The sequence below is a fragment of the Mustela nigripes genome, chromosome 14 (genome assembly GCF_022355385.1).
Source record: "Mustela nigripes isolate SB6536 chromosome 14, MUSNIG.SB6536, whole genome shotgun sequence".
In the NCBI taxonomy this organism is placed as follows: Eukaryota; Metazoa; Chordata; class Mammalia; order Carnivora; family Mustelidae; genus Mustela; species Mustela nigripes.
The window spans coordinates 41,958,776-42,030,377 of NC_081570.1; the positions used below are offsets into that span (position 1 = coordinate 41,958,776).

The following is a 71,602-nucleotide window of genomic DNA, read 5'->3' on the forward strand; positions in this document are numbered from 1 at the left end:
ATCTAACACAGCACCTCCACCACCCCAATCAGGCTCCACAACATTCCTGACCTCAAGAAAAGGAAAGAGGTTGGGTACATAGCTTCCTGTTTGTAAAAGGTTATGTACTGCCACAGTATTTACCAACGATAACTGGTCTAAGACAAAAACCTTTACCTATCTGCATGCCTAATAGTATGCAGCAGTAATTGCAGGATAAATAAACTTTTATATTCTGCTTTTAAAAAGGTTTTTGTTGTTGAACAATAAAACTGTTGATTATTTACTCTGTGCTAGACACCAAGCACTTTACATATATTATGTCATTTAATCTTCTTTGCAATCCCATAAAGTAGGAAGTACTATTACTACCCCTTATTTATTTATTTATTTTTATTTATTTTTAAGATTTTATTTATTTATTTGACAGAGAGAGATCACAAGTAGGCAGAGAGGCCGGCAGAGAGAGAGAGAGGAGGAAGCAGGCCCCTACCGAGCAGAGAGCCCAACGTGGGGCTCGATTCCAGGACGCTGGGATCAAGACTTGAGCCGAAGGCAGAGGCTTTAACCCACTGAGCCACCCAGGCACCCCATGACCCCCTTTTTAAAAGATAGGGAAACAGAAGCACAGACAGTAGATTATTTGTCCCAGGTCCGTGGATTTCAAGCATTGTGTGCACAAGCCACAGCAGAAACATAGTTCATGTCGTAACCTGGATCACTCATACCTGTTTCACAATACTACACTAACCCTTACTCTGTGGGACCTACTCTGGTATTTTCTATTCAAGTCTTTTTTTCCCCCCCTCATACTGGTCTGAGCCACTAAATTGATTCTAGGACCTTCTAATGGGTTGCAACTTGCAGTTTGAAAACAATGCCCTAGGTGACAAATATACCACAATCCTAACAAAATTACACAAAATGTGAAGTCATCGTACTCTGTAACATGAACTCTCATGTCCTGAGCACCTGCCAGGTTATCGAGTTCCATGCTGCGTATTAAAGACATGATCTTCCCCTCACAGCACTCAGACACTCAAGGAAACACAGGTAGGTAGGTAATGACAACACAGCAGTAGTTCTCAGTCCTGGCTGCACCTTAGAATCACCTGGAGGATTTTTTTTTTTTAAAGATTTTATTTATTTACTTGAGAGAGACAGTGAGAGAGAGCATGAACGAGGAGAAGGTCAGAGAGAGAAGCAGACTCCCCATGGAGCTGGGAGTCTGACGCGGGACTCGATCCCGGGGCTCCGGGATCATGACCTGAGCCGAAGGCAGTCATCCAACCAACTGAGCCACCCAGGCGTCCCCACCTGGAGGATTTTTTAAAAAGCACTAATGTTGAGGACCTATTCTCAGACTTCCTGATTCAACTGGCCTGGAAAGGGACCGGATGTCAGTTATTTTTTCAAAGCTCCCCAGGTGAGGGGCGCCTGGGTGGCTCAGTGGGTTAAGCCTCTGCCTTCCACTCAGGTCATGATCTCAGGGTCCTAGGATCGAGCCCTGAATCTGGCTCCCTGCTCAGCAGGGAGCCTGCTTCTCCCCTCTCTCTCTCTGCCTGCCTCTCTGCCAACTTGTGATCTCTGTCTGTCAAATAAATAAATAAAATCTTTAAAAAGTAAAAGAAAAAAAAGCTTCCCAGGTGATTCTAAGGCACAGCCAGGACTGAGGATCCTGGCAATACAGTGTAAGTACTACGTTCAAAGGGAAGCTTAGTATAGGTATACCTAGCTACCTAAAGATGTTGAGAGGGGCACCTAGCTGGCGTCATCAGTGGAGCGGGCCACGCTTGATCTTCAGGATTGTGGGTTCGAGCCCTACGCTGGGTGTAAAGATTACTCAAAAATAAAATGAAAGATGTTGAGAAAAGCCTCAGTTGTTTTTGGAGTTGTTAAATTTTTTTGTTTGCTTGTTTTACCAAGAAGGAGTTGTTAACTAGTCAAATGCTGTTGGTGGTAAGACTAGGACTGAGAACCAAACAGTGGATTTATCAATTTGTTCTTAGTCCACAAAGGGAATCAAACAAACAATAATACAATATTTTCAAGCCTTTTTGCCATTACTTATCCTGCTCCTTCTGCCATTTTTTCCTTTTCCTTATCCTTATAGCAAGCTCCTGTCCTGCTTCCAGGCTTTACCAATCAGTCTGAATAGGAAACAGATGACACATTTGGGTTTGCATGGATACCTTCTGTTTGGCTCTCTAGATCCACTGTCTACTCACAGCCCAGTACAATGAACCTGCGCAGACCAAGTCAATTTGCTTCTTTGCTCTGTGATTCCACTTAGGTATGCGCCAACACCCTTGCAGGGGATCGGGTGAGAGGGAGGAATGTGAGGGCTGGGTCATTAATTCCCTGGGGCTACTTCCTGCAAGTTTCCCTTGAGCTGGCTGTGAACCTTCTTTGAAGGTAACTGGTGAACAGGATTCTTCCAGTTTCTGTAATCTCTCCCCCTCCCCCCAACCCCTCCAGGTCAAGGGGCATTAACAGTTCGCATGAGGTTCCTAGACTCTTCCTAGTCTTCCTCTATACCCCATCCACATGTTTGAAATTAGCCCCTTTGTAAATAAACCTTTGTCTAATTGTCCTAATCTGAATGTGTCATCTGTTTCCTATTCAGACTGACTGGTAAAGCCTGGAAGCAGGACAGGAGCTTGCTATAAGGATAAGGAAAAGGAAAAAATGGCAGAAGGAGCAGGATAAGTAATGGCAAAAAGGCTTGGAAATATTGTATTTCTGTTTGTTTGGTTCTCTTTGTGGGCTAAGAACAAATTGATAAATCCACTGTTTGGTTCTCAGTCCTAGTCTTACCACCAACAGCATTTGACTAGTTAACAACTTCTTCTTGGTAAAACAAGCAAACAAAAAAATTAAGAATTTGAAAAATTTTTAAAACAAAATACAATAGATAAATACATAAAAAATAACTCCTTCTTGAGACAAATCTGTCACTTGTTCTCCATGACACTGCACCCTATTGGTTCTTGTTCTTCCTCTACCTACTCTTTTGAGGCTCTTGCTTCCCTGATGCTGAATGTTGGGAGTCCCAGGAACTGTTCTCGGTTCTCCCATCTATCTAGACCAACTCTCTATCATCATCCAGTATCATGGCTTTAAATACTCCACATGCTGTCCACTCCCAAATTTATATATCTGACCTGGCGTTCTCCTCCAAGTCCAGACTCAGATACCCAGCCTAAATAGAGAAAGAGTGGTGTCTGGACCAGGCTCCTAGAGACAACTGCTACATTTTCAGGAATTTTTCCAGCCTCTTGTTAAACACAGCCATTACTAAAAATTAAGCTATATAAAGTTAAAATGAAATAAATTCTATTTTAAAAAGGTAAAATATCACTTTTTAAAATTTCATCTTAATTCATATCAATTTAATTATAAATTTCATTTATTTATTTGAGAGACAAAGCACAAGTAGGTGGAGGGGCAGGAAGGAGAGAGAGAAACAGACTCCCTAACCAGCGGGGAGCATGATGTAGGGCCTGATTCCAGGACCCCGACATCATGACTGGAACCAAAGTCAGACACTCAACCAACTGAGCCACCCAGGCACCCCCAAACTCATAATTTTTGTATATTTTATTATTTCCTATGCTCTTGATGTTATTTACAACTATTCTTTCTTATTATGAAAATACTATTTAATGATGTGCTATTCTTTCATCTCATCCTAACTCCACGTTCAGTGACATGTTGGTAGCTCCGAAACCAGTCATGGTGAGAGTATTACACTGCAGAAATTGGCAAATGCTACCAATCAGAGTTTGACTTGTTACTTTGTTGATTGCCTGTACCTAAGAAAGTGAACATGTATATATGTAAAAATATACATATATTAATGATGCAGATTAAATTTAGATAGCATTGTAGCTGTAGCCATTACACTGTAAATAATACTAAAAAATTTGGGGACACCTGGATGGCTCAGCAGTTAAGCTCTGCCTTTGGCTTGGGTCATGATCCCATGGTCTTAGGATCAAGCCCCACATCAGACTCCCTGCTCATCAGAGAGTCTGCTTCTTCCTCTCCCTCTGCTGCTCTCTCCCTGCTTGTGCTCTCTCTCTTTGTCAAATAAATAAATAAATATAATCTTTAAAAAATATCATTTCAGGAATGCCTGTGTGGCTCTGTTGGCTAAGCGTTTGCCTTCGGCTCAGGTCATAATCCTAGGGTTTTGGGATCAAGTCCCACATCGGGCTCCTTGCTCACAGGGAGCCTGCTTCTCCCTCTCCCTGCCACTCCCCCTGCTTGTGCTCTCTCTCGCTCACTTTCTCTGACAAATAAATAAATAAAATCTTAAAAAAATTTTTTTTGAGGAACTCTTCTTCCAGGGTTGGAAAACAACTGAATCAACAAAGAGTCATTTGTGTCATTGGCTAGTGAAGTTCCAAAATAGTTCTTTCTTGTTTCACTTTCATCTTATTACTTTAAAGATTTTTTTTCTATTTATTTATTTGAGAGAGAGAGAGAGAGAGAGAGAGCACATGAGCAAGCAGGGGGAGGGGCAGGAAGGGGGAAAGAGAATCTCAAGAAGACTCAGCACCAAGCAAGGAGCCTGACACAGGGCTTCATCCCACAGCCCCCCGAGACCATGACCTGAGCCAAAGCCAAGAGTTAGACACCCAAAAAACTGAGCCACCCAGGCCCTCCAACTTGCATCTTACTATTAATGTAAACAAATATCAACCAATACTCACCTTGGAATTATACTTTTTTTAATTTTAATTTTAACTCTACCTATAGTTAACATACGATGTTTTATCAGTTTCAGGTGTACAATGTAGTGATTTACCAATTCTGTATGCTACTCAGTGCTCATCACTGTAAGTATACTCTTAATCACCTTCCCTGTATCACCCCTTTGCCCACCCATCTCCCCACTGGTGACCATCTGTTTGTTTTCTATAGTTAAGAGTGTGCTTTTTGGGGGCGCCTGGGTGGCTTAGTGGGTTAAAGCCTCTGCTTTCGGCTCGGATCATTATCCCAGGGCCATGGAATCGAGCCCCACATAGGGCTCTCTGCTCAGCAGGGAACCTGCTTCTCTTTCTCTCCCTCTGCCTGCCTCTCTGCCTACTTGTGATCTCCATCAAATAAATAAATAAAATCTTTAAAAAAAAAAAAGAGTGTGCTATTTGGGTTGACCCCCCCTTTTTCCCCCTTTGTCTGTTTTGTTTCTTAAATTGTACATATGAGTGAAATCATATGGTGTTTGTTTTTCTCTGACTGACTTATTTTGCTTAGTATACTACTCTAGGGGTCATTTTCATTTCATGTTGTTGCAAATGGCAAGATTTCATTCTTTTTTTATGGCTGAACCTTGGAACAATCCTTGTTCAGCAGCTGCAACCATTAGTTGGCTTCAGATACAAATCTGGCAAAAATTGTGGCACCTGCCTGTCTCAGTCCATAGAGTGCAAGACTCTTGACCCTGGGGTTGTGAATCTGAGACCCATGATGGGTGTAGAGAGTCCTTAAATAAATAACTTTTAAAATTCATTGAAAAACAAACAGACAAGTTTTGGCAAAAACTGATGAAAGCATTCTGTGAGAATAAATTGGCCATATGGAGTTTATGATAAGGAGTATTATATAAAGTCCTCCCTTCTCTGAGGCTTTGCCTTCTGGAGTTTCACTTATCCAGGTCAACTGCTGTCTGGAAAAAGTCTTCCTTCCAATGTGCCATCAGGAGGCCAATAGTCCCCTAATACTACATCACAAATGCCTAGACATTCACCCCACTTCACATCATCACAAGAAGGGAGACTATAAAAGAGGAGGCAACTACCTGTATTGTGACCTTAATCTGTACTTTCACACTGATAAAGATCTTTTTTTTTTTTTTAAGATTTTATTTATTTATTTGACACAGAGAGAGACAGAGAGAAAGGGCACGGGCGGGTGGGGGGGGCAGTGGGAGAAGCAGGCTTCCCTCGGAGCAGGCGGGCCATGATCTCAGCACTCTGGGATCATGACCCGAGCTGAAGGCAAACACCTTTGAGACACCTTAATGACTGAGTCACCCAGGTGCTCCACACATTGATGAAGTTCTTCCTCTGCACCCCCCATCTCTTAACTCAGGCAGAAGACCCTGTAGGCAAAGCATCCCCTACTGGTAACCCAAAATGCCCTCTCAAGCAATGAGGACTGCCCTGAGCCAGCAAGACCCAGCTGGTGATTGACCCCAAGATAATGATCAACCTGACCTTTACTGTGCACCTGCCTGTACCCGCCCACCACTATCCCACATCTTCCACAATACAACTACCTGTATTGTGAAAGAAACCTAGAAGTGTTCTGGACACTTTGGAGACAGACTTTGAGACGCATTAGTCCATTGTCTTCCCGCTGTTGGCCTTACTGAAATAAACTCCTTTCATGTTTGACCACCACTCATCTCTCTGCCTTTGGACTTTGTCAGCAACAAGTGGCCTGAAAAGCCGGGTGCTCTTGTACCCCTGCACCCTGACTACAAACACAGCGCAAGATATTTTGAGAGAAGGACCACACTATGTAACTTTTATACTATTTTGTTATAATTGTTCTATTTTATTACTTGCACTTGTTTTCAATCTCAGACTGTGCCTATTTATAAATTAAACTCTCTCGCATATGCATTTATAGAAAAAAATCTTAGGTTTGTGGGGTTTTTTGTTTGGTTTTTTTTTGTTTGGTTTTTTTTAGGGGAGGGCAGAGGGAGAGGAAGAGAAGCTGACTTCCTGCGGAACAAGGAGTCTAAAACAGCTCAGTCCCATGACCCTGAGATCATGACCTGAGCTGAAATCAAGATTCAGATGCTTAACTAACTGAGCCACCCAGGCATACCAAAACATAGTTTCATATAGGGTTCAATACTACCACAGGTTTCAGGCATCTACTGTGGATCTTGGAACCTATCTTCCACAGATGGAGGAGAGCTACTAAATTTTATTATTTGTGAATTGGGTGGTATGTGTCCATTTATAATAAATTTATATGAACACACACACACACACTCACATCCCTTTTTCCCTCGGAGAACCAGTTGTCAAATATTCACCAGCACACTCCTACTCATAAGCAACTCCAGAACTGAGCTCTTGATCTTCCATCCCGAACCAGCTGCCACTGTAGGCATCTTCATTTCTTTCTTTTTTTTTTTTAAGATTTTATTTATTTATTTGACAGACAGAGATCACAAGTAGGCAGAGAGAGAGGAGGAAGCAGGCTCCCCGCTGAGCAGAGAGCCCGGTTTGGGGCTGGATCCCAGAACCCTGGGATCATGACCTGAACTGAAGGCAGGGGCTTTAACCCACTGAGCCACACAGGCGCCCCAGGCATCTTCATTTCAGTCGATGGCAAAACTTCATCTTTCCAGTTGCTTTGGCCAAAACCTTAGAAAGTCATCCATGACTCTTCTCTTTCTCACACCCTACCTCCAACTATCAGGAAATCCTTCTGCATCTCCTTTCAAACCTGACTACTTTGCACCACCTCTACCACCATCTCTTTCTTCTAAGCCAATCAGTTATTGCACTAGACTCTTGACTGATCTCCTTGCTTCAATGGTGCAGTCAGAGAGATTCTGTTAAAATATGAATTAGAAATGCCACTCCTCTGCTTAAAACTTTTTTTTCTTTTTACATTTTTTTTTTTAAATACTTTATTTATTTGAGAGAAAGAGTGAGGAACTGTGTGGACACACACCTGCACACAGGCGAGAAAGAAAGCGGGGGTGGGAGGCAGAGGGAGAAGGACAAGCAGACTCTAAGCTGCCCACAGAGCTCCATACCGCTGATGCGGGAGTGAAGGCAAGCTGAGATGCTTGGGTGGTTCAGTTGGTAAGTGTCTGCCTTGGGCTCAGGTCATGATCCCAGGGTCCTGGGATTGATCCTGCATAGGGCTTCCTGCTCAGCAGGAAGCCTGCTTCTCCCTCTTCCACTCCCCCTGCTTGTGTTCCCTCTCTCACTATGTCTCTCTCTGTCAAATAAATAACTAAAATCATTTAAAAAAAAAAAAAAAAAAAAACCCCACAAGCTGACACTCTGTAATCCCCCTCACTCCCAGGGGACTATACGTGACATTTCTCAGGCACTGCTTGCTGCCCTAAAGCTAAGGGAAGGAAAAACAAATGGTTAACTGATAGAGATCACAGTCCAGTAAACCGGAAGTCTCCCTCAGTTACAAACGTCTTAGTGACTTACAAGAGTAAAAGCATTGTTAATAACCTAACTTCCAGAAGGAAACTCCCAACTATCTTCATATTAATGCTTTACTAGAGGGAAAAATCACTTTAACTTGACAATGACAAGGCATCTAGTATCTTGTAGATCGTCCTTAGCATACAGAAATCTTTTGAAAAACTACCTTTTCCCTATGTCTCTCAATACAATCAGTCACCCCTCAGAACCTTGGGGCAGCAGCTCTTCCTGCCCACGGGTCCTGTCCCAGTGCTTTAATAAAACCATGTTTTTGCACCAAAGATGTCTCAAGAATTCTTTCTTGGTCATTGGCTCTGGACCTCACCAATATTCAGAAACTACATCACCACCACCCTGAAATCATGACCTGTGTCCCATGCTCAACGGACTGAGCCACCCAGGCGTCTCAACTGCTTACAACATCTTAAAGGCTGCTTCCCACCTGGCTCAACATCTCAGCTTCCAAGCCAATGTCTTTACAACGGTTTGTGAGGCCCTACAGTATCAGCCTGCTCCCCTCCCATTACCTCTCTATTGTCATCTCCTGCTACTGTTCCCTCACCCGCTCCATTCCAGCCACACTGGCCTCTTTGCTGTTCTCCAAACACACCTTCATGCTCCTGGCGTGGGGCCTGTGGACTTGCTGTTTCCTCTGTCTGGACTGTTGCTCTTCTACTAGTTCTCCCCATTGTTTACTCTCTTTCTTCAGTCTTTGCTCAAATACCACTTTCTCGCGAGGCCTCCTGATAATTTGAATTAAAGTTGCAAAATCCTTCCCATTCCCCGCCCCCATTCACCACCACATTCTCTATCCTTCTCCCCAGTTACCACCATCTAATGAACTATATGTTTCATATTATACATTTTATTCGTTTTCCTCCTATAAGAATGTAAGTTCAAGAACTATTGTCTTTTTTTTTTTTTGTCTCTCCTATTAACTACTATATTCCTAGCCTTTAAAATGTGTTCTGTTGGTGCTCCTGGGTGGCTCAGTTAAGTGTCTGCCTTCAGCTCAGGCCCTGGATTGCAGGGTCCTGGGATCGAGCCCCATATCTGTCTCCCTGCTCAGTGGGGAGCCTGCTTCTCCCTTTCCCTCTGCTGTACCCCCTACTTATGCTCTTTCACTCTCTCTCTCTGTCAAATAAATAAATACAATCTTTTAAAAAATGTATTTTGTGGATAGCAGGTGATCAATAATTTGAGGAATGAACAAAACATTAATGAAAATATTCTAAAGGGCGCCTGGGTGGCTCAGTGGGTTAAAGCCTCTGCCTTCGGCTCAGGTCATGATCCCAGGGTCCTGGGATCGAGGCCCACATCGGGCTCTCTGCTCAGCAGGGAGCCTGCTTCCTTCTCTTTCTCTGCCTGCCTCTCTGTCTCCTTGTGATCTCTGTCTGTCAAATAAATAAATAAAAATCTTTAAAAAAAAAATTCTAAATACCTATATAAAGCTTCTTTGAGCGTATTATGGGGAAGAGAAGTACAGGATATCCAGGAGTGAGTCCCTTACCCTTTCAGGCACTCAGCTGACTGTGTGGGTCTCCCACTTAATAGAATACTTAGAAATAGCTGTGCTCTTTCGGAAACACAAAAAATTCATAGTGGACTGAAAATAAAATCACAAAATATACACTGATGGCTAAAATCAATAGCATCTCATCTCAGATTCTAGCACAGACAAGTAATGAAAGTCACCAGAAGGTTTAAGAAAAATGAACATTTACTGAGTAGCTAGTGTATGCCAGGGGGACAATGATGATTCTGATATGGTCCAGCCTGCCCCAACAGCTGATGGGAAAGATGGCCATGGAAACAGATAACTACACAATATTATCACCACCCCACCAGGAGCAAAATGTACTAGCTACAGAGGCATCAGAGAAGAAAGATTGATTAAGTGTAGTACCAGAGGAGGGTGATATCTGAGCTGGGTTTTCAACAGGGAGGAGGATAGGCCCCAGAAGAGAAATTTAAGTGAGAAACATTACATCACTATTTTTTTTTCCCTACTTAATAGAAATGCCTACTTATCTGGATTTTTACAGGAAATAGCTTGGCCAAGCTTGCAAAACTCTTAAGTTGTATACAGCAGAATTTGAGAACTCATGGTTATTGGGACATCCAGGGACAGGCTGAGTGAAAGGGACAGGTGGCAGGAAGAGAGATCAACATCTTCATGGGGCAGAGTTAAGCAGGAGCCATTTAATACCATAGAAGCATCATAGGCCTGAGGCTCCCACGGTGAAGGTGGGGGAGGGAGTGGAAATGGCAGGAGCACTTGATTTCTGTCTTGGCACTTGCCGGGAGCACCTCTTCTTCTTTTCCTCCTCTACTTTTTTTTTTTTTTTTTAAGGATTTTATTTATTTATTTGATAGAAGACATAGCGAGAGAGGGAACATAAGCAGGGGGCGTGGGAGAGGGGGAAGCAGGCTTCCAGCTAAGCAGGGAGCCTGATGTGGAGCTCATGATCTGAGCGGAAGGCAGATGCTTAACGACTGAGCCACCCAGGCGCCCCTCCTCCTCTCCTTGATAATTTTGTGTGCTCCTGAAGACAGAGGCCACCTTGGCAGGTCAGAAAGATCCCATGTTCTGAATTTGAAGGCCTGAATTTGAGTTTCATTAACTATGTGATCTTGTGCCCACCTTCCAAAACTTCTCTCGTCACAGTATAGAGTGAAGTCTGAGCTCCATGGCTTGGTACTTAAGACCCTTCTCTATCTGGACCCTGAGGACTGCTCCAATCTCATCTATCCTCTACCCTTCTCATCCCAACTGCTAGGCAGACTCTTATGAAGACTCTGTGCCCCCACAGACACTGCTCTCTCAGGTTGACATTTTGCCCTCCCCTTCCCCAAACTGGAGAATTCTCATTCCTCTCTGAAGACATGATTCTAGTGTTACTACCTACCTCCAGGAAGACTTTCCTGACTGTTAGTTTAGCAACTGCCTCTAGGCCTTAAAAGCCCAGAGTTTCCTCTACCTCAGTGTCTAGCATGCTTGTGCTCTTTCCCATTTCTATCCACTCTCCTTGGAACAGCCAGAGGGATCTTTCAACATCATAAGACTCCCTGCCACTCCTGTACTTTATTTTCAACATTTATTTATTTATTTATTTATTTGACAGACAGAGATCACAGGCAGGCTGAGAGAGAAAGGGAAGCAGGCTCCCGCTGAGCAGAGGGCCTGATGCAGGGCTCCATCCCAGAACCCTGGGATCATGACCTGAGCTGAAGGCAGAGGATTTAACCCACTGAGCCACCCAGGCGCCCCGACTCCTGTACTTTAACTAACAACATCAATGGGCACTTGGGTGGCTCAGTCAGTTAAACATTGACTCTTGATTTCAGCTGAGGTCCTGATCTCAGGGTCATGAGATCAAGATCTGCACTAGGCGTGGAGCCTGCTTAAGATTCTTTCCCTCTTCCTCTGCCCCTCCCCTTTCCACCTCTAAGAGGAAAAAAAAAAAAAAAAAGAAAAGATAAAACTACAACAATAAACCACCCTCAATTCTTGGCTTAAGACCATAATCTTTATTGTGGCCTACTAGCTACTTTGTGATTTCACCCCTTACCTACCGCATTACCTTCCCCTCTCACCCTTTGCTTTCTGTGCTCCAACCAGACTAGTCTTTTTTGCTTCTCAATGCACCATGTTTCTCTTTCTGTCAGGACCTTTGCACTTGCTTCCTTGCTTCAACCTGGCTACTTTTTGCTTATTCTTCAGAGTGCAGATCAAACTTTCCTTCCTCTGGGAAGCCCTCCTTGCCTGCCTCCCTTTCCCTCACCAAGCTAGTTTAGGTGGTACTTAACACAGTATTAATTAGAGACCTATTTATGAATTAATTAATACCTGTCTCCCCCTGGGTAGGACAGCATGGTCTTGTTTATCACTGCATAAGAGGTGCCTAGAGCAGAACCTGGTACAGACCAGGTGCTCAATGAGTGTTTGTTGAATGACTATAGGAGTGCTTCGCCCTTACAACATTACAACAAATCTCCAGTTTACCTGGTTTCTCATGAAAGAGGACTTCAGCTGCCTCCATTTTGACCTCAAAATTCCTCGGTTGGGCTCTTTTTTTCCAGTTTGTCTCTTGGCTCAAATGGAAGACCTTGCAGGTAAAGCATCCCCTGATGGGAACCCAAACCACCCTTTTAAGCAATCAAGACTGCCTTGAGCCAGCAAGACCCTGACCATGACTGACTCCAAGACAGTGATCAATTTGACTGCCACTCCCTCCCTGCACATAGCCACCCACTTTTGCCCCACATTTTCCATATATAAATCTGGAAGTACTCTTGGCACTTTGGAGATAGTCTTTGAGAGGTTAATCTGCTGTCTTCCGATGTTCGCCTCACTGAAATAAACTCCTTTCTCATTTTACAACCACTCATCTCTCTGCCTTTGATTTTGTCAGTAACAAGTGGCTGAACTTGGTCTGTTTGGGACCCCTGGAGCCAAGAGTTCTTGCACCTGTGTGCCCCGGCTGTTCTCTAACAGCAGCCTATCAGCTCCTGAAGAACCAGCACAGCGTCAGCACCCAGCACCATGCTTGGCACTTCATGGGGCTCAGTAAGGGTTTTCTGAATGTGGGAGGGACTGTGATGTGCCACCTAGATTCCCCATCAGTGAAGACCTGAGATATCAACTGCTGGGAGTGTGGTCAGTGGAAAGCCTTTAACGATCGGCCCCTCCAAGGACAAGGTCACCTTGGCTTCCCTCATGCCCCTTTCCACATGGCCCCACATCCAAAGACTGGTGAGGCAGGAATATAAAGCCCTGGCCTGGCCATTTTAGCTAATCTGGGGACTACCCTGATGGGCCGTTCTAGCTCCAGAGTCTCCAGAGACTCCATGTGGTCAGCCAAGACTGTCCTTGGGCCTGCAAGGAGCTCTGGACTTGTGCCCACTCCTGTTCCCTCCCTCCCTTCCACAGGTGTTGATTCCACAGGTGTTCCCTTATAAATTCCTGAACTGTAACCTCTATTCAGAATCTGCTTCCCCCAAACCCCACCTGCAACAGGCCCTCTGTCTTTTCTCCCCTGTGTCTGTGCCATCTCTTTCAGGAAATGTACATTCATTCCCCTAAAGTTTGTAGGCACCCTTCAGCTGACGAAGCACTCTGAAGTGATATGGACCAGGAGAAAATGGTCAAGAAATGATTCTTGAGACATTTTTGGTGCAAAAAGATGCTTTTCCTAAGCACGGGGCCAGGACCCGTGGACAGAAAGAACTGCACTGGGATTGGGAGGAGTGACTGATGATATCCTTTTTAGTTAGTGGGGTTTAGGGATGAACTAAGTCTCTAAGGAATTTGGAAGTAAAGCTTCCAGGACTTTGAGGGGGCTAGGTGCTGCTAAGATAAGGTTATTTACTACTGCCTAGTAAAACATCAGTCATGAACCCTTCGGTTGTCTCTCATTGGGCCATATGCTCAGGAGGTAATTGCAAATATATCTTGGGGAGTGTTTACAGCTATCAGGGAAAGTGTCATTAATAAGAGCAAAGCTATAACGGTAAAGCAATAAAGGAAGTCTTTGAGAGAGATGTAGGAGTGTTACAATCACTAAGCCTCAGGAATTCTGCCGGCGGAAGCAAAGTCTGGCCTTTGTTTCTTTTTCTTCTGTCAGTTTCACCTCCATTTTTCTGTTACTCCCATTCTATATCGTCTAGGGGCGTCAGGAAGGGGGACTAGCCAGCCTCCACTGAACGGACGGAGAAGGGGAAGCCCACTGAAGTCGCGTGACCAGCTTAAGGTCGGTCACTGAGCTCATTAAAAGCTGAGCTTTCAGATCCAGTTTTCACCTCCCTTTCCCGACCGAGTCGCTGCATCCTGGATGGAGAAGCCTCACTGTCACTGATTTGAATGGTCTCAGCGGTCAGAATCCCCAAACCATGTTTCTGGGGCCCGGGAACCGGCGCGCAGTCGGACGCTCGCCCGGTGCTGGTGGGGAGACTGAGGTCCAGAGCCCGGTGCTCCAGCGCCAGCGAGGCAGAAGGCGAGGGGGCGCGCCCAGTCTCCCCAGCCGCCCGGCGCCGGAGCCGCCTCCGCCCGCCCCCCACGCTGGGTCCCCCCGCCTCGATTTTGCCCTCGCGGCGCCGCCAGCTCGGGAGCCAGTCATGGTGGCTACACTGGTGGCGGCGTGGCTGCTCCTGTCGGCCGCGGCCTACGCGCAGCGGGAGCAGGACTTCTACGACTTCAAGGCGGTCAACATCCGGGGCAAGCTGGTGTCGCTGGAGAAGTACCGCGGTTCGGTGAGTGTCCGCCCGCGGCAGCCTCGGCCCCTCCCGGGCAGGGCCTGGGTGCTCGAGCCCCGCGACCCAGGACCCAGAGGGTGTGGCTCCGAGGAGGCTCCGCGGCTCTGCCCTGGCTCCCACCACCCCAGGCATTCCCCGCGGGGTGCAGCGCCCCCAGATCCTGCTCTGGGTCTGTCCCGCGACGACGTGGCACGGCCCCGGCACACAGTGAAACCCGAAACTCTCCCAGCGGACGAGGATTTCCCTCCCAGCGAGCGACTTTGGGCTTTGGAGTCCGGACCTCTCCCAGAGGCTGATCGCCTCAGCCCAGCCTTTGTCATGCACGGGTCGGAAAGTAACCCCAGCATCCTGCCGCCTTTGTCTCTCCCACCCCCAGTTTCCGCGTCTGGAGCTGGGATTGTTGCTGCTCTTGAATCTAATGAGAGCACTGTGAAAATGAATGCGCAGTGTATTGGGGGTTATCTGTTCAGATCTCCCTTTAGAGGGGACACTGGGGCCAGCAGAGGAAAGGTTATTTGCACAGGGTCACACAGCTCTAGAAAGTACAGAGCCTGGAGGAGAATCACACACCCATCTGTGGACTTCTCTAGGCAAACTCCTAAGATGGCAGCTGGGGCTGGGCTCCACATCACCCAGGCTAACTGCTATCTCCTTAGCTCAGAGAGGACTCAAAGAGAAATGTGCCTGGGTGAGTCTTGGAAACAAAGATGAGTTTTGGCAAGACCAAGAACATTCCAGGCAAAAACTGTTCATACCAAGGCTCAGAAGCAAACAGCAAGAAGGACGGAGGATGGGTGGGTGGGCTTCAAGGGTTCTGCTTGCAGGAGTATAAAGCCTGAGGCTTAGTGGTAGAAGATGAGGCTGAAGGGAGTAGGGAGGGCCCGAGAGGGGCGTTGAACACTATATTCAGAGGCCTAGATTTTGCACTGGGTGTAATGAAGAGTGCTCAAAGTCCATTTCCCAAGATGGACCGGAGACAAAAAAAAAAAAAAAAAAGAAGGACAGAAAAGAAAGAAATGAACCTAGGTAGGGCCTTGTTGTGGGAAAGGTCAGGAGTTGGTAATGGACACATAGGGACAGCATCCAGATTTGGAAGGACTGCACAAAAATGGCTATCAGCATTTTTCTCCTGGGAGAAAGTCTTTAGTGAAGAATGCACTTTCTAAACCTTAAAATGCCCAGTTATGCTGGGAATCCTGGGGGCAATATTCCTTGTCCTGATTGTTCCCCAAGGTGTTGTGAATTTCAAATGAGACAATAGTGTGGAAGTGACTTGGGAAACAAAGGCAAAAGAAAAAATTAAGTTTCCTTACCGCCTACAGCCCATTGACAAGTCCTTGAAACAGGTTGATGCTCTTCTAGGAGCTCAGCTACCTCGATGCTGACACTTTGCTAAGGGCAAGAGGCAATCTTAGCCTGACCTCCCAGGATCCTGTGTGTCTACTTTAACAAGTTTCCTTTGGAAACTTCCTTTGTCTCTACCCTCTAAGATATATGTCAGCAATCATCCTCCAAGCAAATGACCTACTGATATACATATGGAGGGCCTCAGGACTGAGTTTTTACTAAACAGTAATAAATGACCTTTTCCCAACAATGGCTAGCCCCCTCAGGATCCTGGAAACCTTGTTTCCAAAATACCTTGGAGGCTTGTGCTATCCCTAACCCCATCTCAACCTGAAAGTATATAATCAGCCACAGCTCATGACCCCAGTGCAGCTCGTTCTACCCATGGGTCCTGTCCTCATGCTTGAATTAAAGCACCTTTTTGCACCAGACTTCTCAAGAATTCTTTCTTGGCTGTCGGCTCTGAAACTCAACATTTTCCTACATCAGAAGAACCTGGTAGAGTGCTCTATACCTGTGTTTGGTGGGCCCCCGCAGGAAACTCATCCAGGACTGAGGACAAAAAGCCAGTAAGAGTAGGGCCCATTCCCAGTCAGGTCTTACCTTCCTTCTAGTGCAGGCTGACAGAGAGCTCCAGATTTAGCTCTGCTATATCATTCATTCATTCATTCATTCATTATTATTGAGCACCTACTGTATGCTAAGTACTAGGCCGGTGCTCGGGATACAGTGGTGAACAAAACAAACAAGTTTCCACTTTAATAGAGCTTATATGAAATGAAAAAGAGAGAGACCATAAACAGAAACAGAGAAGTGAACAAGGTAATTCCTAGTACAGTGGTACTAACTGCTAAGACATAAATAGAACAAAGTCTATTTATTTTTAGAATTAATAAGGCACTCAGAATGTGAGGAACAGAAATCTTGGAGAAAAATGACCCAGAGAAGTGATCCCAGAATTCTGAGTGTTTAATACTCTAGGTCATTGGTAAATCCTAAAAAGTACAGGAATGAGAAGCCAAGAAATCAATCCAAAAGGAATTGAAACAAACAAACAAACAGAACAAAATCACATACCTACCAAGAGATAAAGTAAGAATTTGAACCCAGGCAGTCCAGGTCCAAAGCCCAAACCCATAATTGCGAGGTTTAAAGGGAAACCAGGAATAGTCGTTCCAAGGAAGCTGTAAAGGATTCTGTGAATTAATCCAAGCTGGGTCTACTACTTGGATGATAGGGGCCATTTATTTACCTGTAAATAATTACTGACTCATTATGTGTATCTTAATAGTCTTTTTTTAAAAATTGAAAAAGATTTCCTGGCTCCCAGTACCTGCGTGGCACTGGGTCCAACCCTGGAGACAAAGCCATGAACAAGAGGTTACGGTTTGTGCTCTCAGGCTAACTGGGAAGGCTGTCATTTAGACCAGTGTTGAGTATGGATGAATAGGTGACCACCTGGGAAAGCACTTGTCTCAGGTGTGAGCTTATGTACCTGTGGGCCTGAGTGTAGCATGTATGCGAATGGTTTGTTTACTTCTGTGTGCACACTTGAGTCTGTGTGTTTGGCTAGACATACATATAAATTAGCTATGTGTATTTGGGTGTATCTGCCCATCCGTGTTTTGGTCACTTTAAGGATAAACTTTTTGGTTTCAGGAATGGAACTAGAAACCGAATTTCCCTCTTTCTAAAAGAGTGGGCAGATGTACAAATGTAGGTTAAAAATAAGAAACCTTTAATGTTCTCATTGCCCAGGTATCCAGTCTGGTGCAAAAAGGTGCTTTAATTCAAGCATGAGGACAGGACCCATGGGCAGAATGAGAAGAAGAAAGAGGAAGACTGCTAACTAGGGAAGGGAGTTAAGGGTCCTAGTTTCTCACCACCACAGGCAGAATATGACATGCTGACACCAATGAGGGAGGTGGCTCCATAGGATGGGTCCTTCCTTGTCTGGTGGAGGCAGGGTAGGAGAGTTATAACTCAACAGTTCTCATCATCCAGCCAAGTAGTTGTCAACTCCTCTAGGAGACATACAGCAATGTTTGGAGACATTTTTGACTGCCAAAACTAGACATCTGGTGGGTAGAGGCCAGGGGTACTGCTAAGCTTCCTACAATGAATAGGATAGCCCCTGCATAATAAAGAAATATCTAGTTCAAAATGTCCCTAGTACTGAGGTAAGAAACTCTGCATGGCCTGAGCAATTTGTGCCTGTGCATGCCTAGTGTGAGACTGCCCCTGGGAGGTGGCCCTCTTTACAGAGACAGCTAGTATAATCCCTGCTCTTCTAGAAAAGCGGCCAAAGAGATAGGGTCAGGCGGCCCAGACACAGGGTAAGATTTAGCAATTTTTTTTTTTAAGATTTTATTTATTTGAGAGAGAGAGAGAGCACAGAGGAAGAAGCAGAGTCCCTGCTGAGCAGAGAGCCCAATGTGGGGCTGGATCCTAGGACCTCAGGATCATGACCTGAGCTAAAGGCAGACGCTTAACCCACTGAGCCACCCAGGCGCCCCAGATTTAAGAATTCTTTAACAATGTATAACTAGAAGCTAAAAACAGCACTGGTGCCAAATTTCTAACTGCAGTATCATAACTGAGTTCTACCAGCCAGCTTTGTATTTATCACCTAGAGGCTATAAATAAATGCATTTATTATAAAGTGATAATAAATTTAAGGATTAGTTAAGTTAGACTCAAGAAAGTGATATTTGTGCGCTGGAGGGAGAGGGGCAAAATGGGATGGATTGCCATGGGGTCCTTTTATGAAGAAAATCCATGTCTGTCTATATACCGCAGCAGGTGACTGTGTGCACACTAACTTATTCATTCCGCACACACTTTCTGCTTTCTTTTCCATGTGTTAAGCCCAGGAATGAAGCAGGCGTAGTCTTCAGTGGGTTCACAGTGAGTTTATTACAAGGGAGACCATCTAAAGTGATGAGTGCCGGTTGACTGAGCCAGAAATTGAACCCAGATCTGCCTTTCCACTCCTCCACATTACCTCCTGATGGGAGCTCACCAGCGTGTGAGTCTCTTTCTGTAAATGTGTGTGTTTATGGGCACGTGTGATGTGCTCTGATATATTTTGTATCTTGGGGCATACGCATCCCCATTTATGGATAGTGTGTTCTCATCCTCATGTGTGTTCATGTATGTGTGTGCACACATATCTGCGTGTTTGATTTCATTTGTGCCTGCATGTGTTCTTCTATCTATGCGAGGACTGCATGTTTACATATGTGTACGTTGTGTCTTTGTATTTATGAGAAAGCATTAATTATTGGGGAGCTCACTGTGTGGGCGTGTTAGGTCATGTACAAGTGCATGACTCATCACTGGGTTGTGTATGTGTCTGGGTTTTGTTTTTGGTGCCCAGGTGTCCCTGGTGGTGAATGTGGCTAGCGAGTGCGGCTTCACGGACCAGCACTACCGAGCCTTGCAGCAGCTGCAGCGGGACCTGGGGCCCCACCACTTCAATGTGCTTGCCTTCCCCTGCAACCAGTTCGGCCAGCAGGAGCCCGACAGCAACAAGGAGATCGAGAGCTTCGCCCGCCGCACCTACAGTGTTTCTTTCCCCATGTTTAGCAAGGTCGCAGTCACTGGTACCGGTGCCCACCCTGCCTTCAAGTACCTGATCCGTGAGTCCTGATCCTTTCCCTCATCTTCCTGTAGCTGGCTGAGGCCATGGCTCCCTGGGCAGCAGAAGCCACTGGAGGGCTGGGTGACCTGGGGTCCCTTCCAGACCCCTACATGTAGGTTCGTGGTCTGTTCCAGCACTAATCTTTGAGGGTGGGCTGAGAGGTATTCCTACCTTAGAATATCTCTAACCCCACCTCACCCTGCTGCCTTGAGGTTCTCCCTTACTCTTGAAGACTTCTCTGGGATCCTGTTTTCATATGCAGGGGTTCTTAAAAGGAGACTGGGCCCTCAGATTTAGTCAACATGAATTAGTCGAGGTTATGGACTTAGGTTAGAGAAACCAAGGCACAGACAAGGGATGCCGCATGCCTGGAGAAGGCTGACCAAGATGGCTGACAGGTATCTCCTTTCCTGAGTTAGGGGCAAAGTTTGTAGACCATGGGAGGGAAACCTTTGGAGCCAAAAATACCAGATCTTAATATTTCAGAAATAGATCCCTTCTGCATCCCCAGGAGCCTCAGAACCACAAGACGGGGTCATGGGCCAAGCTTGTCACTGTGGTCCTGTTTCCTCCCTTGGGCCTTCCTCTTCCTTTTGGGGGCTCCATTTTTGCCTTCTATTCCATGCTTCTGACTGCCTTCCTATCCCTCACCTACAACAACAGTGTAGCAAACAAAAGATCCCTTACTGAGGCAGATCTGAATTTTGCTCTATGGGTCAATCCTAATATTTGCTTTTTTCCCCCCTGTGTGTTTTTATTAGTTCCTTTCCAGTTCCCATAGTTATAGATCAAACCCAACACTGCTTGAGAAGCAACTGGGGAGCTCTTAAAAGCGCTTTAGACTGACACCTACTGAATCAGAGCCCAAGAATCTGTTGCTTTTAGCTCCCCTCCCCCACCATACCACCACCACCACCATGATTCAGATGCAACCAGTCCACAGACTAACATCTGGAAACTATTAAGATTTCATTAGAGAATAGAGTGTAGACTATTCAGTAGTTTGAGAACATTACGAAAGGAGGATCTGATACTGCTTTATCAAGCACTTCACAATCCTAAAGCAATAGTTCTCAACCTTGGAGCCATACTGACATTTCCTGGAGAGCTTTTAAGTAATACTGATGGCTAAATCTTAACACCAGAGGTTCCGATTTAAGTAGTCTGGGGTGTGGACTGGGCATCAGGATTTGATTTGATTTGATTTTAAAAATTTTATTTACTTGAAAGAGAGAGAGTAAGAAAGTGAGAGAGAGAGAGCACATGCATGGGCAGGAAGGAGGGGCAGAGAGAGAGGGAGGGGCAGAGAGAGAGGGAGAAGCAGACACTCCGCTGAGCAGGGAGCCCAATGCAGGGCTCGATTTCAGGACCCCAAGATCATGACTTGAGCTGAAGGCAGACACTTAACCAACTGAGACACCCAGGTGCCCCATGGGCATCAGGATATTTAAAAGTTCTTTAGTTAATTCTAACTAATAGAAAAAAAAAAAATTCTAACTAATAGAACCACTGCTTCAACGGAAGGATGGACACCGGTAATGGAATTCCAGGAGAGGAGGCACAGGGAAGCACACTTTGCTCTCCTTCTTCCTTTTTCTCTAGAGACTTCTGGGAAGGAGCCCACCTGGAACTTCTGGAAATACCTAGTGGCCCCAGATGGAAAGGTAGTCGGGGCTTGGGACCCAACTGTGTCGGTGGAGGAGATCAGGCCCCAGATCACAGCACTCGTGAGGAAGCTCATCCTGAAGAAGCGAGAAGAGTTATAACCACTTTCTCTCCTCTCCCCCGTCCTCCCACCCCTGCCATCCTCCACCTTGAATGGGTGACCAAAGCAAACTCAGTGGTGCTCAGTGGTGCTTAGAGGGAGAACTATGGACTCTCCTTCCTCCATTTTTAACCCACCTACCCTATCACATCTATGGGGGGGGGGATTTCTAGTATTTGGGTTATTTGAGTCTTAGAACAACCTATAGGAACTCTTGGGCAAAAAGAGCTCTTGACCAATGAATCACCAGCGAATAAGAACCTCTAGCCCATGAAAACATGTGGCAAATAGAAGTATATCAAGAAATAATCTCCTGCCTATTAAGAACTCTGTAAAATGGGACCAATTCCTACCTCACAGGGCTGTTGTGAGGATGAGGATGAAAGATCTATGAAAGTGTCTAGGGCAGTGCCAGTTCACTAGGAGGCATTCAATAATTTTTTTTTGCATATAAACCATAAAATAATTTGTAATCAATAAAAACTTTTGCCCAACAGGAATTTCCAGCCATTGAGAATCCAAGGCCAAAGATTTATTTGTTACTGTAATTGATTTCCTCTGTATTATTATTTTTTAATCACAAAGTAATACAAATACATTGTAAAATAATACAGGATGATATAAAATAAAAATGAAGATATCCCCCTTATTTTCTATATCTCACTCCCTGGAGGTAAATAAATACTGTCAGCAATTTGGTATAAAGACTTCCTAATTTTTTTTTTATCAAGCCAATGATTATTGCCCAATAAGAATTCACAGACCAAAACTACACTATAATAACAAATAGGCAAAGGATGTGAATAGATAATTCACGGAATAATGTAGATGGATAATAAGGATATGAGAAGATACTCAGCCTCATTAAAATATTATCATTATTTTAAATGATAATACCCATAGTTCGTAAGGATGTGGGGAAATGGCATTCATAGTAACTGTTGGTGGGACATAGTAACTGTTGGTGGGACAATACATAGTAACTGTTGGTAGCACAAGTTTTTAGATGGTGATTTGGCAGTATCTTACATCATTTTTCATCCTAGAAGTCTCCCAAACTGTGCAAATATATATGTACAATAATATGTATGTACATTGTTCATAATAGTGAAAACTGGAGGGACAACTTGGTGGCTCAGTAGGTTAAGCATCTGACTCTTGATCTCATGGTTGTGAGTTCAAGCCCTGTGCTGGGCTCTATACTAGGTATAGAAAGCCTCCTTATACAAAGAAATGAAAAACAAGACAAGTATCCAATAGTGAAAATTGGATGCAACCCTGTATCCATCAATATGGCCTGATAATGAATTATGGAACAAATTCAAATGGCACACTAATACAGTTTTAAAATGAATGAATTCGGGGCACCTGACTGGCTCCGTCAGTAGACCATGCAACTCTTGGTCTCAGGGTTGTTTTGAGCCCCACATTGGGTGTAGAGATTACTTAAAAATAAAATATTTCAAAAAATATAATTCATTCTTCTTATTTTAATTTTTTTTAAAAGATTTTATTTATTTATTTGACAGACAGGGATCACAAGTAGGCAGAGAGGCAGGCAGAGACAGAGAGAGGGGGAAGCAGGCTCCTTGCCGAGCAGAGAGCCCGACATGGGGCTGGATCCCAGGACCCTGGGATCATGATCTGAGCTGAAGGCAGAGGCTTTAACCCACTGAGCCACCCAGGCACCCCTTATTTAAAATTTTTTTTTGTTTTAGTTTTTTTTTTTTTAAATGTTATACCCAGTGTGGGGCTTGAACTCAACCCTGAGACCAAGAGTCACACACTCTACTGACTGAGCCAGCCAGGTGCCCCAAAATGAGTGAAGTAGATTTCTATATGCTACCATAGAAAAAGTTGTCCAGAAGTGATAAAAGGGCAACTTGTAAAACAGAATGAATACGTGCACACACACAAAACTCTAGTATGGGGTGCCTGGCTGCTCAGTCTGTAGAGCATGTGACTCTTGATCTTAGGGTTGTAAGTTCGAACCCCATGTTAGGTATAGAGATTACTTAAAAATAAAATCTTTTTTAAAAAATCCAGTATAAAGAAGTATAATTTTTTAAAGATTTTATTTATTTATTTGAGAGAGAGAGAGAATGAGTGAAAGAGAGACCATGGAGTGGGGGAGGTCAGAGGGAGAAGCAGACTCCAGCTGAGAAGGGAGCCCCATGTGGGATTTGATCCTGGGATTCTAGGATCATGACCCAAGCTGAAGGCAGTTGCTTAACCAACTGAGCCACCTAGGTACCCCAAGAAATATAATATTTTTATCAAAATTTTTCTATATTAAGTGAGAGAGAGAAGAATATAGACCAAACTATTTCTTTTTTCTTTTCTTTTCTTTCTTTCTTTCTTTCTTTTTTTTTTTTTTTGAAGATTCTATTTATTTGAGAGAGGGAGCATGCAGAGGAGGAGCAGAGGGGCAGGCAGACTCCCCAATCCCTGAGCATGGAGCCCAGCACTGAGGTGATGCAGGCCTCAATCTCAGGACCCTGAGATTAGGACCTGAGCCAAAGTCAGATGCTTAACCAACTAGGTCCCCCTAGACCAAACTATTAATGGTGGGTGTCAATGAGGGAGTCAGGGGAAAGAGGGGATAACAGGAGATCTTCACAGTCTTTGTTAATTATTTCTAAAATGGTTGAATTTTGAATGTAAAATATGTATTTTACTCTTTATAGAAATACAAAAAGAGGCAGCTAAAAACTGAAGTAATGGGCAAAGTCACTGATTGATAATTCATTAACCATAAGAATTTCATGTCCACTTCTCCCACTAGTGACCTTCTAGAAAAGGTCACTTTTCTAGAAGGTAGACTCAGATGTAAGTCCTGGCTGTGCCCCTGACTCACGGACTGAGCAAATTGTTTCCTCTCTGCAATCTTCCATTTTCCCACTGGACAATGAAAAGTTTGAGCTGTGCTTATAGTTTTTGCAGTGTCCCTTAGTAGTCCCCCTCAAAAGCTACCCAGAGTAAATGAAGGCTCTCTGTGAGCCGACCATAGGTCGTCTCCAGCCTGCCCTTACACAACCTGCTCCAAGTTCCAGCTCTGCATATGCTATGCGTATACACACACACACACACACACTGAAATGCAGCAATCATAGAAATGTTCGTGATGGGCCCCTCAGAACCACATTCTCAGTGGACATCTCTGACCTGTCCTGCTGGACTTCTTAGCCACATCTGACATTGCTGACTGCACTCTTCTCCCTGACACATTCTCTTCCCTTTCATGCCACTATATTTCCTGGTTTTATGCTTTTCTCTTTGAGGGCTCCTTCCTTTTCAGATCTGTTGATGTCTCTTCCTCCTGCCCACTCCTTCCCGGTTGCTGTTCCTTGGAGTACCAGGCTGGTTCTTCTTCTCACTCCATCTCACAGCCATCTCATTTTTCCTCATAGTTTGACCACCATCAATGCCCTATTTTTTTTTAAAGATTTTATTTATTTATTTGACAGACAAATCACAAGGAGGCAGAGAGGCAGGCAGAGAGAGAGAGAGAGGGGGGAGCAGACTCCCCGCTAAGCAGAGAGCCCCACACGCGGCTCAATCCCAGGACCCCGAGATCATGACTTGAGCCAAAGGCAGAGGCATTAACCCACGGAGCCACCCAGGCGCCCCAATGCCCTATTTTTTTAAAAAGATTTTATTAATGGGGCACCCGGGTGGCTCAGTCGTTAAGCGTCTGCCTTTGGTTCAGGTCATGCATGATCCCAGGGTCCTGGGATGGAGCCCCTCATCAGGATCTCTGCTTCTCCCTCTCCCACTCCTTCTGCTATGTTCCCTCTCTCACTCTGTCTCTGTCAAATAAATAAATAAAATCTTAAAAAATTGAAATTAAAAAAATACATAAAATATTTTATTTATGTATTTAGAGCTAGTGCGGGGAGAGGCAGAGGGAAAGGGAGAGAGAATCTCTAACACGCTCCAAGCTGAGCACAGAGCCCATGATGGAACTTGGTCTCTTAACTGAGATCATGACTTGAGCCAAAATCAAGAGTCAGGCAATAAAGCAACTGAGCCACTGAGGCGCCCCACCATGTATGCCCTACTGACACCCAAATCTCTACCTTGTATCTACACTGGACTCCTATTCACCTGCCTAGTGGGCATGTCTACAGAAATTGCAGTTCAACGCTTCTAGAACTTAACTCATCACCGCTCCCTGACACACCTCTCTCCCTTCCACTCAGCCTTCACAAATCCCCAGAGCCTTTCCTTTCACATACCACTCACTTACTACACTATTATTATTTAAGAGACTGGTTTCCCCTCTCTCCTTAGCCCAGCACCTGGCCTTCAGGATATATATAATTTAACTATAAAGTAAGCATTCTGAGCACCAACTCCCTGCTGTCCCTGACTAGGACCTATCTAGAAACCAAAGACGAGCAGTTTCCCCCAGAGATTTAGAGTCTAGCTGAGGATTTCGCAGTCCCAAGTAGGCCTTCAGTCCTGTGCTTTTTCAGCATTCTGTTGCTCCCATTGTCCCCTCTAATGGGCAAGAGTTCCCTAGGGGAAAAAATGTTCACTTTAAATCCTTATCAACTGTTACCTTAGTCATTGGCTAACCAGTATCTGCTAACAACTCAGTTTTTTTTTTTGTTGTTGTTGTTTGTTTTGTTTTTTAAAGATTATTTATTTATTTGACAGAGATCACAAGTAGGCAGAGAGGCAGGCAGAGAGAGAGAGGAGGAAGCAGGCTCCCCAATGAGCAGAGAGCCCGATGCAGGGCTCGATCCCAGGACCCTGGGATCATGACCTGAGCCGAAGGCAGAGGCTTTAACCCACTGAGCCACCCAGGCGCCCCTAACAACTCAGTTTAAATTAATCCCTTGGTAATTAGCTAACACTTGAGTACTTAATATCTAGTTTTCTACTAGCACTTTAGTTATTTTCTAACACTTTATTTATAAGCAATATATTTTATTTATCAGGTTTTATCTTAGCACTTAGTAGTTTAGCTTTCTGCCAAGCCTTAATTATTAATCAATATTTTGGTTGTCTGTTTAAATCCTATGCTGATCCCTTAGCTATCTGCTATTAGTTTAGAGTAAATTAGCAATCCAGAGACCACCAGGTAGGAGTTTGGAGAGGGATCACTTCTGGCTGTGGATATGACAAAGGCCTTTGTGTTTGGCTGACTTCTCCTTCATCAACTGGTCCCGGGTCCTCTAAGAAAGGGAGGTCCCTCCTAATTGCTTATTTACCTCTCTGAGCTGAGCTAGAATGTGGTGAGAGGAGAGTATGACTATGAGGTGCTTCCTGGAAAGTTGTGGTTGAAAGGGACATTCATTCATCAACAAATATTTCTTAAGTCCCATTTATGTGTCAAGTTCTGCACTAGGGTCTAGGGATATACCAGTGAACAAAACAGGCCTGTTCTCAGCTGCCACGTTACTTCAAGAATAGTGGGAAAGACAAACATTAGTGGGAAAGATAAGCATTAAACAAATAATTACACCAATTATTACATAATTATGACAAGCACAAGGAGGAAGTACAGGGAGGCTGGCCCTGGAGCTATTCTGGAGTTCAGAGGCCTCCCTAAGGAATGACATTTAAGCCAAGAGCGGAAATTTTATTTATTTATTTATTTATAAGATTTAGTTTATTTATTTGAGAGAGAGAGAGTGCACAAGGTGGGGAGGGGCTGAGAGAGAGGGAGAAGCAGACTCCCTGCTGAGCCAAAGGCAGATGCCTAACTGACTGAGCCACCCAGGGGCCCAAGAGGTGAAATTTTAATAAGAGTTAGAGGAAAGAGGGTTGCTTGGGTGGCTCAATGAGTTAAGCATCTGCCTTCGCTCAGGTCATGATCCCAGGGTCCTGGGATGGAGACCAACACTGACATCAGGCATTCTGCTCAGCAGGGAATCTGCTTTTCTCTCTGCTTGTATGCTCTCTCTCTCTCTCAGATAAATAAAGAAAATCTTCACAAAAAAATAAAAAAAGAGTTAGGGGAAAGAAGTGGGAAGTTCTTAAGTAGATGGAGACCCTAAGGAAGGAAGATGCTCAAAAGGATGGAGCCAGTGCTATCTGGAGCCATGTGATAAGGTGAAGGGCAAGAGAGGTAGTCAGGGGCCAGACCGTGCAGGCCTTGTGGAATCCAGGTAAAAAATGAAGGTGACCTGACTTAGCATGACAGAGCCTGTCTTCAGTTCCAAGTCTGAAGGCCAGAAATAAACTCCAGGGCAGAGACAGACACTGAGCTACAGATAGCCAGATTGCTCTGGCTTCCCGGAGGAGGGATCACCATGGAGACTCCTGTGAAAAGCAGGCAGACCTGGCAGATCCCAGTTCCAGCAAGGCCAGCCTGGAAGCTGAGGGAGGGGATTGCCAAGGCCTGGGTCCCTACGAATCACCAAGTGGACTCCACCCTGACAGATGACACAGCAGGTGGTCAAAAGGGTGTACATTTCAGGGGCGCCTGGGTGGCTCAGTTGGTTAAGTGACTACCTTCAGCTTAGGTCATGATTCTGGCGTCCCAGGGATCTTTTGAGTCCCACATCGGGCTCCCTGCTCAGCAGGGAGTCTGCTTCTCCTGTTGACCTCTCTCCTCTCATGCTCTCTTTCTCTCATTCTCTCTCTCTCTCTCTCAAATAAATAAATAAAATCTTAAAAAAAAAAAAGGTACATTTCAAAAATGAAACACTGCCTTAGGTCTCACAAAAACCTCTGCAGCTTCCTCTCTTCCCCACATTTCCTTTAGTCCCTACATCTTAGCTCTCACCTGTGGCTTTTACCGCTTTGTGTTAGGATGGAGATTTGTGAGCTATAACAGGAACCCAAAGTAAACACATCCTCAAATAAAGTTAAAGTTTATTTCTAGCCTATGTAAAGGACCTTTAGCCAGGTTAATGGCTCTTCCATCCTCAGGATATTGCCATCACCTGCATAACCTAAGACAGCTGGCCACCTCAACCCTAGTCCTTTTTTTTTATAAAAAAAAAGATTTTATGTATTTGTGTTATGTTGTGTTATGTTATGTTATGTTATGTTATGTTATGTTATTTATTGAGGACGTGTGAGCAGGGATGGGGTAGAGAGAGAGGGAGAGAGAGAATCTCAAGCAGACTCTGTGCTGAGCACAGAACCTGATATGGGTTCCTCAATCCCAACATCTTGAGATGATGACCTGAGCTGACACCAGAGTTGGAGCTCACCACCAAGCACCCTCAACCCTATACTTTTAAGTGAGGGCACTATAGCACATCCTACAGGTCAGACGAACTTGACCAAATAGCCACTCAGACAAGGATGACTGAGAAATAAAGTTTTTATTTGTATGGTAACATGCCCAGATGAAAATTGGGAGTTTCATTAACATAGAAGAAGGGGAGAACAAATAGCCCCAATAGTTGGGTTCTGGAACAAAACCCCCCACATCTTAACATCTTTCAAATCTCTCCCTGTTCTTTCCTGCTACCATTATCCTAACTCAAGACTTATCATCCTTCTTGCTCATCAGCTTGGTTCCAGCTCCCTTCTCCAATCCATCCTTCATGTCACAAGCTAAATGATGTTCCAGAAGCAAATCTGAGCATATCATCTCTCTGCTTCAGTGTGTCCTCCATTCCTATTCTTGGAGTAAAGGCTTAATTCCTTAATCTGTCATTCCAAGTCCTTGTGCCTCATTTTCCTCCATTTCTTGCCATATTCTCTTTACCCATTGCACAGGTAAAAAATATTCTCACTTTCCTTGATATTGATATTGCCTTATCCCTCTTTGAGTATAGGAAATGCTTGGCTCAGAGTGGGTGTTCAACTGACCTCGTTGTTGTCAAGTGTATTTCTGAATGTCCCAAAGGCTGTCTGAGCCCCTGCATCTGGTAGGCTTTTCCCACAGAAGGGGTGACCCATTTCAGTGAGATGGGAAAGTCCGGTTAGAAGACCCCTTCCTCTAATCCCTTAGAATATAAGTGCTCTACTCCGATCGTATGGCCAACTGAGCCCTGCTCATCATTCTCCAGTGGGAGTGCCAGCGCCATGGCTGTCTTTGGTACTAGTGAAGATTACACGGGGGCATATGTCTATTAAAAAATTATTTGTTATTGGGGCACCTAGGTGGCTCAGTCGGTTAAGGATCTATCTGCCTTTGGCTCAGGTCAAGATCTCAGGGCCCTGCAATCGAGCCCCAAGTCAGACTCCCTGTTCAGCGGGGAGCCTGATTCTCCCTCTCCCTCTGCCACTCCCTCTCCTTTCGTATTCTCTCTCTCAAATAAATAAATTAAATCTTTTTTAAGAAATTATTTGCTGTTTTCCCAAAATTCAATTTTAACTTGCCACCCATTATTTTATCTGGCAACCTTTCCCTGGATTGAACACCATGCGGTAAGCTGTTGAGCTAATGCATCTAAGATCCTTTCAACTCCAAGAAACAAAGATTCTAACTTCTGGTTTGCCTTGTTCCTCCCAATGAAAGCAGAAACTCTTCTCGGGATTTAAGTAGAAAAGCTGGGAAAAATAGTTAACAGGTTAATAAATATGATAAATGACAATACCCACTTACTAGCTGTGTAACCCTGGAACTACCCCTTAACCTCACGAAACCACCATCACTTCATCTAGCCAATAAAAGGAAATCAAGATGTTACCTAAAATCACTGGGCACTGTGCTAGATAACTTCTATGTGTTCTCTCACCTGGAATATTCAGACAAAGAAATGTTTAAGAAGGCACTCTGCAAGTGGAAATGGGCTGTAACAAAAATGAAACAGTATTATCATCAGAGCAGTACTTGTCTGCACTTGATTTCCTTTACTGACTCTTGTCAGTAAAGGATTGGAAAGAAGCTTCCCAAGGATGGTCACACTGCAGAGGAAAGACATTGTCTAGAACTCTAGAGTATAGACAGGTGGTTTTTAATTATGGGTGATTTTGCTCGCCAGGGAATATTTGGCAATACCTGGGGACATTCTTTGTTGTCACAACTGGGGGATGGGCACTACTGGCATCTAGTGCGTAGAGGCCACAGAAGCTTCTATAATGCACAGGACTGTCCACCACAACAAAGAATTATCTCAAAACGTCAATAGGCTGAGAAATCCTAGTCTAGAGTATTGCAAAGTAGGATTCACATCCCAGCTCTGCTACTTAGCAGCTGGGTGACTCATAAACAAAGTACTTTACCTCTCTGGGCCTCAGTGTCTTCCTCTGGGACGTGGGGATATTAATGGCACTTAACTCATAAGCCTATTGGGATGATTAAATGCTAATACACCCACAAACCACTGCAGTGTCTGACACATAGTAAATATCCAGTAAATGATAGTTCTTCCTGTGGTTATTTAGGAATTACTGTCTCTGTTTAAAAGACAGGAAATAAAAGCTCAGAGAGGGGAACATACTTGCCCAAGATCAAGAGAAAAGGCAGTTCAGTCCTAGGGTTGGCAAACATCACTAAGAATCTTCTGTAAACAAATGCTGTGGTTTTCATATTACATTATAATAACAATATCTTGAAAATACTGTTTACACTAACTCACCACCTTGAAATTATAATAGCTAATAGACCAATCTCTAGATCTTGTTATTTAATGTTTAAGAAAGACATTAATGGGGTGCCTGGTTGGCTCAGTGGATTAAAGCCTCTGCCTCGGGCTCAGGCCATGACCTCGAGGTTCTTGAGCAGAGAGCCTGCTTCCCCCTCTCTTTCTGCCTGCCTCTCTGCCTACTTGTGATCTCTGTCAAATAAATAAAATCTTTTTTAAAATTTTAAAAAATTAAAAAAGAAAGACATCCATAAAATAAATATATTTTTAAAAGATTTTATTTATTTATTTGACAGACTGAAAGGGAAAGATAGAGCACAGCAGGGGGAGCAGCAGAGGGAGAGGGATGATGTGGGGCTTGATCCCAGGACTCTGGGATCACGATCTGAGCTGAAAGCAGACACTTAACCGACTGAGCCACCCAGGCGCCCCATAAAGTAAACATTTTTTTTTTAATATTTTGAAGGGCACCTGGGCAGCTCAGTTGGTTAAATGTCTGACCTCAGCTCAGGTCATGACCTTAGGGTCCTGGGATCAAACCTCACATCCGCAGGGAGCCTGCTTCTCTCTTTCCCTCTCCCTCTGCCCCTCCCCCTGCTTGTGCTCTCTCTCCCTGTCTCTCTCTCTCTCTCTTAAATAAATAAAAACCTTTAAAATATATATTTTGATAATAATTCTATATAACTGATATTCTTGTTATCCTAAGTAATTTACTTTTTGCCGTTAAAAGTACTCTTCTGAATAGGGGTCCATAAGTCTTCATCAGACTGCCAAAGGAACCCTTGGCTAAGCAGAACTGAGTGCCAGTCCTGCCTGGACTGCTGTGTGACATTGGGTTTGTTATTTCTCAGGGGCACAATCACCCCTGCTTGGCTCACTCCAGGAACAAGTTAATTCTTGGCTGGGAAAGGGCTCTGGAAACTGTTGGCAGCTTCACAATTTTCCCAAAAGTCAGAGCAGAGTGCTTTCTACCTCCCAGCTAAACCCTGTCTCTAGGAGACCTCTCTCCTTTCCACAGGATTTCCACTCCACCCCCTTTACTTTCCATCTGATAAATAAAGAGGCCAAAGTGCACCTTCATTAGTGTACGAGATCCAGCCTCCAGTTTGCTGAGATGCATAGCTCAATAGAAAGGTTTTCTGGGGTACAATAACAATTCCCTCCAATTTTCATATCTGACCTTATAGTGACCCAGAGGACACTACCCCCTTGAAATTCTTCCTCTCTCCTTCAGACAGTGATCACTCTGCAGCCATGGTCCCTACCTTTCCCCTTTCACTGCCCTGTTCTATGATCATCTGTGTGACTCCCCCACCACCGGCGTGTTTCTCACGGGCAGACCCAGATCTGATCCCTCTCAGGGACTCCAGGGCTGAACTCAAAAGTATGGCACACATTAGCATTAGAAGCTGGCCTAGATGAAGAAAGGTAACCTGAAGCACAGAGAAGTATCAGGGAACAGGGAGAGCTAAGCTTTGAGTGCAGAGTGCCTGATGCCCGTGTTTACCCCACACAGCCAAAGCAAAGGATGGAGAAATGGGGGTGTCTTAGGCATCACAATAACTATTTCCTACTCTACCCATTCCTGTAAACAATTAGAAGAGCTAAAGATCTTGTCATCTTGAGCTAGCCCCTGCCCATCTGTCCAATGAGAGACTCAGTGGCTTTCAAACCTTTTTGACATGACTCAAAGTAAGAAATGCATTTTACATTGTGCTCTGGTCCATAATACATATGTACACACATATGTAACTGAAATAAGCATTTTATGAAAGAATACTTTGCTTTACCATCCCACAGTGCACTTTTTCTTTTCTTTTCTTTTTTTTTTTAAAGATTTTATTTATTTATTTGACAGAGATCACAAGTAGGCAGAGAGGCAGGCAGAGACAGAGAGAGGAGGAAGCAGGTTCCCCGCTGAGCAGATAGCCCGATGCGGGGCTCGATCCCAGGACCCTGGGATCATGACCTGAGCCAAAGGCAGAGGCTTCAACCCACTGAGCCACCCAGGTGCCCCAGTGCACTTTTTCTATTCCATTTAATTATTGTTTTTTATTTTTATTTTATTTATTTTTTTAAGTAGGCACCATGCCCATTATGGAGCCCAGCCTGGGGCTTGAACTCACGACCCTGAGATCAATACCTGAGTTGAGCTCAAAATTCTGACACTTAACAGACTAAGCCACCCCGGTGTTATTAATGATTATTTTTTAAAACTAGCTGTGACTCATTAACTGGTTACATGTCCCACAGGTCTTTTTCAGCTCAATATCCTGTGACTAGCTGAATGGAATAACCAAAGCTCATATAAAATGGGACAACTAGGGGCACCCGAGTAGCTCAGATGGTTAAGCGTTTGCCTTCAGCTCAGGTCATGATCTCTGACTCCTGAGACAAAGCCCCACCTTGGGCTCCTGGATTAGCGGGGAGTCTGCTTCTCCCTTTGCCTCTCCCTCCTGCTCGCACTCTCTCTCAAATGAATAAATAAAATCTTTTTTAAAAACTTTTTAAAAATGCGATAACTAAAGTTCAGGAGTCTCTAGTCTTGAATCAGTGTGACTGGGCCAAGCTGTGTACCTCTCAAAGCCTGTTTCTCTAGTTTACCCTGAGAGGACAGATAGGAAATTTCTAAGGGCCATATATGGCCCTTCCAGACTGTTATCCCCCGATCCTAGTGAGAACACTGCTCTTGTCACCTGGAAGTAATTTCTGAGAGTGGAGAGGTGTGCCCGCTTTGCTTCCTGGGGAGTGGGTTTCCATTTGGGACATTATGTAGCCCTCTTGTTACATGAGTTAATGCTCAGGGAAGGAATAGACAGGCAAGGAAGCCAGAGGCTGAAGACATTTAGAACTCTACTGGAGGGAGGCCTGACCGGATCAGTTGGTGGACGGACTCTTGATCTCAAGGTTGTGGGACTTCTGGGCGTCTCAATCGGTTAAGCGTCTCCCTTCCTCTCAGGTCATGATCCCAGTGTGCTGGGGTCCAGCGCCGTCCCCCCTACCCTGCCGGGAGTCCCCTGCTCTCCCCCCACCCCCCAGCCTGTGTGCCTGCTGCTGTCTTTCTTAAATAAACAAAATCTTTAAAAAATAATAATAATAAATTCTTGGGGGCGCCGGGGTGGCTCAGTTGTTAAGCACCTGCCTTTGGCTCAGGTCATGATCCCAGGATTGAACCCCGCATCGGGCTTCCTGCTCAGTGGGGAGTCTGCATCTCCCTCTCCCACTCCCCCCGTTTCTGTTCCCTCTCTATCTCTGTCAAATAAATAAATAAAATCTTTAAAAATAATAATAAAGTCTTTTTTAAAAAGTCCACTGGAAAAAGAGGCACAGTGAGAACCCCGGAAAGAACAAGAGCTTAGGTACTACACAGACCCAGGTTAAAATCCCACGGACTTGAGGACTGGGGAAATGACCTCTCTGGCGCTCAGCTCTCGTTTATAAAACGGGTTTGAAAATCCCTGGTCCCCTGGGCTGGTGTGGAGGTTCAGCGAAATAGTGTACTAATCATCCATACTGACCGAAAACCGTGCGGTCGCTGCCTGGCCGCTGTGTCCCGCACTCGCCTGGACCTGCCCTGAGATGCGGGCGAGGAGCACAGCGCCCAGCATCAGGAGGCTGCTCGAGAGCAGCTGTGGAATCCACGGCGGCGGCTTCGATTCCCGCCCTGCCACCTTGGACGTGTCGCCTAGTCTCTGGGAGCTCCCAGCACCCTCATGCATACACTGAGAACGCTGTGAGGCGGGCGGGGGAAGCGCAGGCACAGACCGGCGCCCAGAAGGCTCCCCCGGGGCAGCTCCCTCCTCTCGGCGCCGCGGGTCGTCCTCCCCTCCGGTCTCCTCCATCCCCCCTCCCCCCGCCCCGCGCTCGCGCTCTGGCACCCGCGCTTCCCGGCGCCCTCCCGCCGCTCTCCACTCCCACCGCCCCTCCGCCCTCCTCCCTTCTCTGTCTCTCTCCTCCTCCACATCCTCTCCCGCCGCGCTCGGTCCGCGTACCTGGTGGCCCTTCTCGGTCCTCAGGGACTCTAGGTCTCCAGCCGCTGCGTCTCCGAGCCTCTCGCCGCGTCTCTCTCTGTCTCGCTGCTTCTCTCTCCCTCCGACTCCGTCTTTCTCTGGCTCAGTTTTGTCTCTGTCGGTTCCTCGCTTGCCCGGACGTCTGGTGGCCCGAGGTGGCGACGGGCCCGGTGCGGGGCACGATGAGCGGCGCTTGCACGAGCTACGTGAGCGCGGAGCAGGAGGTGGTGCGCGGCTTCAGCTGCCCGCGGCCGGGGGGCGAGGCGGCCGCGGTCTTCTGCTGCGGCTTCCGCGACCACAAGTACTGCTGCGACGACCCGCACAGCTTCTTCCCCTACGAGCACAGCTACATGTGGTGGCTCAGGTACCGGCCGTGGCCCTAACCCCAGCTCCAACCCCACTCCAGTCTTAGCCCCTCGCTGCACCCTCAGCCCAGCGCGTGCTAAACCCTCAGTCCTCACCCACGTGCCCACCCCAACATCAGCATCGACCGCACCTGCCCTTTAGCCCTTCCGGTCCAATACTGACCTTCGCTCTCACCCTGTCACCAAGCCAGCTCCCTCTGTAACCCCTTCCCCCATCCTGACCTGAACAGTTATTGGGATCCAAACTTGAACCTCACCCTCAACTCCACCCTGGAGAAACTTGTGTCCATCTGTACTCCCAGTGTCATCCTCTGCCACCATGAACCCAGCCCCAGATTACACACCAACCCTCTCCCTGACACAACACTCCCATCTCCCACATTCACAGGAAACCCAAACGCTACCCTAATCCAAGAGCTCACCAGAGTGCCCATCCTAATATGAGCCTGACCTTATCCCTGACTTTACTCACTCCCCAGGCAATACTGATCACCAGCCCCAACCTCCTCCAGGTCCTTCAGGGAACCTACCTCAGATCTCCTGCCCACCCTGACTCCAAACATGGTCTAGCCCTACATCCGGACCTCAGCCCCAAGTCTCACTCCTCCTGTCATGCTACACCCCAAGTCAGTCCCAGCCTAGCTGAGGCTCAACCCTTTCTTCCTCCTCATATTTAGTCATTCTTTCAGCTACCCTTTACCGAGCACTTAGCTGTGCCAGGCCAGGGGTAGATCCTGGGGATGTACTCTACTCCCTAGCTAAAGCAGAGGACCAAGGGATCAGAGCTGCATGCAACATCATAAAGTCACAGCAGAAGCCAGCTCAGCAAAGATTAACAGAAATGTAATTTGGGTGAATCCCCACCCAAAGGACCTCAATTTCCCTGCCTGTTCAGGGCGGGAAGTAGATAGGCCAGTGCTGACATTCCTGGAACCTTAAGTGTGGCGCTGAGAGGGCAGTGGGTGTCAGTCTCTATCAGTCTCCAGAGGTCTCACCCAGAAAATAGGACCCGAGCCTGAGCCTGCTCTGGGAAATAGGCATCAGTAAAAATGGAGTGGGCCATCTCAGGAGACAGTGATTTTCCTGTTCCTGGAGGTGTGTGACCAGAGGCTGCATACCCTATGGGTGGGAAAGGACATTGGCCAGAGAAACCTCTCTGAGCCTGTCTTTACAGCTATCAGATGAAGAGTATGATAAAAGATTGCCCTGATTTCTGACTAGGATCAAAGAGACAAAGAGGTGAACTTGACAACTTGACATATGCCACTGACAATTACAGATAATCGCTTTTTCTAGACCGTTCAACTATTTTCAGATAGCCAGGCTTGCCAGTCCTGCATATTCAGTTACTATCTGTAACCTGAGGAATTATATTAGCTTATTCTCTATTCAGCCACATATTCATTCATTCCTTATAGCCTTTGCTTTGTGCCAGGTACTATTGTAGGCAATAGGGACACAAAAATTAATTATTCCCTCCCCCTGAGGAGGCCCACTATCCATTTAGAGAAATATGAAATGCACCTAGAGTATAACAATGGAGTAGTTGCTGAAGACCCACTGTGTACTTAGCACTGAGCTGGTGTGAAATATGGTAGCACTGACTTCCCTTTGAGGTATAGAGACAGTGTGGAACTCTGGGGCTGATTAGAACCCCGTCAGCCCAAACTATGGCTCTGTCACTTAGTAACTATGCGAATTTGGCCAAATTACCTCTAAGGCTCTTTTTTCATCTTCAAGATGGCCATCGTACTACCTGTTTGTGGAATTGTGAAGATTAGGTGAAATAATGTGTGTGAAAGTGACTAGTACATACTGTAGACGCTCAGTAGAAGGGAGTTTCTTTCCCTGTTTCACAGGTGGGAAAGTGAAGCTTGGAGTATGAAAGCGAATCGTATAAGATCTTCTACAATGTCTTGGTGGACTGAGATTTAAACATCAGCAAGGACGAACCAAGAGTTATATGTACTCACATGTTCACAACCCTTCTGTCCATTTTACAGATGAGAAAACTTGAAAGCAGTTAAGGTACTCTCTGGTGAGGCCCTGGTGAGAGCAAGTAGCAGAGATGGGTTGAAAACTCGGGCCTGTCTGGCCCAAGTCTGGGCTTGTCCTGTGGCACAATAGTCTAAACCTAGCCTGGCTCTCTCAGAACCCTCTCTACTCAGATCACTTGAAAGGACACCCAGTGACCCTCTGCTGTCTTCTGGGCACTGTGCTGGCCCTTGGAGACACACACCCGTCAGCACCTAGCCAAGATCCCCTCCCTCTTCTGAAAACTCCTTCCCTCTAACACCCCTGTGGTACCCTCCTGTTGCTTTGGCCCATGCATGATATGTGGAATGCTTTAGTGGCTCAGTGAGGTGGAGGGTTGAATGGGGTGACCTCTGAGTTTACATCACATGTCAGTGTGCTCCCATTCTGTGGCCTCAAGGGCAGATGCAAGGTTTGGCTTGCAGGGCTGACTCTTCCTCGGCTTGGACATAACGTGGTTCATAAACATCACCGATAGTTGCAAAGTGGAGAAGAGGAATGGAGGGTCCCCAGGGCATCTAGGTAATGGGTGTACTCTAAACCCTAAAACAATGCTTCTGGAGTGCTCCTCAGAGCCCCACCATTGCAGGGCAGAGATCTTGTTTTGCTCTCAACTCCATTTGGCCTTTTTCATGAAAGTTGGTCCTTAAAAACATAAAAATCTGCAGGTAAACAACTTTTTCCGTGGATGGTGCTCCAGGAGAATTGCTGTCTCTAAAAGTGTGTCTCAGGAAGTGAAGACTCCCTGTGGAGAAGCAGCTGGTACTATCACATGTCTGGTCCACTTTCCAAACACCCTCTATTAGTAGCTCTGTTTTTTACCAGGACGTGAGCCAAAAGGCAGCAGCCTTGCACAGGGCAGAACTGGTTTTCGGCCGCTGTATATACACCACCTCGTCTCACCTTCAGGGACACCTGGTGAGACAGGAGCCTTTACAAATGAAGAAAACAAGATCAAGAGATGAAGCATTTTTCAGTTTATGTATGACAGAACCCAGATTTGAACTTAGAGCTGCCTGACTCAAAAGCCTTAATGGAGAAATGTTAGACTGCCTCTCCAGTTCTTTCCTAGGGGTCACAGTGTGTTATCTTGTCTCTCAGAGTTATGGCTCTGTGAACTCCTAGAAGGCCAGCAGCTCTTCAGTTTCTCAGCCAGGGCAGGAAACTCCAACTTCACTGAGAAGTATACTCATCCCAATGTTCTTTACAAACCGGTGCCATAATACAGAACTTACCGCCTCTTGAGGCAGTCCATCTTCTGCCAAGGACAGATGTTTCCACTTGGAGCTTCCTCTGTTGTTCCCAGCTCTGGTCTTGGGGCCTGGTTCCTCAGTCCCCAGAGAGACCATCAGAGACAGCACCGGCTCCCTGACTGACTGCTAATCTGGGATATCTCCTGCCAGCTCTCTCACCCATTCCTCAAGGGACCTTACATTTAGAGGGCCCTTTCCATCCTGCTGGCCACAGATGTCCCATGTAAAGTGTGGGGTCCCTATTGCAGCATAGGCCTTCCAGATAATAGCCTTATAAACAGTGAACATATCTCAGAAGGGGAAATAATATTTCATTAAAGTACCTACAAGAACTAAAAGAGACTGCATGCTCAATATGGAACATGTGGAAAGGATAGGGGAATCACGGGAGATCTAGTGGTTTAGCTCAGATTCCCCAAAAGACTTAGAAACAAGGATTTGAGGGCAAGTAGTTTGTATGGAAAGCCATCCTAGAAAACATGGATAGAGGCTGGCAAAAGGAGGCAGGGAAGGGTAAAAGCAAACAATAGTGGGTCACCACTGAGGGTTGCTGAAGCTTATGCCTGCCGAACTCTGCCGGCCCTGTAGAAATTACACTCCAGAGTCATCCCACCTGAGGCAGGAAACTGTATTCACATACAATTGTGTCAATCATTGGGTGTATGGTGATGGGAGAAGCGAGGCACTAATTTTCCTGCACTTCTGATCTGCTCAATGTACAGACGAGACTGTTCTGGGCCCAAAGAAAGCCCTCAAGCCAAAGGATACAAATGGTGGCATTTGAAACCCTGGCCAGAATATTCTACAATTATAAGACCCCATGGGACACAGGCAGGACATCCACAGCCCGCACTATAACCAGAGACAGCCTGTTAGCATTTTGGTATATTTCTACCCAACCTTACATATGTATACTTACGTATATGTTTATGCTTATTTAAGTTGGAGTTATGCCGTATATTTAGTAATATATTCTACTCTTTTCACTTAGCATTATCTCATCAGAACTTATCCTTGATCTGTTTTAAATTTTATTTTTAAAAGATTTTTATTTATTTATTTATTTGAGAGAGAGAGAGAGAGAGAGCATGCACAAGCAGGGGAAGCAGCAGAAAGAGGAAAAGTAAAAAGCAGGTTTCCCACTGAGCAGGGAGCCCAATGTGGGACTTGATCCCAGGACACTGGGATCGTGACCCAAGTCAAAGGCAGATGCTTAAGCAACTGAGCCACCCAATCATCCCTATCCTTCATCTTAAATATTACTTGAAAACATGTTTTTAATGGCTCTATACTATTCCATTGCAGTGGTGTTCAATAATTTATTTAGCTATGAGAAGACAGATTTTCCAAAGCTCTAAGGTGGTTCTGCTTAGTGGAACTTAGCCATCAACTAGATGGAAATTAAGTCATCAGCTAGCTGGGACCAAAATCTGGCAGAAGCAGCTAGGGCAGGAGCCTGGGGCTGGGGTCAGGGAGAGGAGTGGCCAGAAAAGCTGGTAAAGAAGTCATAGACAGGAGAGGAACTTGGGTGGTTTGGTGGGTTAAGCCTCTGCCTTCGGCTCAGGTCATGATCTCAGGGTCCTGGGATTGAGCCTGGCATGGGGCTCTCTGCTCAACAGGGAGCCTGCTTCCCCTCTCTCTCTGCCTACTTGTGATCTCTCTCTGTCTGTCAAATAAATAATAAAACCTTAAAAAAAAAAAAGCTAAAAAAAAAAAAAGAAGAAGTCATAGACTGGAAGGGCACACAAACAAAACCTGCTGCTGACCTATCCACTATTGTTGGGAGAACCTCTCACAGTGCCTAATACACAGTAAGAATTCAGTAATATTTATGAAATGCTTACTATGTGCTAGGGCTTCTGCAAGAGGAGGACCAAGCTCATTATTTATGGTCTGATTCTTCCTTTAAGGAACACACGAGGAATATGTTGAACACCTACTATGTGTCAAGAATATTGCATATATTAGTCATCCTCACTACCACCTGTGAAGTACTGTGTGTGTGTGTGTGTTTTAGATTTTGTTTATTTACTTAACAGAGAGAGCACACACAAGCAGGGGGGGCAGCAGAGAGAGAGAGGGATAAGTAGACTCCCCACTGAGCAGGGAGCCTGATGTGGGGCTTTATCCTAAGACCCCGGGATCATGACCTGAGCTGAAGGCAGACACTTAACTGACTGAGCCACCCAGGTATCACTGTGAAATACTGTGTTTTGATCGTTTTTACTTTTCAGACAAAGAAGCTGAGGCTCAAAAGATATAATAACTTCGTCAAGACCTTAGAGTGAGTTGTTATATACCTGGGTCCTAATCCAGGCAGGTTTGGTTCCAAAGCCCTTTGTTCTTTCCTACCACACTGGGCTGTCTGACCCAATGTGAAGTGCTAAAGGCCCTGAGAGAAGTGTCCTGGGTGGATTAGCCTGGCATAGGGGGAAAAGGAGAGAGAAAGATGGCCAAGGAAAGCATTATTGAGGAGGAGACATTTGAGATGGGCCTTCAAAGAGGTAAAACTCTAACGTGGGGAGATGATGGGGAGGAATCATGTGAAACAGGAAAGACAGTGACTCCCAAATGAGCCAGGAGGTAGTCGACTGGAGACCAGGTGACCAGGGCCTCACTTGGGGCAGGGGTGACAAGATTGGAGGGTGAGGGAACAGCTGTGGGGAGGTCTTCTAATCACAGAGTCCACACTGGTGTGATGACCCACTGGAGGGTGAGTCAGAAACTACCTGGAGGCTGGAAGGACAGCTGGTTTTTAGCTAAGGCCTGCTATGTGTCTTGATTTCTAAGAATTGGCATGGTGGGGAGGGCTATTTAAGACCATCTCCAGCTCCCTGGGCAGGGTGGGCGGAAATCAAGTCAAAGAAAGTAGGGAAGGAAGGAGAAGAGAAAAAAGGGAACATGTACTGAGTCCCAACTACGTGGTGGCACTGACGCAAGTCATGTTACATACGTGGTGAGTCCTGGGCATATAGCTAACACTCTGTCTCATGCTTAGTCACAAACAGCCTACGGTAAGTAGAGACAGAACAGAAGTTGAAGCCTGCTGGTGCCTGTAACACCAACAGCGCTTCATACGTCATCATAGGTTACCTCCTAAGTCCCTTCCCGATACTCAGCTCCCTCTGGTCTTCTCTCCCCAGCATTGGTGCCCTTGTGGGCCTGTCCATAGCAGCCGTGGTTCTCCTGGCCTTCATTGTCACTGCCTGTGTGCTTTGTTACCTGTTCATCAGCTCTAAGCCCCACACGAAGTTGGACCCAGGCTTACACCTTCAGCCTCCAGGTAAGAAACAGACCTCATGATTTCCTTGTATTAAACAGACTAGCACCCTTACAAAGGGGGAATATATTTTTTTTATTTTTTAAAGATTTTATTTATTTATTTGACAGATCACAAGTGGGTGGAGAGGCAGGCAGAGAGAGAGGAGGAAGCAGGCTCCCCACTGAGCAGAGAGCCCAATGTGGGGCTCGATCCCAGGACCCTGGGATCATGACCTGAGCCAAAGGCAGAGGCTTTAACCCACTGAGCCACCCAGGTGCCCCCCAGGGGGGATATTTAGATGATGTTTGGAACCTTTGCCTCACAAGAGTTTCCTAGAATGTGAAGCAGTAGCACATTTTTTAAGAGGTTCGCAATCTGAACATTTACATCCCAAACTCCTCATGTGCTCAATGCTTAGCAGAATAACTTGATAGAGTCAACTCAGTGTTTATCAAAATAACTTGATATAGTCAGCTTAATGTGTTCAATGTTTATCAGAATAACTTGATATAGTCAGCGTTGTATTTGTCACACAAAGATTAATCCATTTGTGGATTTTCTCAGACACTGCTTTAAAATTCTAGCCTTAGGGAATAAAAACTGATTTTAATATTATCCCAAACAAAATAGAATTAATAAGCAAAACTTGCTGTTCTCCACACTTAGTTTGTTCAGAAATTAAATACAGGGTTTTTTTTGTTTTTGTTTTGATAATCTGAGTTGCTGGACTACTCCTTCCTTCATTATTGGCGTAGGCCCTCTAGAACCTCAAAGGACCCCCCTGCCAAAAGTGTTGCTTTTTCATAAGTCTTTATTGCACACACTTTTACAACTTCTGCGAGGTACTATGAAAGATACAAGTGCCTATTGACAAATGATCTTTCTGTGTAGTTTGGTAGACAACACTCAAAATGAGTATTATCATCTCTATTTTACAGATGAGAAAATCAAGGCTAAAACAGATTAGATGACTTACTCAAAGTGTCACAGCTAATAAACAGTAAGGCTAAAATTCAGCCCATGTTTTTCTACCTTGAATCGTGCTCTTTCTTCTGCCTACCACACTGGGTCTGTGCAGATATGAAATTAAGTACAAAATTGTTTAATACCAAATATAAGGATAATTTCAAAAAGGAGAGTAGATTTGAATGAGTGCTGAATTAGCAAAGGAGTTGGTTGGGTAAAAGGAGAAAAGGCATTCCAGGATAGAATAAATAATCGGTAAAAAATATATGGGCCATTCTGAAGTCACTATGCAGTGACTGGGTCATTCATCCTGGGGCACCATATGAAAGAATACCAGGCAGGAATTTAAGCTAAGCAGAAGCAGAGCGGTGGCAATGATCAGGGCAGTAGAAAGGCGGGTAGTAGCTAAATTTCAGAGAATGACAGAGAGGGCCCTTTTTGTCATAAAAGATTAGTTTTCCAGCTTGACATCAACTTGTGCAACAAGCAGCAGCATGAAGAACCCTTCTCAGATTCCAGTGACAATAAATAATCCTCCTGTTGCTGAGCATTGAAAAGCAGGAGGAATGGCTTTTGAAGGTAAGAGGATTCTTCCGGCTCGCCTTGTAGTCAGAAACCTGGGAGGCTGGCAAGGAAACAGGAAGAAAGCCCGAGTATAGATCCAGACAGCCCAGGGAGACCAGAGACAGCCCAGGCTTCAACTTTTATAGAGAAAAATCATAGAAGTTAATGAAAGGCATCAAAGAACCTATCTCATGAGATACAGCATGTATGTGGACAGATGGCTCGATGTCACAAACCTGCCACTTCCAAATTAATCTATAAATAAAATTCCCAAGAAAATGTTTCATGGAATTTGTCACATTGGTTCTAAAATGTATCTAGAAGATTAAAAGTGCAAAACAATTTTGAAAAAGAAAAAGAGGAGGGACTTACCCTATCAGGTAAGAGACATTTTTAAAAGTTTGAAAAATTGTCCACTTGATTTTGGCACAGCAGTTGACAGAATTGGGCAATGCTGTGGTCCTTAACGGGGAGCACGTTGCCACCCAACACCCCCAGGGACATTTGGCGATGTCTGGACACGTTTTTGGTTGTCGCAACTGGGGAAGGTATCTCTTGGTAGAGGTCAGGGATACTGTTAAACCTGCTACAATACAGAGAACAATGCTCCACAACAATGAATTATCCAACCCAAAATGTAAACAGTGTCAACCTGAAAAACCCTAGAATAAAAAGAGAGTCTAGAAACAGATTAATTAAAATGTAGGAATTTGAATAAAACATTTAACTTTTTTAAATAAAGGGAAAATTGGCAAATTTACCTTCATCAAAAACAAATAATCATGAAATAAAAATAAGACAGGGGCGCCTGGATAGCTCAGTCAAGTAAGCATCCAACTCTTTTTTTTTTTTTTTTTTGCTTTTGATTTTATTTATTTATTTATTTATTTTCTGCATAACAGTATTCATTATTTTTTCACTACACCCTGTGCTCCATGCAATCCGTGCCCTCTATAATACCCACCACCTGGTACCCCGACCTCCCACCCACCCGTCAATTCAAACACCTCAGATTGTTTTTTAGAGTCCATAGTCTCTCATGGTTCACCTCCCCTTCCAACTTCCCCCAACTCCCTTCTCATCTCTAACTCCCCATGTCCTCCATGCTATTTGTTATGCTCCACAAATAAGTGAAACCATATGATAATTGATTCTCTCTGCTTGACTGATTTCACTCAGCATAATCTCTTCCAGTCCCGTCCATGTTGCTACAAAAGTTGGGTATTCATCCTTTCTGATGGAGGCATAATACTCCATAGTGTATATGGGCCACATCTTCCTTATCCATTCGTCCGTTGAAGGGCATCTTGGTTCTTTCCACAGTTTAGCAACCGTGACCATTGGCGCTATAAACATTGGGGTACAGATGACCCTTCTTTTCACTACATCTGTATTTTTGGGGTAAATACCCAGGAGTGCAATGGCAGGATCATAGGGAAGTTCTATTTTTAATTTCTTGAGGAATCTCCACACTGTTCTCCAAAGAGGCTGCACCAACTTGCATTCCCACCAACAGTATAAGAGGGTTCCCCTTTCTCCACATCCCCTCCAACACATGTTATTTCCTGTCCTGTTAATTTTGGCCATTCTAACTGGTGTAAGGTGATATCTCAATGTGGTTTTAATTTGAATCTCCCTGATGGCTAGTGATGATGAACCTTTTTTCATGTGTCTGATAGCCATTTGTATGTCTTCATTGGAGAAGTGTCTATTCATATCTTCTGCCCATTTTTTGATATGCTTGTCTGTTTTGTGTGTGTTGAGTTTGAGGAGTTCATTACAGATCCTGGATATCAACCTTTTGTCTGTACTGTCATTTGCAAATATCTTCTCCCATTCCATGGGTTGCCTCTTTGTTTTTTTGACTGTTTCCCTTGCTGTGCAGAAGCTTTTGATTTTGATGAAGTCCCAAAAGTTTATTTTCGCTTTTGTTCCCTTTGCCTTTGGAGACATATCTTGAAAGAAGTTGCTGTGACTAATATCAAAGAGATTACTGCCTATGCTCTCCTCTAGGATTCTGATGGATTCCTGTCTCAGGTTGAGGTCTTTTACCTATTTTGAGTTTATCTTTGTGTACGGTGTAAGAGAATGGTCGAATTTCATTCTTCTACATATAGCTGCCCAGTTTTCCCAGCACCATTTATTGAAGAGACTGTCCTTTTTCCACTGTGTATTTTTTCCTGCTTTGTCAAAGATTATTTGCCCATAGAGTTGAGGGTCCATATCTGGGCTCTCTACTCTGTTCCACTGGTCTATGTGTCTGTTTTTATAAGCATCCAACTCTTGATTTTTGGTTCAGGTCATGATCTCAGGGTCATGGGATGAGCCTCAGAGGGCCCAGCGCTCAGCACAGAGCCTACTTAAGATTCTCTCTCTCCTTCTGCCCCTCCCTACGCACTTATTCTCTCTCTCTCCCCTGCTCTCTCAAAAAAAAAGAAAAAAAATACAAAGACACCATACATAACATTACAAAACAAGTGATGGACTACAAAGATTTTATAAACATAAAGATAAATACACACATATAGACAATCCTCATTCACAGAGTTGATCTTTGCAAATTCGTTTACTTGCTAAAATTTATCTGTAACCTCCAAATCAATAACTGCAGTGCTTTTGAGGTCATTTGTGGTGTGGACATGTGCAGAGCAGCAAAAAATTTGAGTTGCCCTATCACACACATTGCCAGCTGATGTTAAACAAGTCTATACTCTGCCTTCTTGTTTTCAGTTCTCCTACTGTAAACAAGGGTCTATTTATGTTTTTTGCATTTTTGTGATTCTTGTTAACTTCACTGTTTAAAGTGGCCCCCAACTGTAGTGCTGATGTATTCTCTACTACTCCTAAGCGTAAGAAGGCTGTGGTGCGCCCTGTGCAGAAAATACATGGGTTAGATAAACTTGGTTCAGGCAGGAATTATAGTGCTGTTGGTCATGAGTTCAATGTTAATAAATCAATAATATATATTAAATAATGTGTCTTCAAACAAAATAAATTTATGCATTGGACAGTTGACAAAACTGCTGTGACCAAAGACCCACAGGAACTTAACCCTGTATTTTCCATAGGAGCAATGATTCAGCATTTGTTAATTCAGTGTTTGTGGTGACTTTATAGACTACAACTACTGTGAATAATGAAATACAACTATATATAAAATAGAGATGAGACTGACATCCAGAATATATAGGCACATCTTTAAACAAATGAGGAAAATGTAATGTACATAGAAAGGAACACAAATGCTCAATACACAGGAAAAGATGCTGCTCAACCCTACTAATAATAAGAATGCAGGGCACCTGGGTGGCTCAATTGGTTAAGTGTCCAACTCTTGATTTCTGTTCAGGTCATGCATGATCTCCGGGTTGTGAGATTAAGCCTTCTTTTGGGCTCTGTGCCAGGTGTGGAGCCTGCTTAAGATTCTCTCCTCTTTAAAAAAAAAAAAAAGAAGATTATCTCTTCCTTTGGCTCCTTAACCCCAATTAAGAAAGAAAGAAGAATGCAATTTAAGAATAATGTAATTTTAAAAAATTTTTTAAAGATATATTTATTTTAGAGAGAGAGAGGAAGATTTATTTATTTGGGAGAGATTGAGAGAGACAGAGTATGTGCACAGATGGGGAGGGACAGAGAGAGAGGGAGAGAGACAATCCTCTAGCAGAGTCCCTACTGGGTGCTGAGGGCACTCAGCTGGCTGCATCTCACAACCCTGAGACCGTGACCTGAGCCAACAGCAAGAGTTGGATGCTTAACCGACAGAGCCACCCAGGCACCTCAATTATATAACTTTTTTAACCAATTATATTGGCGGGGTGCCTGGCTGGCTCAGTCAGAGGAGCATGCAACTCTTGATCTTGGGGTCAAGAGTTCAAGTCCCACATTGGGGTAGAGATTACTAAAATAAATAAATAAATAAACTTTATTTGTTTATTTATTTTTAAGATTTTATTTATTTATTTGACAGAGAGAGAGAGACACACACAGTGAGAGAGGGAACATAAGCGGGGGACCGGGGGAGAGGGAGAAGCAGGCTTCCTGCTGAGCAGGGAGCCTGATGCAGGGCTCCATCCCAGGACTGGGATCAAGACCTGAGCTGAAGGCAGATGCTTAATGACTGAGCCACCCTGGCGCCCCAATAAATAAACTTAAAAAAAAATTACATTGGCAAAAGTCCCAAAATTGGTCATATTAATAGAGAGAAATTTGACTGTTAGGAATTAATACTGTCATAAGCTACTGGTAAGAGTATAAATTGGTATGACCACTTTGTGGACCAACTTGGCAGTATCTATTTAAACTAAAAGTATCTATACCCTAGACTCCATAATTCCACTTCTAATTATCTGCCTTAGAGAAATAGTTGCACTAGGAGAGGTCTCGTACAGACAGATCCATGATAGCTTGTCGTATAAGAAACAAACTAAATGTCCCTCAGGAGAGGAATAATGAAATATGATACCACAGTTAAAAGGAATGAACTAATTCTAAACAGACTATCTCATTTGCTCTTCACAGTAACTTATTTCTATGCATTTCACAAGTGAGGATTTTACAGACAGGGACCCAAAGTCACCTAGTGACACTAGCGAGTGACAGAGTCATGTCAGCCTCCCCCCTCCTTTGTCTCCTTATCCCTATGCTGCGAAAGGAAAGTCCTCACTATGTACGGGACACTGAAACTTTACATGTACTATCTCATCTCATTTTCCCAACTATCCCTGTGTGGGAGATATTATTGCCCCCCATTTCACAGATGTAAATTCCAGGTGTCAGGGAGGTTAGATGACTTGCCCAAGGGTTTACAGCTTGTAAATCATGGAACTGGAATTCTAATACATGTGTTTTCGTGTCTCCAAAGTCCTATTCTTTCTCCGTCACCAGGTGAGTTCTGTGGGGTGCTCCTGCTTGTGTCCTCCTTCCCTCCCCCTCCCCATTTTATCCCCTCAAGCCTTTCTGACTCAAAGCAAATACAGTTCATGCCTTGACCCTGTGAATGAAAACCACCCTCCTATTTTTCATTGATCAGCCACCAGCTGGATAATTCAGTTTCCAGGGTTTGAGACGGCTTGTATTCTTGCTCTTGCTTCTTATTTTTAAGATGGAAAATGCATTTCCTGACCTTTTACTAAGTGATAGCTTTCATCTCTCTCTGCCTTTTGCCCAAACTCAGCTTAGTTCCTCCCATTCATGAAGTGCTGTGCTCTCCTTCCTCTGAGCTCCCAGCATCCACCAGGAGCCTCCTGTTCCCCTGCATCTAAGACAGCTTACAGGCCCACTATCTTACATTCAGCAGAGTTTTATCTTTACAAAAGTGTCTCATTTCTGTCTCCCTCTCAGTAGGACATATGCAGAGATCATTAGCCCCATCACACAGCAAAGGAAATGGAGGGTTAGCCAAGGGAAGTGAATTAGCCAAGTCACAGAGCTACTGAGCCTGTGTTGCTGAGGAGTCAACCCTGATCTCCCAGATTCTAAAGCCTACAATCATTGCACTGTATCCCGGGGCCATGATACCTGACTGTGGGAACAAGGGTAGTGTGGGAAGTACCTTAACAAGGGCAGAGTGGAAATGGACCAGAGTTTCTGAAAATAGGCTCCTCCTGCTGCCCAGGCATTCTGTAACGTCCCATCACTCCCACCGCAGCCCCACCCCCCAAACGGAAGATGCACAGAGACCATAACTTTCATACTCTGGCACTCTGGTACCTTGTGAGGAACTAACTTGATCAGAAGGATGACTGAGTTCCTACCGTTGTGCTGGGCGCTATGCTTTTTATACCTTATCCCTTTTGAACTACTCTGTCAAGTGGTGATTATCAACTCTATTTTGCAGACGAGGTGAATGAGGTTAAGTGTAGAGGTGATATTCCAACCTAGACACATTTAATAAGAAACAAAAAAACTGGGGGGGATTGATAGACAAGAGTTCAGTTCTCCCTCTAAAAGGTGTTGGTGGGAGATCCCTAATCAGCCCTTCTCACCAGCCATCACCTTGCTGTTTTCATTAAGTTAAACATACACTTACTCTACATATTAGATACCTATGGCTACTGTAACAAATTTCCACAAACTTGGTGGCTTAACATAACAGAAATGCATTATCTCACATTTCCAGGGGCTAGAAATACAAAATCCGTCTCACTGGGTTGAAATCAAAGGCTTCAGGGGAGAATAAGTTCCTCGCCTTGTTCAGTTTCTGATGACTGCCAGCATCCCTCTGCCTGGAGCTGTATCACTGCAATCCCTGCATGTGTCTTTACATCACTGTTTGTGGGTCCATCTCTGTCTGCCTTTCTCTTATAGAGGCAGTTTTGATGACATTTAGTATCCACCCAGGTAATTCAGGATAAGCTCCTTATCTCAGAATCCTTAATTTGAGGCATCTGGGTTGCTCAGTTGGTTAAGAGTCTGCCTTTGGCTCAGGTCATGGTCTCGGGGTCCTGTTTCAAGCCCTGCATTGGGCTCCCTGCTCAGTGGGTATCCTGCTTCTCCCTCTCTCTCTGTAGCTCCCCTGGCTTGTGCTCTCCCCCAACTCTCTGTCAAATAGGTAAACAATCTTTAAGGGGGGGAAAAAAACACTGTAATTTAATCACATCTGTCAAATTTTACCATATAAAGTAACATTCACAGGTTCCAGAGATTAGGACCTAATATCCGGGGGTTACCATTCAGCCCACTTGTAATCAGCAATTACACTCCTACATATTTATCCTAGAGACATGAAAATGTACATCTGCACAAAACCCAAACCTGAATGTTCATAGCAGCTTTATTTGCAGTTGACAAAAACTGGAAACAACCCAAAAGTCCTTCAATGAGCAGATGGTAAAACCATGCAATGGAATATATGCAACCATAAAAAGGAATGCACTACTGATACACGCAACAACTTAAGTGGATTTCAAGGATGTTATAAAGAGTAAAAAAAGCCAATCTTAAAAGGTTGTATACCACATAGTTCCATTTATATCACACTTCTGGTATGAAGTGATAGTAATAGATAGTAATAGTAATTATAGTAATAGATAATGGGTTAGTGGTTACCAGGAGTTAGATTTATTTTTTTTTAAAGATTGTTTTTATTTATTTTATACAGAGTGAGAGAGAGAATGACAGGGGAGAAGGTCAGAGGGAGAAGCAGACTCCTCATGGAGCTGGGAACCTGATGCGGGACTTGATCCCAGGATTCCAGGATCATGACCTGAGCCGAAGGCAGTTGCTTAACCAACTGAGCCGCCCAGGAGTCCCCAGGAGTTAGATTTAGAAGGAAGGTTCGAGTATAAAGAGGAAGCATGAGGAAGTTTCTCTGTGGTGATGGAAAAGTTTATCCTGATGGTGACGTGATTATATGTCTATATATGTGATCAACTTTGATAGTACACCACAAAAAGAGTACATATAAAAACTGGTAGAAATTAAAAAAAAAAAACTGGTAGAAATTGAACAAGATTTGTAGTTTAGTTAATCATATTGTATCAATATCAGTCTCCTAGTTTTGAAGTTGTTCTGTGATATTTAAGATGTTATCATTGGCAAAAGCTAGGTGAAGGGCAAGTGTACTGTTTTGTTTTGTTTTTTTTAACTTCTTACGAGTCTTTAATTCTTTAAGAATAGAAAGTTCAAAACAAAACAAACAACAAAAAAGGAAATTTATTGGCTCTCTAGGTGAGAAGTCTAAAAGTAAGGTGGGCTTTATGCATGGTTGAGCTAGAATTTCACTATGTTGTCAGGCTTGTGGCTCCATCCTCTAAGATTCTTTCAACTCTACCCTCTATTTTGAGTTGGCTTACTCCTCAGGCTGACTTTTCTTATGGTAGAAAGTTGGCTACCAACAGTCCCTGGGGCCACCAGCTTTTTGTTTCCCTCTAGCCAGGAGAAGAAAGAGGGAACTATGTCTTCCTTCAAAGGTGCAGGGAGCTGAGCTCTACTCTGATTGGACGATTCAGGTCACGTGTCCACCCCTAAACCAATCATTATCCTCAGGGAGATGCTATGCACCCATTACTGAGCCATGTGGCAAAGGAATGGGATTATCTGATTGGCTCAGATCAACCAGGCCCCACACCTAGAGTTGGGATGGGACCAATACCACCCAAATATAATTGCTATTACCAGATGGGAAGAGGTGGAGTGAATGTTAGGTAGCCAACTCCAATGTCCAATATAACTTCCTTCTTAAAATTCACTCTTCCCCTAATTTCTTTCTTTCTTTCTTTTTTTTAAAGAATTTATCTATTTATTTGACAGAGAGAGATCACAAGTAGGCAGAGAGGCAGGCAGAGAGAGAGAGGAGGAAGCAGGCTCCCCGCTGAGCAGAGAGCCCGATGTGGGACTCGATCCCAGGACCCCGGGATCACGACCGGAGCCGAAGGCAGTGGCCCAACCGACTGAGCCACCCAGGCGCCCTCTTCCCCTAATTTCAAAGTTCTCATTCTTCCTGGGTATCCCCCCCACCCCCATCAATGGAGTTTTCTAGACAGGGACGGTAAAAAATGTCATTCCGGGCAGAAGAAACAGCATAAGCAAAAAATCAGCGATGTAAAGGAATGGAGCTATTTAGGGTACAAGTAAAGTAATTTCTATATCCAACATGGGGCTTGAACCCACAACCCTAGATCAAGAGTGTCATGCTCCAGCAGCTGAGCCAGCCAGGTATACCTGAACTTGATACACATTTTATCCAAAAAGGCAAGAATGCTCAATTATGTCAAATGCTCCTGACAAGTCAAGGGAGATAAGGATTTGTAAGTGACTGTGGGATTTAGTGGCAAAACATTTTGAGGTATGTTAGGAGCAGAAACCAAATAAATTTTGGCAGAATAAGTAATGAATGGGAAGTGGGGAATACTAATGTCAAGTGAGCCTCCTTTCAAGCTTGTATACAAGAGGAGGAGAGGATAAATCAGCAGCGTGTCATGGAATCTATTCTTAAAGAAGAGAATAATGTATGTTTTAAATTTTTCCAACACATCTCTGCATGCTAGCTGTGTAGTCAGCCTGTATCCTCATCTATAAAATGAGTTTTTAATAGTACCTACCTCATGGGTTTATGGTCAAGGTCAAGTCTTCATTTTTTCCTAACAATTGTTTATTGTCTTTCTCCCCCACTAGACTTTAAGTTCATTAGAAACACTGACAGCTCCTAATTAATGATGTAGTATGTTGTTAATAAATATTTGTTAAGCGAATGATGCATATAAGACTGAGCGCAGTCCTGCCCAAGTTGAGCACTCAGGAAAGTTGACCAGGGCGAGTTTGACCGTGGGGGGAATAAGGTCTGTAAGAGGAACGCCTTCTGCTTGCTCTTTTCCAGACCCCAAGGAAGAAGCGCCCCCTGGCTGCCAAGGTGGAAACGCAGGCAATTCAATGGAGGTGCCAGGAGTGAGCTTTCTCCGACAGAATCACCCCTTCCTGAACCCACGACTAGACTACAATGAAGAGCAGGCCGTGGACCCCAAACGCTGCTCCAGCACTGCTTCATGGCCACAGTGACTGCCAGTGACATCCCAGACAGCCCTCAGGAGGCCCCTGTCCCAAGTCTAGACCCATGTGGACCAATGCCATAAACATCCAATAAATGTCTCTACACCAACCTTTTCTGGAGCCTCTTTTCCATGAAAGGTAGGGTTAGGGATGACCAAAGGGACTTGGGAGACTGGTGGGATAAATGAGGGCTTTTCCCAGCAACCCCACCCAGGCCCTGCTTTGGACCCAGTTATACTGCTCTGCCTCACCTCCTGTAGGTCAGAGAGAGTTGACATGAGCCCTGGGGAAATGGTCAGTAACAACTCCACGTGGTCAGGGGGAAGCCTGGGGCTATGGAGGCTCCACTTGCCTAAGGGGGGGGAGTCAGAGAACTCTGACTTGGTCTTCCTGTTACAGAGCAGGTATATTTAGGATCCCCCAGGAAGATGGCTGGGACCCAGAGGCAGGTGACTCCTAGATCTCCTGCAGCTTTGCCAGGAGGCACAGAATGAGGAGTGTAGAGTTGGGGGGAGTGGATTAAATTACTTAGTCTAAGCAAAGTACTTAGAACAGTGTTGGCACATGAAAAGCACTATGTGTTAGCTATCATCATCCTCATCCTCATCATTGTTATTATTATTAGTTTACTGTTAAGGAATCTTAGGGCAGGACGGCTGCCTGCCACTCCTCTCCTGCCTATTCTCTCCATCTTAACTTTGGCAGTTGCTTTAGGCTTTGCCTTGGGACTGAAGGCAAGGATTGGAGAGAATCAGTGGCCACTGAAAGCAGCTCTCAACATTTCTGAAAGTGATATGACCTGCTGCTGGATTTGGTGACAGTGAAATGGCCACTCTTAGATATTTGGGCATGGGGCCTGAGCCAGCCAAGGGCAAATGGTAGGGTGACAAGGCAGGGGTAAGTCACCTGCAGAAGTGGTCTAGGCTGGAAGTTGAGAGAACTTGGTTTTGGTCTTTATTTGTTGTTGTTAGGGTGTGTGTGTGTGTGTGTCTGTGGTCTGTGTGTGTGTCTGTGCATATGTGCACATATATGTGTCTTTTATTTTTAGCACTCTGAACCCAGCACCTTGTCCACTTATCGTACATCCAGCAGTGTCTATTCTGTGCCAGGACTCTATTCTGTGCCAGGACTCACATGTCCCAGGACAACAGGGAATCAGCCACAGCTGCTACCCTCAAGGGGATCCCATGGAGGGCGAGGAGAGCACACGAAAGAGAAGTGGGCCCAGAGGTAGCCCCTCATGCAGTTTGAGCGAGGAATGAGTGATGTCTGAGCTGAATCATCAAAGATGAGTCAGTTTCCAGGTGAGACAAGGTCAGAAGCCATTATGTTCAGAGTACAACTCGTTCTAAAACAGAGAGAGAACCTAGCGCAGCTCAGGAACTGCAAGTTATCTGTTGGGGAGAGAGCTTAGGGTACTTTGGTGTGTGTGTGCGTGTGTGTGTGTGTGCGTGCACATGCGCGACAGACAAGAGGTTTCATCACTGATGTTCTGCATGACCTTGCATAGGACAGATCCTGTCTCTCTTCTTTGTATCCCATCAGTTAATTTCAATTTTCCTCTGAACTTTCTATGCTGAGCCTTTCAGGAGGTTTCGAGGAAGAATCCGATACGGCCTGTGTCCTTAGGCTACTCATGGACTGATGGGGGGAAACAGTCCGTAAATTCGAAAAACTCAGTTGGTCATCAGTGGCCTAAAGCAGTCGTTCTCAAACTTCAGACTGCATCGGAATCAGGTGGAGGACTTGTTAAAACACAGATTGCTGGGCCCACCTCTCTCCCACCATGAAGTGTCTACATCTGTAGACCTGGAGTAAGTCCCCACAATTTTAACTAGTTCCAGGTGATGCTAATGCAGCTGGTCTGGGCCAGCTTTTTGAGCATGACTGGGCAGGAAAAACAAAGAGAACTCAGCTAGGGAGATTAAGAGGCAAACTCATACTGAGGAAGTTCCATGAAGGTCTAGTAGAATTTCCCAGCAGGAGGCTGTGTAGATGGGGTGGGGAGAGGGGAAAACAGACTGTGGTTTTGCTGACCTATACAGCCCAGGCCCCATAAAGCTCTTCCCATCCCCCATGTTTCAGGGTCTCCCATTTGAATTCAGTCAGTCGTCAGAGCTGGCTCTCACTGGGGTTGGCTTCTCTAAGTCTGGTGTCAGAAGGCAACTGCCCACCCTGTGCAGTGGGAGCCCCCTTCCCTAGGGCCGTGGAGCACAAAGGAAGTTGGGTGGGCTGACTCACAGACAAAAATAGTCTGTGCTCACCGCTGCTCACAAGCACACATCGACCGGCAATTATCTCTTGTAAATTGCTTTCCTGCTTACGTTCAGAACATGTGAGTGTGTCTGCCTGCCTGCCTGAGAACAAACACTCGGAAGGCCAGGGTGGAGGTGGCCAGCGGGGAGTGGGCTCCAGATGGAGGGAAGCCCAAGTCCGAATCTTCAGCCAAGAATTAGGGAACTGTTGAATCTCGGACTTTGGAAATATCAGAACCTTGCACTTGCCCTTGTCACACTCCTGCCACTTGGTTTTCCAGCCTCTCAAACATTCTCATTTGTTTCTTCCTTCAACATTGACTGGCAGTGATTCTCTGCCAGGATCTGGGCTAAATGAGGTCTCGGGCCCTGTTCCTGAAGGGGCTCATCACTATGGCATCGATAGAAAATCCCTAGCACAGCTAAGAGCTTCCGGGAACCTTCTTGGAGGAAGTAATGTCTGAATAAAGTCTTGAACCCACTGACAGGTGAAAAAGGGTTTGGGGGACATGCTGTTTGGGGAACAGCATTTAAGACACAGGGAATAGCACACACAAAGGCCTGAGCTAGGAGAGAGCAGATGGTGATTCAAAGGACAATAATAATTCAGTTTGGGTAGACCCTGGAGTCAAGGTGGGATGGTGAGATATGAAGCTGGAGGGGTATGTGGGCCAAGCCCTGAAGCCTCTGCCATACTAAGGGTCTCAGGCTTTATCCTGAGGGCAATGGAAGTGACTGGAAAAGGTTTAGCATGGGAAAGAACTCAGAACCTTATGTGATAGCTTGCTTTCACGTTTTTCATGACACTGAAGTAAAATGTGTTACCCAGAAGCTCTGCTTTGGGGACCTATTGAAACCTGCTCCTTTGGTTCCTGAAACCCCAGAAATCTGAAGGGCGGTGATGGCTCTCATGCCCACAAGAAATGGCTCGGGTCCTGTACACTTATTAGGGGGAGGAGGCCTTTCCACTGTCATTAATGACTCTGCTCTTTTATGCCCCGTTAGCTCAGGGGCCAGAGTCTGGTACAACAAAGGCCCAGGCCATAGAACCAGAGCTGTGCCTCACTGTCACGGAGACCCAGGAGCTTCTCATGTGCACTGTACTGAGAAGGGTATGAATGGCTCCTTGCATACCTTCTCCATACCTCGCAGGATCAAGACCACCCAGATTGGATGGTCCACTCAGGGAGTGTTGACTGAGGACACCCTGTGGGCCTAGCACTGTGACAAGCCCTTTAGGAGAGAAGATGCAGCTCTGTAAGTCTTGGCAACTTCCCACTAGGGATGAAAAGTAGGTTTGACCCATAAGACCCCTAGGGAGCAGAGAATCAGAGAATTCAAAAGCAAATGCAAGCTGTGGGTTAAGTGCCATTAGAGTTTCAGAGAGTTTATAACAGAAGAAAAGAAATAGCCTTGGAAGTCTTTATGGAGGATGTGGGTGTTGAATTTGACCTTGATGAATCATGGCAATATTTGAAGGGTCTCAGTGAGGTAAAGAAAGTGTTCTATAATGTCAACTTTATGTTTAAAGAGAATACTACTTGTGGCTCCAGGGCTTTGAACAAGTAGATCATTCATTCACCAGCTCTACATCAGCCATAGTCATGCAACAAACACACACTTACTATCTTTTGTGGGCCAGATCTTGGTCTGAGCACGAGGAACAAAGTAATGAGTCAGTCAAAGTTCCTGTCCTTGAGGAGCTCTCAGGCTATTAGGGAAGATTGGTAACTTAAAGAGACAATTACAAAAAAAAAAAAAAGAGAGAGAGAGAGACAATTACAACATAGGATAAAAAGTGCTTTGTCCATTCACTGATTGAAAGATGGTTATGCTAACCTTATATGTGGAGCTACATTAGTGCAACATAACTTTGCCACCCCTTAGTCAAGGATGGAATGTATTTTCTCATCCTTGGTTTCTATGCTAACTTTGTGATTTGCTTCAAAACCAAAAACAACAACAAAAGCAAAAAACAAGTGGCAGAAGTGACAACTGCACCAATTTTGAGTCTAGGCTTTAAGAGACTTTGCAGCTTCCTCTCTCAACTTCTTGGAATGCAGTGTCACTATGCAGGAGCCTAGAGCCCACTGGAAGACGAGAGCATGCAGAGGCTCATTAGCTCTCCACTGAGGCCCTCTAGACCAACCAGCTCCCAGATGAGTGACCAGAAGAGTGAAACTACATGGGTGACCCCAGGTGAGATCAACAGAAGAATCACCAGCTAAGCCCAAAGCACCAATCCACAGACTCATGAGCAAATAAATGGCTATTGTTTTAAGCCATATGTTTCTGGTAGTTTGTTACATGGCAAGAGATTACTGATGCAGTTCTTTTCACATACTTTGTTACAACTGTGAACCCTGTGTCCATGTCTTCTCCATTTGCCTGTGAGCTCCTCCTTAGATGAAAGAAACTATGCCAACTGTGTACCACTTCAGATCCACTTTCTTCCCTTCTCCATCTTGCTCTGTGCCTTGAGAAGGTTACACAAAGAGGCTACCTTGCCCTCTGGAATCTGGGGTGGGGGGAGGGGTCTGGTCCACTGGAGTCCCAGCAGAGTACATATTCTCCTAGCTTCCTCCCTGAAGGTTCATGACAGGGTGCATCTCTGCACCAAGGGATAATCCTATCCCTTAGATTATAACACCAAGTGCTTACAACAGCTCTCTTTGTCCAGATTCTAGTAATTGCTCCCTCCCCTGCTTCTTTAGGCCTACGGGTAGTAACAAGTGCTCTTACATGAATTGCCCTGGGGCATTTCCCTATTCCTTGACCCTTTATTAAATAGTCCCCTTATTAAACTCTACTCAAATAACCCATTTTGCGAATGCCACATATTTCCTTCTGACATCCTGAACGGTAGTTTCATTTACTTATTTTTTTTATTTGACAGAGAGAGAGAAAGATATCACAAGTAGGCAGAGCAGCAGGCAGAGAGGGGGAAGCAGGCTCCCTGCTGAGCAGAAAGCCCCATGTGGGACTTGATCCCAGGACCTCTGAGCTGAAGGCAGAGGCTTAACCCACTGAGCCACCCAGGTGTCCCCTGAATGGTATTTTCTTATTCCTTATTCTATCCTCAGCTGCCAGATAGCTCACAGTATATGCTCAATAAATGCCATTTGGTGGAGAAATGAAGATTGCAAGGAATCTGCTGTTAAAATTACACTTTGATCTGAAACACTGGGGTGTAGATTCTGACCCTATAGTTTCCTAGCTATATGGCCTTAGGCAAATTTCTGCACTTCTTCAGAAGAGTAGCAAGTTTCCTTATGTGTTAAATTTGGATAATAAATACCAACACTCCAGGATTGTTGTTCAATAATGTTTGTAAAATGGCTGGTTCACAGTATATGATAAATATGACTTTGGTGAGGAGGTAGGAAGGATTTCATACCATTTTCCCATTTGTTTCTCATTAAATCGCTATGAAGATATCTATCTATCTATCTATCTATCTATCCATTCATCTATCTATCTTAGCAAACTAGGACCAGGAAAGGAAGATAACTTGTGGAAGGCCACACACTGAGCTGGAAATAGTCAGAATTTGAATCCAGGTTTCAAATTCTGGTTCATCATTCTTTTTTGCCACACCAGGTGAGGGGTGAGGAAGAGGCATAGCCTTGACACAAGTCTCCAATAAGCCAGGAGAACTTTTCCTAGGAGAAGTTAGCAGGGGCCACATGCCCTACCCTCTACCTCAACAGAACTTTTTGAATTTTCCGTAGAAGAGTCTTCGCCCGGCTGCCTACCTCATTGCCCAGCAGGAAACCTGAGAATGAAATCATCCTCCTGGAGACAGGATGAGGAAAAGTCATATTTGTCTGGGAAGCCCCAGGACATGAAAGCAGAGCATTTAGTTGGGTGGCTCAAGGCACGAGTCTTCTCCCTCACCTGTGCCCTCTTGAGCACCCCTTTCCCTTGCCGCAGGCTTCCTTCTCCAACAAAGCTTCCAGAACTCTCCAGTCTCAGTGATTGAGCCCTTCTCTGAGCTATCACAATGCCTGCCACATAGCCGGTGCGCTTTAAACCTTGTGCAACCAAACAATGAATGTATCCGTCCGCATAAATACTGGTTCCGCAAACACCGATGTCCACTCCGTGCCTCCCCATTTGCTGGGGTGGAGGATCCAGAGACAAAGCAGACAATGCCCACCCCTCGCACGATCCTTGTCTTAGGACCTGCCATCTCCAGTGTGTTTGCTAATAGTTTCTTTGAACACTGTCAGAGCTCAAAGGGCCCTCGGAGACCTCTTCCTTTCAACTGTCTCATTATACAGCTGGGGAAATCAAGGTTCAGAGAAACAACATGCTGGTACAAAGGAGGGCACTGATTCGGGGTCAGGACAGCGGGGCTCCGAGGCCGGCCCTGCCCGTGACTTGCTGCCAGCGTCGGTCCCCGGGCCGGGCCGCGTGCTCCGCGTCGGCGACAGCGGCAGAAACCACCGCACGGCCCGCGCCGAGGGCAGCTGCAGGGCGGACAGAGCGCTCTCGGAGGAAGCCCTTCTCCCGCCAGGAGGGAGCTTCCTTTGTGAAACCTTCATTTGCAAACCCTCCAGCCCAGGGTTCCCAAACCCCGCCTTCTCTCCCGGCTGCCCGGCGTTACCATGGAGACCGTAAGCCCCTCGCAGCTCCCCGCGGTTCGGAGCCCCTCCCCCACCTCCGCCTCTCCCGGCTCTTTCTCCCGCGGCGGCCGATCTTCCCCAGGGCTCGTGGGCTCCCAGGCTCCCCCAGGACAGGAATTATTATCCCCGTTGGAAATCGGGGAAAACGGAGACCCAGAGAAGGGGAGGGGCTGCCCGAGGCTGCCCGCAGCCGGCCAGTGGCCTGCCTGAGGCGCCCCTCGGCCTCACTACAGCCACCCTTCTGTGTGGCGGCGCGCGCCTACTCTAGGAGGCTTATTGTTCCTTTTTTATTTTTTCTTTCCGCATTTTTGGTAGTTTAGCTTTTTGTTCTAAGAAATTCAGAACAGGTTCTGACTAAAGCCGGAGTGACTTTAAGTTCTGTCTTTACATTAGTGACTTCAAATCTATTCTTGGATAAGTTAAGTCCTTTGTGAAAGGAAATAGCGCTGGATGATAAAACCTGCCAAAAAGCTATTGCAGAATGTAGCCCCCCTGATTATGCTGATGCAGCAAAGACAATCATATCTTAGGGCATTGCAATTTTCCAGAATGCATTAAGAAACAGTATAGGACCATGCAAAATTTACACAACAAACATCTGAGAATTTGGACACATAATGTATGCCAAGTAGAGGTGTTTCTGTAACTCTAAAAGACAAGGGTATCAAAACTTTGGCATATGGAAAATGGAATTTATCCTGCAAAGCTGGATTCCAGTCCCAACCTGCTCATTTGGCTTTTCTGCACATTACTCAAGTATCACCCCCTTCTGTGTGACAGCTGTGCAGATGTGAAAGTACTTTGGAAGTTGTGATAAGCTCAACAGATGTTATTTATTGTTATTAAGTGAAGGCTGGAGAAGGATTACCTAGATTTTTTCCCAAGGGCCTTCCATTGTCAGATTGTTAGATTCTGAAGTTTTCTATGATTAACATGTGTGATGCTAAAGGTCTAGATTCTAGAATCCTAAACCTGATTCTAATCTCAGAACCCTGTGAGTCTGACATTCTCTGATTCCATGCAAGTGTGAAGGCAAGGTCTGAAGGCCAGGCAGGGTGAAAACCCAGGTCAGCATTCTAGGCCTCGAGGGAGGAGCAGGTGTCCCTGCTGTCTGTTTGGGCTCACCCATGGAACCATACCATAATACCTATCAGACCTGTCTTCAGCTCCTACCCTTTCTCCAACCAGCTTTCCTTGGGGCCTCATCACCTGTATTATCCATATTCATCAAACACAGTCTCCCATTAGGTCCAATTAAACCACTCTCCCAACACTGCAGGAATCAAAACCTCCCTCAATTATTAGGCCCAACAGAGGAGGCCCCCACTGAGGATGACTCCACCTGACAAATTTGTCAAGCACCACCCCCCTAGGCCCCCACAACCATTAGCATAGTAGCTACAGGAGCATTCCTTTCTTCAATTTCTGGTACATGGTGTTCCTCCGGATGGCCTCACAGGCAGCTGCTGACTCATCCCAGGTCCCTAATGTGGCAGGTATCCACGAATTTAGGTGGGTAGCTGCAGCAGCCTGGACATACATAAGCTTATATGCATGGACACCACAAGGACACTAGCCCTGGGCTGCAGGCCTGGGACCTGGCTCCCAGGCCACAATTGTTAACAAGGCTACATTGAGCTAGTAAGTTCCTCTCTGTCTAAAGAGAATATTCTGGCCTTGTGGGCCTCACAGGGTGTTCTGAAGCTTTTGAACAATGTATCAACAGTAAATTGTTCAAAAGTGATGTGTCCTGATGTAAAGTGATATCTAAATACAGTATACCACCAAGATGTTCTTGGTCAGCCCCATACCAGGTCAGCCCGATACCAGCACCACCGCCTAGTGGTGTGACCTCAGGCAGGTCATTTTACCTTCCTGAACCTGTTTCTGCATGCGTGTGTGTGTGTGGTTTTTTGCGTGCTTAGTATATGCTGGGCGCTGTGTCTGGCATGTTACATGGCTTATTCTATACCAGTCAGGATTCTCAGTTGCAAACAACTGAAACCATCTCTGGCAAAACTAAGCAAAAAGGAGCTTTACCAGAAGGCTGCTGGATCACTGAAATGACAAGGAGACTTCAGAGCCTGGGAGAAATCAGGGGTAGCTGGGCACAGCCAAGGTACTCTGCAGGAACTGTCTGTTTAGGACAGACTCCACTTCATGCTACACGGCCATGTGCAGCTCACCACTGCCCACTGCAGCCTCCTGATGTAATCTCTGTCCTCATCTCTCTGCCTAAGTCCCACTGGACTCAAGGCCCTGGGATGGAGGTGGGGGGAGGGGCATGGACTTGACCCAGTCCAGCTCCACATGGGTCAGGGAAAGAGTTGCTGCCCCTCCTCAGCTTCCATATAGCTTGAAATTCCTCCAAATAGGCCAGATATCAGATGCTAGGGGCCATATGTGCTCAATATTCACCAAAGCCTTCATCAGTCTTGAGTCAGGGAACGTTAGATTTGACAGACGAAGAGACCGTGTCTCTGACAGGTTTACTTACTGGTCACCTGGCCTGTAAGTGGACACACTAACACTCAGCTTACAGGAACGGAAGGAACAAATGGATGTAGGTAGTCAGCAAATACTAATTCCCTTTTCCCCCTGAGTCAAGGCTCTTGCTGGGAATGTTTGCTCGGCCGTGGGAAAGGCTTTCAAAGACTTGTTCACATTCCCTGTGACTCTGGAGCTGGCCCCTACCTTCCTGGCAATACCCACAACTGTAATTTATACCAAGGGACTGACTCCTATACAGACGTCATCATCACCATCATCACCATATTGCCTTTGGCTCATTGGAGCCTCATAAAACCTGTGAGTTAGGTATCACATCAGTTTACCAAATGAGAATACAGGGGCTCAGAGAGGTTAAGTAACTGTTTCAAACTCACAAAGCTTGAAACAAATCAAAGCCCAAATCATATCCAGGTTCTCCTGTTTCCAGGGTCTGCTCTATCACTGGCCTCTATCTCAAAGGAGCAGGCTGAAAGCAGGACATTTAGGATTCAACATAGACACAATGCCACGGCAGGAAGAGGCCTCAGAGTCTTTGCATCCTTTCTCTCTTTTTACTGATGGGAAAGCTGAGGCCTAGAGAGAAGAAGTGCCCTGCCCGCCCTCACACAGTGCTGTCTGGGAATCCTCTGTGCAAGGGCCAGGGCTTGAATACAGTTCTCTTGCCTCCCAGTTTAGTGAGAATTGCCCACGCGGCTATGGAGCTCATTTTAAACTTGATGTAACTAGTGCAGAAGGGGAGGAAATGTCCCACTCAGCTGTTGGGATGAGGGCCCGGCTTCGGTGTGGGCCCAAAAGGAAGGACACAGCAGCAGGATGGCTGAGAAGTAGGAGGCTTTGAACCTCCAGAAAATCCTGTTCTCTCATAATCAGGAAATGTCTCCAAACGTTAAGAGCCAATTATCTCATCCTGGTTGGAACGGACTGATACAGACTTAAATTTGTGGGTTATTAGAAGAGTTGGGAGGAGGTATCTGAAGGCAATTAGATTAGGCCTGGACAGATCAAACACGTGTGGCCCCAAGAACTGGACAGTCTGTGATCATTAGTACCTTCATCTGAGGCCAACACCCAGACACTGGGGAATTTCCATCTGCCTTGGCCCTTGAGGCAACCTTCCTACCACACAGGTGTCCCCTCCTTCCCTCCTGACTCCTTCCAGAGTCAGCTCAGATAGCATCTAGGAAAATTTTTTTATTCTTATGCTGGGTTGGGACCTACCCTGGTCTCCCACAACCGCTACAGCTTTCCTATTTATGTCACATCTGTGACCATACTGGATTGTCACTGCCTATGCGCTGTGGCTTGTCTCCTTCATTAAATACTGTTCACTCCAGGGTATGGAAAAGTCTGCTGCAGACAGGCCTCAGCAAATGTTAGCTAACTGAGGGAGTGGTTGGAGAAAAGTAGGAGAGAACACCCAGGAACCCAGTTCTTATGCCAATTCCTCCTCTTTTCCCACTCTAAACTCCAGGCTGAGAGACATCAGTCTCTGTCCCATCCTAATTCTTGGATTTAGCCTCTACATCCAATTTCCTTGGTAATGAAGGCTCAACTCTCTCCCAGCTAACTCTGACCTGGCTTCCCCTGCTCCTAACCAATTACAAGGATCCTGAGTTGCCTTCAGTCTAATGTCCCTAGAAAGTGAACTCTAATCCTCAGAGACCCATCTGCAGGTAGCTTTCTGGGCAGCAACTTTGCCAGGCTACCCTAGAAGAAAGGACATACAAGAGCCATAGACTGGTATGCTCTCTGGGTGGGCCCTGACACAGGCATTGAGGCCACAGAAGTGAACAAGGTAGTCTGTGGGGGTCTTGAATGTGCAAGGTATTTGAGACATAATCTCAAAGAAAAGTGGACAAATGCAGAAAGGAAAAGTCATCTCAGTGTGAGGTTGACAGAAACCCATGAGCCCACAGGGTGCCCACAAATGAGAAGTGCTAGCAGCCAAGTGGGTCTTTACTTGGCCCTTATAGGGCACTAAGCTGGGGGGAAATGGGAGTTAGAGTCTGAATCAGAGGCCCAACACTGGGGTAAAAACTAAGCAAGGAGGATGCCAGGACATGTAGAAGGAGATGTTTTAGGAATCTGGTTCCATCAACATTGCAGAATATACTAATATTCTAGGGGCGCCTGGGTGGCTCAGTGGGTTAAGCCTCGGCCTTGGGCTCGGGTCGTGATCCCAGGGTCCTGGGACTGAGCCCCACATCAGGCTCTCTGCTCAGCAGAGAGCCTGTTTCCCTCTCTCTCTGACTGCCTCTCTGCCTACTTGTGATCTCTGTCTGTCAAATAAATAAATAAAATCTTAAAAAAAAAAACCATAGTAATATTCTAACACACTCATGTTCCAGCATGCTGCATTCTGTCACCTTGCCATTTAATTATAGGTGACATTCCACCCCTGCAACATTCCTCTCTCTGCCATTCAATGTTCTGCCCCACCAACATTCCTCCATACCACCACTCCAACATTCTCAAATACCAACACAACAATAGGAACTCTGAACTTTCCAACTTCCCTCTACTAAAAGCACTTATTTGTTTCTTGGTTCACTTATACCAATGGCTTTTAATATTTGGGAGAATATAAATTCTTTTAAGAAATGAAATCTTGCCATTTGCGACGACATGGATGGAACTAGAGGGTATCATGCTTAGCGAAATAAATCAATCAGAGAAAGACAACTATCATATGATCTCCCTGATATGAGGAAGTGGAGATGCAACATGGGGGGTTAAGGGGGTAAGAGAAGAATGAATGAAACAAGATGGGATTGGGAGGGAGACAAACCATAAGTGACTCTTAATCTCACAAAACAAACTGAGGGTTGCTGGGGGGAGGGGGTTTGGGAGAGGAGGGTGGGGTTATGGACATTGGGGAGGGTATGTGCTATGGTGAGTGCTGTGAAGTGTGTAAACCTGGCGATTCACAGACCTGTACCTGTGGGGATATAAAACATTATATGTTCATTAAAAATAAAATTAAAAAAAAAGAAATTATTAAAATCCCTGACTCCTTCTTGCCTGGGGGTGAGGGGGAAATATATATATATATATATATATATATATATATATATATAAATTCTGCATATCATTTCAGATTTTCAGTGACCCTCAGCAGGGTCCATGAACTCTAAGGTAAGAACTTCAATTTTCCCTTCCTTAATCCAGAAAGACATTTAAAATAAAACAAGATCTAAGTTTAAGATGGGATAAGATTGAAAAAAAGAAAACATGGTAGGGACAAAATGGAGCCTGGAATGATGCAAAAAGTGCAGAACATAGTGACCTACACAGCTAAATTTGTATCCCACATATTTAGCTCTAAGACTTCCAGCAGCCAAGGCAAAAAGGGAAACCTGTTCACTTACACAGTTCACAGTGTTCATGAGATAAAAACAAACCACTTACTCTTTAGGGGACATACAACTATTCTTGGTATGAAGACCAGACAAACTTTCTCCAGAGATCCTCATAAAGAATGATGTAATGGACCACAGCCTCAACAGTGCTCTCTCACGGCAGACCCAGAGATGTGTTCTGTAGTACAGATACCAATTCGGGTCAGTTAGCCTGATACTTTCTATGTTTTTGTTTTGTTTTGTTTTGTTTTGAAGAGTTACTCATTTTAGGGCACCTAGATGGCTCAGTTGGTTAAGCATCTGCCGTTGGCTCAGGTCATGACTCCGGGGTCCTAGGACTGAGCCCCACAGTCGGACTCCTTGATCAGTAGGAAAACTGCTTCTCCTTCTCCCTCTGCCCCCTCTCTGCTTGTGCTCTCTTGAACTCTCTCTCTCAAATAAATAAATAATCTTTAGAAAAAACATTTTTTAAAGATCTATTTATTTATTTATATATATTGTTTTAATCAAGTTTTTAAAAAAAGATTTTATTTATTTATTTGACAGAGAAAGAGGCAGCAAGAGAGGGGACACAAGCAGGGGAGTGGGAGAGGTAGAAGCAAGGGAGCCCTACATGGGGCTCAATCCCAGGGCCCTGGGATCATGACCTGAGCTAAAGGCAGACACCCAATGACTGAGCCACCCAGGCTCCCCTCTTTATTTATTTTTAAGATTTTATTTATATATTTGACGGTAGGGGGTGGGGTAGGCAGAGGGAAAGGGAGAAGCAGGCTCCTTACTGAGCAGGGAGCCTAATCTGGTGCTCAATTCCAGAACCCTGGAATCATGACATGAGCTGAAGGCAGACACTTAACCAACTGAGTCACCCAGATGCCCCAAGATTTATTTACTTTAGAAAAAGAGAGGCTCCCTGCTGCCTGCCCCCCCCCCCCCGCCTGCTTCTCTGCCTACTTGTGATCTCTCTCTGTCAAATAAATAAATAAAATCTTAAAAAAAAAAAAAAGAAAGAAAGAAAGCGAGAGAGACTATGTGTGAGAGAGTAGGGGGAAGGGCAGAGGGAAAGGGAGAGGGAGAGAGAGAATCTCAAGCAGACTCCCTGTTGAGCGCAGAGCCCAAAATGAGGCTCGATCCCAGGACCCCAACATTATGACCTGAGCTGAAATCAAGAGTCGGATGCTCAACCAACTGAACCACCCAGTCTCCCCAACACTTTCTCAGTTTTAACAGTGGAAGTCTTGTGTCCCATGAGTCCCTTCGATCCCAGACCAACTGAGATGGTTGACCACCTAACTTGTGAGTTATAGTTCAGTCAAAGCTTACCTAGGTAATATTCTAAGGTATCATGTATAATGAAAATATCCTTGGAAATGCTTTCAATCCTTCACCAAGTACAGAACCATCTCTCAACAGCACAGCCAATTTTACCTCTAGTAATAGAACAGACTGCTATTTCTTCGGTGGCATATGTGAAGAGATTGGCTTGCCTTAAACACTACAATCATACTCAGTGTGGCAAAATGTGCACACACTAAGGATTTTATGAAGCACGTAGGAACTGATAGCAATGGAAAGAACAGCAGATTTACCTCTCGCATAACACACCATTCTAGGGAATATGCTGAGTGAAATAATATTGAATATATTATTGGTCTTTCTTTTTCCATCTGTCTCTTTTTATTCACAGCAAGTAAAATTGAATTTCTGTAAGTTAAAAAAAATAGTACCCATCTCATAGGGCTGTGGTGAGAATTAAAAGTTAATATTTATAAAGCACTTGAAAGAATACCTAGTACAGAGTGTTTGCTCTCATTGTTGTTAAATATGGATATGCTGGCTCTCCACCGTATGCCCTACAGCAGTCCTGGGTATTAAGTTGATGGCAATTTGGGAAAAATATTCTGTGATAGGGATGAGGTTTGGACCCTAGCCCTCTGTAGTTCCAACTTCATGAAGGGATAATTTCTAAACTTCTAGAGCTATGGAGGGACTGCCTGCTTTCAGAGTGTTCTCCCCAAACACTGCATCTGAGACTGAGGTCTTCGGTGTGAGTAGCCATGAAGACACCCTGGTGAGGGTTTTGCCCCTCTTGGTCCACTCCTTGACTTGGAAGATCCCCAAACACCAGCTAGAGAGTAATAGCTCACCACGCTCCCTCAGTGTCCAGACCACACACCCCTCCCATGTGGTCTATGCTGGTCTTGGCGGGTAGCCCGGCGTAGATGGGGTCTGTTCAGAGGCCTGGCATAAGGACTGAGCTGTCTGCCCCACGGCCACACAGATGAACCACCAAATGAGAAAATGCTCTGTACACTGTGAAGTGCTGTGCAGGTGTGAGAGACCAGGACGAGTACACAGTGGTGCTGAGTTCAGAGTCCAGAGAGATGCTGAGCCTGGAACTTGGGCAGCGACCACTGGATGAAAGGAGGGAGCAATCATGCAATTATTTCAGAAGGCCTGGAGTGAGAAACACTTGATACTTAATTATGCCAAGGCCAAGAACTGGGAGAAATCCCAGGCAGCTGGGTTCCTGAATCCTTCTCCAGGCAGAGCGTATATTTCCCTGAGAATCTCAAAGAGAAAAGAAAGTGTGGGGCGCCTGGGTGGCTCAGTGGGTTAAGCCGCTGCCTTCGGCTCAGGTCATGATCTCAGGGTCCTGGGATCGAGTCCCGCATCGGGCTCTCTGCTCAGCAGGGAGCCTGCTTCCCTCTCTCTCTCTCTGCCTGCCTCTCCACCTGCTTGTGATTTCTCTCTGTCAAATAAATAAATAAAATCTTAAAAAAAAAAAAAAAAAAAGAAAAGAAAGTGTGTCTGACACTGTTCTAAGTGTTTTCTATATGTAAACTCATTTAATAAAAATAACCTCAGGAGGTAGGTACTATTCTTATCCCCGTTTTCCAGGTGATGAAAAGGAAACACAGAGAGTTCAAGGAATTTGCCCCAGATCATACAGTTAATCAGTGGTGGAGCCAGGACTGAACCAAGGCAATATTGTTCTAGGGCTTGTGTTCTTGACCACTCTACTGGCCTTCATTTCTTTTCTTTCTTTCTTTCTTTCTTTTTTTTTTTTCAAATAAGCTCTCTGCCCAATGTGGGGCTTGAACTCATGACTCTAAGATCAAGAGTCACATGGTCTACTGACCGAACCAGACAACAGCCCCCATCCTTCATATTTTCAATAAAGGGCTAAGCATAACTCCTTGCCCACAGTAAGCACCCGGCTGATGTTAACTGCCATTATTATGACTATATTTATAACAGCTTTACTGAAGTGTATTTTACACATTATGATTATTGTTTTGACTATTAGGAAACATTTTCTCACACTGAGCTGCAATCTGCCTCAGATCATCCCCCTCGTCTGGGGGTTCCAGTTCTACCCCCAGAATCTCCTGAAATCCTGTCTTCCTTACCCCATTCCAGTCTGTTAGAGATTTTCAGTCACAGGCCAGACCTGCAGAGGATTGACCTGGCCTCCTTCCTGTTCTGTTGGTGACTCAGCCATTGGGCCATAGGGATCCACAAACCTCTGACAAGCCCCAGGATCACTTCAGGTCGGGGGCTGCTGCCTCCCACCCCAGAGCACAGAACCTACATCAGGAAACCACATAACCTGTAGGGCCCAATGAAATGAAATGAAAATGCAGGGCTCCTTGTTAAGAAGTTACTGAGGATTTTTAGGCTGTAACAGCAGAGCATTGAACCAAGTGTGGAGCTCTATGAAAACGCATAGGTGACTCATGCATGAAACCAGCCTGAGTTGCATCCTGTCTCTCTGGCTTTTCCCCACCCACCCTACCTTCCATCCATCCAGCCGTGTGCTCCTGAGAGACAGAGCCTAGAAATCTACTAGCATTCCTGAGGAACACAGGCAGTTTTTGGCACCAGAAGAGTTGAAGCCCACTTGGGCTCTGCAGTCCATCAATTAGCTCTAAGTCAACTTTGAATCTCTCTGGCTGTAAGAGTCGACCTGCCCACTTCCCCCCTTGGCTCTCTATGTTGGAGGCAGCCCTATGGGTTTAGTAGATGGTAGTACAGATACAGATTAGGATCCGGGGGCCTATCATTGCCTTGCTAGGCAACTGGAGGAATTTCATGTCCTCTCTGGTCTCTGTTTTGCTGTCTATTAAAGTGAAATGGTTGAATTCGGTATCAAATTAAGTATTCTTTCACTGAGCATTGACCAGGCATGTTCATATCATAATGATCCTATCATTAAATCGATCACTTATTATTCACCAGACACCATTACATTAACAGACACACTATACCACTGTATGTTCCTTGGTTTGATCTTCAGGACAATATAATGAGAGAATTTTTCAGAACTCTAAAATTTAAACTTGACAGGAGTAGTGATGTTTGTCTTTTTTTTTTTTTTTTCCCCCATGATTTATCCCCAACTGCTAGAATAATGACTGGCACATAGGAAGTGTTCAAAAGCCATTTGTGGAACAAATGAGTGAGGAAATAGTTCAGAGAGGCAGTGATGTGATTTGTCCAGGATTTTAGTTAGAAAATGCCACAGTCAGGATTCTAAATGGTCTTTTAAAAAATAAATAAATAAATAAAGATTTTATTTATTTATTTGACAGAGAGAGAGAGAGATCACAAGTAGGTAGAACAGCAGGTGGGGGATGGGGGTGCGAAGCAGGCTCCCCACTGACCAGAGAACCCAATGTGGGGCTCAATCCCAGGATCCTAAGACCACGACCAGAGACGAAGGCAAAGGCTTAATACACTGAGCTACCCAGAAACCCCCAAGTCAGGATTCGAACCCACATTTGCCTGGCTCCAAAGTCTGTGTGTATGCTTTTTCACCTGCCATATGGGTGAGTCTCATTTTATAGAAGAGGAATCAGGATCAAGCAAATAGAGCTCCTCTCCATCATCTCTACTGCTTCTCTGATCTTGTCATTCTAAGCGCCTGGGCCCCACCCTGCTGGAGTAATATCACTTTGAAAGCTAATGCAATTTGTCACCTTTGCCCAAGATTCTTCTCAGACCTCAAGAATATTCTCTTTCTCCACAAAAGCAGGGTCACTGGCATAGGCAGCTCAGGTTCGAATCCCGCTCTGTTACATACTGTTGTAATCATGGGCAATTTCTCAGTATCTCTGAGCTCCCAATTTCCTCATCTGTAAAATGGGTTCCATACTTCCTAAACATCCCTGGATGTCCCCTTGTCCTGCAGGTGTCCTGCACACAGTGGGCCCTTAGTGAATGTAGCTGTAATTACTCCAGCCCGGAGCAGCTTCACGGTCAAGGCTTGCTGCCACTGATGTCTGCTCTCTGCTGGAGCCTCCTAGAACCTGCTTGGAGGCCACTGGCTCAGGGAGAGTAGGGTCAGCTGCTATTCTTGGCGCTGATGGAATTCAGCTGGTTTCAAATTCACTCAGAAAGCCCTGGCCCAGGCAGCTCGGCTGGTTATGTGAGCAGCGAGATCTGACCTCAGCATGTTCTCCTGGGCTCTCCACATGGCCTAGACTGGAGAGAACCTTGGGGCACAGAGCATAATGCAGGGAGACTTGTCCTCCTGAAGCTAACCCCAGGCTTTTAACTCTTGTTCATCAGCATCTATTTGGTGCCCAGAAGGGCCCTGGATGTGGTTTTGGGATCTCCCAGAGACTGCAGAGAGCTTTTCAACCTCTGGATGAGAGGCAGCCTCAGGAAGTGGGAAAAGGCGTCAGGAGATAGGCAGGACTCCAGTTGCATCTCAGCTGCACTCCTTTCTGGGTCTGTATTTCCACATGTCACTTTGCCTACCTGAGCCTCAGTTTCTTTGCCTGAGAGCTCCTCAGAGAGCTGCTGATAGGATGAGAGCATCTGGGACATAGTAGACGTGAGCTCCTAAATGACGGAGAACCCATCACATTCAACTCATTCTCGGTGTTGGTGGAATGGATAATGAATTACAGAGGCGCTGAATGGAAATGCCTTATTGGGCTCCCTCATCTTTCATCACACTCACCCCTGACCCCAGTCCTCATGTAGAATCAGTTTCCCCTGCATCAGCCCTGACAGGTGGGCATCTCCTGCTGGCTTGCAGGACTTCCACAAGACGGTCCTCCCATGACTCATTACACAATTACAGTGTGCCAGGCATTAAACTAGGCATCCCCCTTACTTTCTCTCATTTAACCCTTCAACCTTCACATTTGTCCTGAAAAGTAAACATTACCCCCGCTTCGGTGATAAGGAAATGGGGATCAGAGAGGTAGCATA

General features: G+C 45.2%; 2 protein-coding genes across 2 annotated transcripts; both read left to right on the forward strand.

Moving 5' to 3' along the window:
• Window positions 1-13,884: 13,884 nt before the first annotated feature.
• Window positions 13,885-21,836, forward strand: GPX7 (glutathione peroxidase 7). Its single transcript, XM_059374753.1, has 3 exons — window positions 13,885-14,429; window positions 19,159-19,420; window positions 21,025-21,836. The coding sequence occupies exons 1-3, from the start codon at window positions 14,070-14,072 to the stop codon at window positions 21,186-21,188; spliced, it is 786 nt and encodes a 261-aa protein (XP_059230736.1). The 5' UTR covers window positions 13,885-14,069; the 3' UTR covers window positions 21,189-21,836.
• Window positions 21,837-34,605: 12,769 nt separating this feature from the next.
• Window positions 34,606-52,725, forward strand: SHISAL2A (shisa like 2A). The gene is made up of 3 exons (XM_059374755.1): window positions 34,606-35,061; window positions 41,493-41,632; window positions 52,458-52,725. Exons 1-3 carry the CDS (start codon window positions 34,880-34,882, stop codon window positions 52,634-52,636), a joined length of 501 nt encoding a protein of 166 aa, XP_059230738.1. The 5' UTR covers window positions 34,606-34,879; the 3' UTR covers window positions 52,637-52,725.
• Window positions 52,726-71,602: the final 18,877 nt, after the last annotated feature.

What these genes read in the sequence shown, in the direction of transcription:
- GPX7 (XM_059374753.1), top strand. Translation starts at nt 14,070, where the DNA reads ATGTTTCTGGGGCCCGGGAACCGGCGCGCAGTCGGACGCTCGCCCGGT. An exon ending in TGGAGAAGTACCGCGGTTCG is followed by an intron (nt 14,430 to 19,158) that starts GTGAGTGTCCGC and finishes TTTGGTGCCCAG; the next exon opens with GTGTCCCTGGTGGTGAATGT. An exon ending in TGCCTTCAAGTACCTGATCC is followed by an intron (nt 19,421 to 21,024) that starts GTGAGTCCTGAT and finishes CTTTTTCTCTAG; the next exon opens with AGACTTCTGGGAAGGAGCCC.
- SHISAL2A (XM_059374755.1), top strand. Translation starts at nt 34,880, where the DNA reads ATGAGCGGCGCTTGCACGAGCTACGTGAGCGCGGAGCAGGAGGTGGTG. An exon ending in AGCTACATGTGGTGGCTCAG is followed by an intron (nt 35,062 to 41,492) that starts GTACCGGCCGTG and finishes TTCTCTCCCCAG; the next exon opens with CATTGGTGCCCTTGTGGGCC. An exon ending in CTTACACCTTCAGCCTCCAG is followed by an intron (nt 41,633 to 52,457) that starts GTAAGAAACAGA and finishes GCTCTTTTCCAG; the next exon opens with ACCCCAAGGAAGAAGCGCCC.